Source organism: Strix aluco, chromosome 4 (assembly GCF_031877795.1).
Source record: "Strix aluco isolate bStrAlu1 chromosome 4, bStrAlu1.hap1, whole genome shotgun sequence".
Lineage (NCBI taxonomy): Eukaryota > Metazoa > Chordata > Aves > Strigiformes > Strigidae > Strix > Strix aluco.
Genome location: NC_133934.1, coordinates 12,232,598 through 12,297,386, shown reverse-complemented (window position 1 = coordinate 12,297,386; position 64,789 = coordinate 12,232,598). Strand labels below are relative to the sequence as shown.

At 37.5% G+C, this 64,789-nt stretch overlaps 1 protein-coding gene across 3 annotated transcripts; it reads left to right on the top strand.

Annotated features, from left to right (window-relative positions):
• Positions 1-18,621: 18,621 nt before the first annotated feature.
• SH3TC1 (SH3 domain and tetratricopeptide repeats 1) lies at positions 18,622-45,330 on the top strand. 3 transcript variants are annotated; one of them, XM_074822029.1, is made up of 17 exons: positions 18,622-19,029; positions 21,393-21,467; positions 23,704-23,831; positions 26,346-26,451; positions 28,233-28,376; positions 29,036-29,213; positions 29,948-30,021; positions 30,864-31,059; positions 31,921-32,048; positions 34,142-34,183; positions 35,788-37,473; positions 38,160-38,340; positions 40,577-40,727; positions 42,868-42,990; positions 43,268-43,418; positions 44,309-44,505; positions 44,738-45,330. In XM_074822029.1, the coding sequence occupies exons 1-17, from the start codon at positions 18,822-18,824 to the stop codon at positions 44,966-44,968; spliced, it is 3,999 nt and encodes a 1,332-aa protein (XP_074678130.1). In that variant the 5' UTR covers positions 18,622-18,821; the 3' UTR covers positions 44,969-45,330. The 3 variants fall into 3 exon arrangements, 2 of the variants coding, with proteins under 2 accessions (XP_074678130.1, XP_074678131.1); XM_074822030.1 differs by lacking the exon at positions 42,868-42,990; XR_012623021.1 differs by lacking the exons at positions 40,577-40,727; positions 42,868-42,990; positions 44,738-45,330 and having other exon boundaries at positions 44,309-44,418.
• Positions 45,331-64,789: the final 19,459 nt, after the last annotated feature.

The window sequence follows — 64,789 nt, the reverse complement described above, 5'->3', positions numbered from 1 at the left end:
GTGTTTGCCTTGCTCCTGGGCTCAGCCTGGACTCCAGGCAGCGCTGCGCCGCACAGATGTTTGGCAGCAAGTCTGGTTGTTTAGGAGGGGAAGGTAGTGCTTTCTGGAGCAGGTGAACTCTCACTGAGCCTTCCTATTTGAAGGTACAAGGACACGCAATGTTTTATTAAAGCCAGCTTATTTCGTATTCGATCAATCCGAAAATCTACTATAGTTCTGGAAGAAATAATGTTTTCTAAAAAAGAAAACCTCTGTTTCAACAAACCCAGAAGGAGCCAGCCATGGTTACATAAGTATAGCACAGCTTCTCTGATGCTGAGTTCAGGCTGGGTTGGAGTTACAGTGACAGCAGGAGGAAACAGGGGTGTGAAGCCTTGCCTTTCATTTATAGCAGTGTGCTCATTATGCTCTTTTTCCACCAACAGTTATCTAAAAGTTAAAACTTAAGTAATTTAGTTGTAACCATAAAAACCTACACATCTTTCCCATCCTACACCAGTAACTGAAGCGAGATGAGCTCTGTAGCAGTGCTTCCATGTCATGATTTGAATCGTGATCCTCGACTCAGTGTAAGTATAGCAGCACAGGATGGCTCTCAAGTCGCTCGTCCGATGCAAACCAAGAACCCCTGAAGATAATCACTGCCAGTGGGAAGAACGTGGACCTGCACTCAGAGCAGCTGTACAGGATCAGACAATCCAACCCACTTTCCCATTTCTGACAGTCACCAGCAGTGGATATCTGCTGAGGGACTTCCTGAGCCAGATGTGTGCTCTTTGTAATGAAGAACCTTCCATGGATTTTCTTGCATTATCTTGTCTGGTTGTTGTTTGGACCCATGTATGCTTCAAGCAACTACAGCATCCTGTGCAAGGGATTTCACAGCTGAAATGTGTGTGGTTCAAAGAACGATCTGCTTTTGTTTTGATCCTGCTATTTGCTATCTTTATTTGATGCCCACTCATTGTAGTAGAAGAGATAGCAAACATATCATTCCTTATTCACTTTCTCTGTGTCACTCATGAATTTGTACTGCTCTACCAGACTCCACCCTTCACTCCTACTCTACTTAGTCATTCCTTAAAACTGGTGACTTGTAACTTCAGTACCACACTGCTATCTGTCACTTTCTGTCATTTGTTTTGGAGTTGCATCATTGATTGTTTAACATCATGTTTTGCTAAGCGCTTTTATTACCTGTTTTCCATCCTGCAATCTTCTACCACCCATTTTCCAGCCAGCTGAGTTGCAGTTGGCCTGTAGACCTTCATTAAGGTGCAGATGATGCAGGAATACCCATGTGTGTGTATATGTTATGTATCGCACTAGGAGAAATGTGTCGAGCATCTCAGTTGTAGCTCTACAGCAGCATCCGTCTTGTCTGTTCTGCATTAATGCCAATGAGATCTGGCTTCCAGCATCACTGCAATTTGTGTTTTTAATCATGAACTATCTTTGCGTATAATAACCATCATGAGTTCGAGGCAATCTTTGAGTGATACTAGTAAGCCTGCAGCTATGCAGAAGTGTTGCTTTAAAGGCTGAATTAGACATAACTTGTTGCATTGAAGGTGGTGAGTGTGCAGTCCATATTGGATGTAATGAAGAGGAAACTGCCTGCTAAAAAATAGTTTGACCCTTCTGTTGGGCAGCAGTGCAGAAGACTGCATGCTAAAGCCTTTGATTATTCATTGCAGTGAGAATCCCAGGGCCACAAGAGGCTTTTGGAAGTTGTCTCTACCAGTCATAGAAACAACTGAAAGGCCCAGGTTACTACACAAACGCTCAACGGGCCTACATCGTGTCAGACTTCAGGGAACACTGTGAGAAACAGGTCATGAATTTCAAAATTCTCCTTGTTTAGGACAATGCCACCTGCCACAAGCTTAATTAGGAGACCCCATGACCCAATGGAATAGTCATGTTCTGCCACTGGTAAGACCCCATTACTCCAACCAATAAACCAGGAACTAATCACCACTGTCTAAAACAGATCTTCTCCAAGCTTATCCAGGAGACTACAGGTAAGGAAAAGCCCTGCCTGAATGACTTCTGGAGATAGTTTAATACCATGGATGGCATAGATAACCCTAGCATTGCTTGGGGAAAGGTCACAATTCAGTGTATTAGTGGTCTATGGCAAAAACAGTTGCCAGAGTTTATTCTGCGTTCTGTTGGATTTTATGTTATCCTTGCTCTCCAGAGACACATTGTCTCTTTTGCTAAAGAAGTTGGCTTTGAAGGAGTAGATAGCAAAAGTGTGGTGGAATTGTTGGCTTCACAGTCAAAGTGAAACCATCCAGAAAAAGTTGGCAAGAAGGTTTACACTAAACGATTTAAACCGAGCATACAGTCTCACAGATGAAACAGGACAATGACCCATCCTGAGAATGGGCAGATACACTCATTGGGGCACTGCAAGAATCAGTCTCATGTTACCAATCCAAATCTCAGGCTAGTAGGCAGTCATCTCTTGATTTTCATTTTTAAAAGCAATCCACTTGTCCAACCACTGCAAAGATAGCTCAAAAGTCAGCCTCTAAACTGTCAGCACGTTGCACCACTTCTGTCATTAATGGAAACTGAATTGGCACTAGGCAATTCTGATGATCCCCCTTCTTCCTCCACACCCTTAATGTCATCCTGAATTCTTTTAAGAGCATCATTATTTTTTGGAAGAGCTTAGAAAACTCTATGCAAGGCAAAAAAGTTTACTTTTTAGTATACAAATGTTTTCCATTATTTCTCCACTAATGTTATTTAGACAGTGTTATGGAAGGACTTATACTGCATTTTGTTGTCTCTGTGTATTTAAACTGTATGTGTTTCTTAAGTACATTCACACATCTTGCTCTATTATATTAGCTGTATTGGAAAAAAAAATCATCACTATAGAATTCCTAACCATCCCTGTTATCAGAAATGCATTGTCATCAAGTAAGGGAATATATCTTCATGTATCTTCCCTCGACAAGTAAGTGAATATGGTTTCAAGTAAAAGAAAAAAGAGTGAGCACTTTAAACGTAAACCAAAACAAAACAATCAATACAGTGTATATTCATTAATAGATATTAGCATTACAATTGACTATGTGCTTCTATATGTTAAGTATACTGCAGATTTATGGACTGACCAAATATACATTCTTGAAGAAGCTGGTATAGCTCAAGCAGCCAGAAAGCTGTTTGATATTTTTCCCTGTGTATTTAAGTAAAGTTAACCACATCAAAAAGTATTGCCCTTTCTTATTTTTTTTTCCTTTTATTACCTTCAAAATTCAGGGAATCCAACTGGGATAGTATTCAATTAATAATACCAGTATTTTAAAATTCAGTTTCACAGCAAAGTTGTCATACAATATTTTTATTTAGTGCTTTTCTTGAAAAAGTCCAGCTGAAGCAAGCAAAAAGGATTGTTTCTAATATTTCTGAAGTTCCCAACAATGGGGAGGCCATGGGTTTCCAGCACAATGTAATTATGACTTTTATTTGATTGTTTGTCTGCAAAGCTTTTTAGGTCATTGCCATTGTATCTCAATAATGGAGGGTCCAGCAAGATGGAGAGGAACTAGAACTTCTGCAGTGGGAATGAAACAGAACCTTTGCTCTTCAGCAGAAAAACTACTTGTGAAAAAAACATCATCCAGCCAGTTGCCAGAAGTGATTTACATGTTAATCCAGAATATAGAAGACCACAAATTCAAGTAGATTTTTAATCTGATGAAGTTGGCCCTTGGTTTCGTGTATCACAAGATATTCAGGTCAAATAGCAACTTGGAGTGAAACTTAAAAGAGCAATTAGTCAGTTTGTGCCAGCTAGACTATACTACTACACTTCTAAAAATGTCCTAAATGGATATCTCATTAAAAAAATCAGAAAAAACTCACATAAATTAGATATCCTTTTGCAAATCCTACAGTGCATCTCTGTATTTCATGCCTTTAAATTCTATTAGTAGTCCTGAAAACTGAGCTTAAGCTTCTAAGAAACTTGAGTATTTCTTTACTTTTTAACCTGAAATCTAATTATTAGCCTCATATTCACTCCAAGCTGCTGTCTTTTGACAACTGTTATATCCTCTGGAAAACAAAAAATAATCTTACAATTTACAGTAATTTATTTTGAAGTGCTTATGTTTTAAATGACAAATTATGCCTCAAATGTGTTTTGTAAATTTCCAGAAACGTGTAATTTTCCTATTACTTCAAAAATAGCAATTCTTTTGTATCACAGAAGACTAAGAAACCCTTTTTTGCTTTTTACTGATTCTCTTTTGTGTGAAGAAACCTCCCTAAACAGCTGTGTGTTAAAAACTTTTTTTTTTTTTTGGTCATGCATCTCTCAGGAATTCAGGGCTGGACTACTTTTCCTGGATTACAGTCCTGTAACTAGGACTGAACTAGTCTAATTTTATGTCTAATCCCAAATCTAAGTTATGTCTTTTTTGACATTAAAGCTACTATATCAGGGAATTACTGTGTCTGGGACAGTTGCCAAAATAGGCCACGCTCGTGTTTGTACCCTGTTTGTGCCTGTGACAGTAGTCACCTCTCTACCACCTTACTGTGTTTGTTGTATTGATAGTAAATAAAATATAAATGAAGTCTGAAGTTTCAGAAGAGTAACAGGCTGGGATCTTAAAATGAGATTCTGGGTATGGAAATAAATTGCCAACTATTCACTGAGCCAGAAGTACACGTGTTTATAAATAATGAATTAGCGTGAAGCAGATGTAATGAAATAATAACGTAGCTCTATATTGAGATGTCTGCATTAAACTATCAAGCTGTCTGTAACAACTTTTATGCAAAGCTCCTCTCACACCGAGGGCAGAATATAAATATTACATCAGCAGTTATAACTTAGACATCAATTACCCATTACAAACGTAAATGTATTATGATCAGTAGGTCAAATAAAACTCCCAGGCAAACTTTGAAAACAGAAAGAATGAAATAACATCAAAGGGGACAATGGCTGAGGATGAAAGAAATCTTTGTTACAGTGAGACAATCAAGGACTGTTCTCTCATGTCAGCAGTCAGCTTTTGGAAAGTTGGTCAGAACAAATAAATTTTAATATCACAGACTGCTGCATATGACAGGAAGTCTAGCAGGTAATGATTAGCATCGATATATAATTTGCACACAATAATGACAACCACCCAGGTTACAGCAATGAAATGTGCAGAAATACAAATGCAAAGGATTGTTTGGGGAAGAGCCAAGACAAAGCATGAATAATAGAAAAGTCACTACACTTGCAAAAACATTGGCAACATTTTAATTTTAATTTGAGAACGGCAGATGAAGCTTGCAAGGATTTCAGTGCAATGTTACATAGTCTGTGTAACCAGGGATATCAGTACTCTTGACTGTAAACATGTAAATAATGTTGTGCTTTCTGTAGTAAACAAGTGAGAAGTATAATACTGTCCCTTTTGTGCCTGTTGCAGAGAGGTTAATGCTTATTAAGCATATTGTGATCTCTTGCAGATGTGAGTCCTTGGAAAACTACTCTTTATGTGAAGCTACATCTTCTCACTTGAGGTAGATGATACTACAGTCCATTGGCCCTGAGTCAATTTAACTCTGTTTTGCAGTATAGGCTGATGTATTAGACTAGTTTAGACTAGATATTAGGAAGCATTTCTTTCCAGAACGGGTTGTTAGGCGTTGGAATGGGCTGCCCAGGGAGGTGGTGGAGTCCCCATCCCTGGAGGTGTTTAAGAGTCGGGTCGACATAGCACTTAGGGATATGGTGTAGTTGGGAACTGTCATTGTTAGGTTAATGGTTGGACTGGATGATCTTCAAGGTCTTTTCCAACCTAGACAATTCTGTGATTCTGTGATTCTGTATGCTAATTTCCTGTTGCTTGTCCTACGTTGCATCTCTAACACTGTTCTTATATATATATATATATATATATATATATATATAAACCCATACAGCATCATGGTAGCAGAATTTAGACCCTTCCTGGGTGATAAAATTCTCACATAGCACCATCTGTAAGTGAGGCTTTGCCAGGTAAGATGCATGACAGTTTACAGAAGCTTTTGGCACACTCTGCCAGGGAACATACCTAGGGACATCAGTCCCTAGAAAAATGCAGCTGTGACTGAACACTGCTGTCTGTGTCCTCAGCTGCATCAAAGCTGCCCTGTACAATCAGTATTGCTTTCCAGGCTTAACGATACAAGGTGATGGTCCCAGTCTGTATGCAATGGCCTGGGCCAAGCCTACCTGAAAGATAACTGGAAGGTTTTATGTGAGGTTTGTGGATAACATATGCACAGATATCATCTAGAAAATAAGAAGGAATGGAGACATGATCTTTTTTTTTTCCCAAACATGGGAAAAAGTGGAAAAAATATTACTGAATATAATGAATGGACATGACGCATACTGTGCATTTAATGGAGTGAGCCCAGAATGTGTTAATGCTTATTATAACTTTTGGTTTTAGCTGTATACCCTTAAACATATTAAGAATCTTTTTATAGCATGCCCCCACGCATTCACACCTTCACATCATTATTGTCTGTGATGGCAAGTGAAAGTATATTTCATTGAATCGAAAGTCCATAATGGAATTGTGAGATGGTTCAAAGGCTGAAATTCAGACTGGAAGCATCTAGAGTTTTGATGATTTTCGGATCCATATTGACAAAGCTCCACCGTGCCTCAGATCTTCTATATTAAATAGAAAATAATTCCTCATATTTATCCAGACTGTTGATTGAACTATACCTTTTAAAGATTTTATTCTCCTTCCAAGAAATACTGCCTCAAGCATGCCAGGGCTGGATACGTAAGAAAGTGTTGTGCTTGTTATGTTTATTACCATCTTTTTATATACTTGGTTGTGGTGTGTCCGGCCAAGTGGTCTAAAAAGATACACATAAGAGAAAAGATATTACTAGAAGCTGTAATTTAGATCTACAGACAAAACTGCAAAAAAATGGACTCCATTTTGCACACGTGAGCCCTTCTTCAGGTCTCAACTAGAGGGCAGCAGTAATTTTGAAAAATCCCATTACTTTGCTAGTTTTACACAGATGCAGACTTTTACAGTTATTTGTTGAAGTCAAAATTATCACTATAGGATTTTCTATACTGTAGACATTTTGGTGGCTGGAGATGTTAATCACAAACAATAAGAAGATAGTATTTGGGGCTACCTTGATCAAAGTGAAAACCCTCATATGACAGATCTACCACCAATATTCATTCCATTTTAGACAGAAGCTACTGACATGAAACTGTGCTGCACTTCATGAATGGCACAGAGATTAGAGGATTATAAATCACAGTTCTATGACCGTTTCTAGCCCGGTACCTATCTATCATTTTGGGTCCTCCAGATATTCCTTCAGGCATGTTCTTCCACAGAGAATCAGCAGAGGCAAAAGCGAGCCTTTCTTTCTACTGAATCCCTATTGAAATATATTTCCTCCACTTTGGATGCCTAAGTAAGTCAAAATTTACTTCCTCAATACCAAAACTAGTTCAGGAGATATCTATATTCCATGTATATTCAAGCTCCCATAAATAAAGTGTCCTCGCCCTGCATTTTCTAGCGCTAAGCAGAATCACCAAGCAGATAGGTAAAAATTTCAGTACTGCAAATTGTTTCAGTGTACAGCTAAGGATTGTAAGTACTTTTCTGTTTAAAGTCTTTTTATCCAGCCCAGAAGTGCTTTACACCCTAGTTAAAAAAAAAAAAAAAAAAAAGAGTGAGAATATGTGTATAGAAATATAAAAGTATTCCTCAGATAGTATGTATTTATGCAAATCCTTAGAAGGGAGAAGGAATTGAAGCAGAGCTAAATATTCATTGCTGCTACTCCTCCCCTTCTTTTTCAAAACCATGCAGCCATGGCTTTCTACTCCAGTCCTCACAATAAACAGTTTCAGATATACTGACATAGTTTTCTCTGTTTTAAAAACTAGCAAGAAAAATGTGACAGAAATCTCACTCAGGAAAAAAGCCTTATTAGTGCCTTTTTCTGACTGCCTAACAAGGAAAACAAAAGATTTCTCAGAAGGAAAAGGGAAAAGAGTTACTAAATTCACTCAACTAACTAAATAATCTCAAATCAATATATCATTGTGTAAGCATTTCCTAGCTATCTATCAGAAGGTTATAAATCTTTCCTTAAGAATAAAATTTTATTTCTACCTGCAGACTTCAAGCAGCTGGAAAAAGTTAACCTTTAATGAAAAATCAATTGACCTGATTATAAAAGGAAGTACCCATTTTCCTTTAAATCACCTGCAATGCTATAAAAGATGGGTTTTTAGCCTGAGGAGGGTAAAAAAATTTTTTTTTTTTTTTTAGAAAAAGCAGGTGTTCTATGGGAGTTTAAGTATAAATTGAATTGCATGTAGACACTTTTTTCCTCCCTTTTTATAGCTGGAGGTTTGTACAATAGTATTGTTGCTTCCGTATCAACGTGTGTTGCCTAAATTTTTAAGGCATTATCAGATGTTTTAGAGGCCTTGTTTACCAGGTGGTTTGTTAATCACAATAGATAAGAGAAGATAAAAAGAAATCAATTTCACTTTTAAAATTGAAAAAAAGATAGAGAAAACTCATTCCATATACTGGAGTTTGTGATTACAAGCTCTCGGAATGTTTTTAGTTTGGGGTCATAGAGAAGTAAAAGCTTTCTGTGCCATGGGTGACTCAAAAGTTTGTCCCTAATTATGGCAGGTTGTTATCCCTGTGGGGCAGAAAATAAATCCTGGTAACCCAGAGAGTAAAGGAAGGATACAATTAATCTTTGAAGTGGTAAGTGCTAATTATAATTTTTTATTATGTTTTAGAAGTTTTGTCTTTCTCTAATACATAGAGGCCTATGGTCCATGTCATGGCTGAGCCAGAACAGGGAATCCTGTCACAACCTTCTTGCTTGCTGGGATTTGGATATGAGCCCAAATCATTTCCTTGGTAGGAGCGTGTTGGGTTTTTTGGTCTATGGCCAAAAATGTCCTCAAGTGGCTCTTGGGAGCTGCTAAACTTAGGAGGAAGCTTTGTCAGGTGTGCACCATGTTATGGCTTGTGCTGAGGAATAACAAGCTCAGTAACATCTATTATTAACATTTGGTAATTGTAAGTAAACTTGGCTATTATTTAGTGAGCTGGCTAAATAGTTTAGGAATTGTTTAAGTGGTGTAACAGCTGGATGTTTTGACTCAGCATTTTCCTGCAGACTACAAGGCGACAGCATTTCCGTACAGATGGATGGCAGTATATTTTTCTTTTCATGTTTTCTGTTTTTCCTTTCTGAACCAGACTGTGGAGCTGGGGTGGTGTTTTTTTCGAGACCTGGGGGAAGTAAAGCTATCTGGGTTCCAACTGGGCAGACAAAAAGATGACAGGACTCCATGAGAAAACACTTTAACTCTTTAGCTAATTCTATATGCAGTTACTGTAGAGAGATAACACGCTAATCAAAAGGAAACATATGGCTAAACCTGTTTCTGTGGAAGTTTTGTGTAACCATAGTGTAAATATGATAACACAACTAATATCCATCCATGCTGCTAATCCTGCTAAAATTAATATAATTATTTGGGTAAATTTGCTAAGTAAAAGGCTGATACTGTAAATTCACAATTCAAGCTCAATAGATTTCACATCTAGGGGCTCAACTGGTATTTCTGTGAACTTTGCAGTTCAGATTGCATTACGTTACTCTTTTTTTTTTAAAGTGAACATACCTCAATCACTGGATGAAATAGGAACTGATACAGACTAATGTAGACAAGAGGACAGTATCTTGTGTGATTTCAAGTTTGTCATGCCAGCTGTAAATAGCAAAGAATGCTAATTCAAGCACAACTTTACGCAGAAGAGGATCTTTTTATGACAGGGTTCAGCAAGGGCAAATAAGCTTTGTAACATTTAGTGGACTTGAAAGAGACCAGACAGGAATTTAGTAAAGCATAAATCTGATTTTTGCAGTAAATAGTCAACTGAGTTACATTTCAGTGTGTTTACATGTTAAAGTTAGCCCCTTTGGCAGCAGACTGTTCCTTCATAGGTATGTCCCCAACTGTGATGGAATAATAGTTATATTGGAAGGTATAACTTGGCCTTACTATTAAAATGTGTTGTTTTTCCTGAAACAAGCCGCTGTAGTGAAAAGTGGTCAGACAAACATGCAGCTGCAGAAGGGCAGACAAACAGGATGATGAAAAGCAATGCCAGAGAGAGACAATTAGAGGAAGTGTCTTGTTTTAACGCACAATGTCCTCTGCCTCCTGGCAGCTTCTTTTAATAATCCTGAAAAGATCAGGGACAACCAAACATAAACGGGGCCATCAAGTCTTCATGTAGTTTTAATAGTTAAAGAAGTATTCTCAAGCCTATTTTTTAACATAAGGAAATCTGAACAGGTAGCACAATTTCTCGTGATTAAAATGTAATGTAAGGGATATGATTACTAATACGGAAGTCACTCTGTGCTGCCTTTGTGTTTTCCCTGTTTGCTACAATATATTGGTCTCTGGAGTTACTTCATGAGAGCAGCTGTTCACATCTTCAATGAGATTATTCACTTATGTTTCTGTAATACAGATTGGTACTGTGTTAATAAAACAACAGGAAGTCCAGGGACAACTTTTGACGCCATTACCCTGAAGTTGAAAAATTTGTTTTTCTAATTTCCACTTAAACTGCCTGTCAATAGACACCCCCAAGAACTGAAGTGCTGTGAATAGCATGATAAAATACACTTTGGAGTAAAATCAGAGAGGAAACTGAAGATTCCTGATCTAGTTGAAGATGTCCCTGCTCATTGCAGGGGGGGTTGGACTAGATGACCTTTAAAAGTCCCTTCCAACCCAAACCATTCTGTGATTCTAAGCAGGTATTGAAAAGGGGGTTAAGGAGTCGGGAATTCAGTTCTTGCTATTTTGTTACTTGTTTCCTTAAGTGAGTTGCATCTTTCCTAACTTAATTTCTCTAAAATTAAAATGGGTTGTATTTTTTAAGATTTTAGGACATACTAATCAGTGGTAGATTCTACAATGATTGGGCCATGGCAATAGAGGATGGAAGATTGGTATTCATTAGGAAAAATATAGGATTAGATGATTTTTTGGGGTTTTTTTGCAAAACTACCTTGAGTACACATAAAAGAGGTGCTAGGGATACCAGTGAAGGACTGAAGTTATAAAATGTAACCAAATATTATCCTTAAATATACAAATAAAATAGATATGATTAAAAGATTTAGACATTTCTGGAAGTCATAGAAAATTAGTCAGTAAAATGGTGACAGAAATGTGGTATTTCATGCTGTTGGCATAGCTACTACATAAATTAGTTAAACCTGAAGTTGTATGCTTTGTGTACTGCATTATAGTACAATATCAAATTCAATCTAGTGGGAGGAGAGCCCTGTGGGATGATTCGTTAGTTGTGATTTATACAATTACTTGAATACCTTCCAACTTCATAATTTCTAGAAAGATGGAGAGCTCCCAAGCATACTGCAGGAACAGATTGGCCGATCAGTATGAAGTAGCATTTATAATTCATGTTAACATGGTTTGACGGGATGAAGTAAGGTAAATAAGGTTATGAGTTGTAATTAATACCTAGTTTATAACGTCCAAAACCAATTTTTAAGTGCATGTTCCTTGAGACAGATTAGCAGGAGTCATAACTAAGATCTTTAAGGCATCTAAAGGGTCATTTTTTTTCTATTCCCTATGATGGGAGCTGTAGGAGAGCTGTAGCAATATTGCGTGGGACAACCTGTCACCTCAAACCATGTTCTCCAGGTGCTGCCCAGTCCCACAGGCTCTCTCCAACTGATCGATGTGTCTCAGGACAACACCCTCCCTGCCAACACACACACAACAACTGGTCAATGGCCTGATATCTCAGACACCTCTAGTTGACAACATCCCAACGTTTGAGACAACAGGTGTACAGTCTTTGGGGCAAACATTGTCTGTTCTATTCTCATGTGGTGCCTGCTGCAATGCATCCCACACCGATGGATGGCATGTGGGGTACTTGGTGCTTACCCGCAAGAGTAGCGTAACTGTGACTAACTGTATGTGAAATGTTCGGTATGTTAGGCAGGAAGAGAATATAAAAACATCTCAAGGTGTGGAAGACAAAAAGTAAGCAGACTTGAAATAGGATAGATTATTTTCAGTTTCTCTCTTCCTTGCCTTTGTGGGTCACTTAGGATATAGCATCAGGATCAGTGGTAAAGTCTTGTGACACAGAAGATGTGCTCTGCATGTACTCCACAACAGACTTGCTTAGCTCCCCAAACTGATGATTTAACACTGCATATCTGCATAGTGCATGATAGATCTGCAAAAGTCTACACTCTGCAATTTAAACCCAAGCATATCAGAGCAAATTCACTGTCAAACAATTCTTCATCAGGCTTTTTGTAGCTGGAATGGTAGCAAGAAATCTAATTCTGTGATCAAAAGCAAAGGGGGGAAAAAAGCCTAGTACTCCATCTGAAGGACTGTTTGTTACTTTGTGAACAATGCTCACTTAGCACAATGGCCTGGATGTGTCCCATCGAGCCTTTTAGCCACTAATGCAAAATGCCAACATGAATTATTGCTTTGAAAAGCAGGAGTGTGTGAATGAACCTTCCAGCACACTCGATACGTTTCTGCTTTGCATAATGAACTTTAGTTGCTCAACTCCATGCTCATGAATGTTTCTTTTTTTAAAAAAAAGGGTTTAAATTAACACTATTAGTTAATAGACAACTTTTTGTACTTGCCATATCCAAGCCAGGCTGTGCAATCAACAGGAAAGATAAGAAGGTCAAACAGGAAGAGCTGTGCTGGAGTCAGTTTTGAGCAGAGCTGAGGATAGCACGGATCTGTCTGCTCTTTACCGGCATGTTATAGAGAATCTGACTTGGAAAAGGTAGGACAAATCCTGTGCTCTCTATATGCGTGTCCTTCTTTCACTATTTTAGGTACTCGTGTCCTGAGGTTTATTGTCAATATGTTAGAATTGCAGCCAGTTAAGCAGGGGTAATTTCAGTAGTGTTCGATACTTCGGTGTGCCCATAATGAAATGACTGGAAGATATGTGTAAATGTGACCTGTCATGGTTACAAGAATGTGTTAGGAGTTCCTGTGCTGCTCCGTGTTCCCTCTTCTAGGTAGTGTTGTGTGAGATGAGCTGCTGTTCAGTAACAAAAGCATTCCTCCTTCTTTATTCCTCTGCATTAGCTGCCACAGGCCAAACTCTGTCAAATCTAGCACTCAGAATGAAGTATTGAGATTCACAGATGCTTTTTATAGTTTTCTAACAGTGATCTGATTTTTTTTAAAGCACCCTAGAGTTTATGCTTATTTTTAAACAGCTATGAAATTGTGAATTTTTGTCTACAATTTTCACTATCTAAACTTGGAAATTTTGGACTTACGGTGCTTTCAGATCTGGATTGTGGGTGGGAAGTATATTTCAGTGCTACTGAGGTATGAAGAAATTAATCATAAGAGAAGGTTGAAACTTTTAAACTTTTATTGCATCTTTGAAGCTTGCTAGGGCTTTTTTGTTTGTAGACCAACTGTGAACAATGATACTGCTTGCAACATAGTTTACTAAGAATTGCTAATTAACCTAAAGTTACTTCAGTGATAAAGGAGTCATTCTTCCATTTTTGGAGAGTACTCAGATTCCTAAGTTTGTTTACTCTGATTACAGATTTGCTTTACCTTTCTGTGTAACACATAGCAGCACTGGAGGAAAAAGTGTTAAGTGTTGCCTATACAGTACATAGTATGGATTTTTTTTTTAATTTGTGCCTGTGACTGAAAGTCACCCAGAGATCAAAGCTGTGATTTACTCTCTCCGAGAACAAAGTTTATAATCTTGGCTGTAAGATGTTTGTAGCCTAATACAGAAGATGTGAAACAGAAGTGAGTTGAAACTGGGGAGAATGAATAATAAAATAATTACTCTAGCATCAGTTTGGGAAAATGACCTAGATTAATTTATGGCAGTACAGTTGCAAGACTGAGGTATTGTATGACATATGGGATGTACAGGAGATGAAGCAGAGCAGATCATCAAGGGTATGCACACAGTTAAATGTCCTTTAAATGAAGGCAATGCAGGCTTCACTAACTCTCTTGCCTGGTTTGAAGCCTTGGAGGAACACAACATGCTGCATGAGGTGAGTAAAAATTTGGGGGCTACCAGAGTTCTGTTGTCTCAGGTACAGCAGGACTGGTTGGAAGAGTATGGAGACTTTAAATTTAGAAGAGCTGCCCTTGATCCACCAGAGGCTCAGGTGAGATGAGGGGAGAAACAAACAGTAGCTGTTGCTCAGTTTCTCTGGATGAGATAGGAATTGATGCAGGGGAGCAATGGCAGTAACCTTCTACCATACAGGAAGTTTCCAATATGTATGAATAATCCTCTTGGGATGAATTCAACTTTACATTCACCTTTGGCTACTTCTCCAGCACTTCTATAGCACTCCTGTATGACCACAAATACTCTTTGTCTTGATTTCCATCTCTGTAAAACTAGAATAATTATAGTTACCACTGGTAACTTGAAGCTAGTCATTAGTAAATTGTCTTGAGCCTCCTAGAGGGAAGATGATGAATAAAACCTAAATATTTTCTTGCATGCAGTTTTTAGGCAACTAGTTCAAATACAACCCATTCTTTTATACCGGGTCCTATTCTCATGGTTAGAAATACACCTTTAAAGAGAGAGACGGAATCTGTGGATGTTGTTAGTTTTCTTCTTCAACTCCCTTTAAATGGGAAGGAGTTGGTGGGAGACAAAGTGTTCCTGTCATCCAGAACTCCTCTTAAGAACAACAAAAGGCGGGGGGGGGGGGGGGGGGGGACGACGACACACACACCGAACTCACTCAACTTGCATAGTTAGAGTAATGGAAAATGTCAAGCTGTATGTTTTTTCTTCTGGTTAGCTGTGTTTTGAAGACAGATACAAGCACTCAATGAAAAGGAAGCAGTAACAGAGAGAAAAGCATGAGAGGAGAATTGTTCTATTTAACTTCCAGTAGAAAAAAGTGTCTTATTTCCACCTTATGTTCAACAGCTGTTGCATGCAGACCTTTCCAGCCTGCTGTGTCCTGTGAGAAGGCAAGGGGAAGGTGGAGTGACCTTCTGAGCCTCGTGAGCCTTGACAGGTGCTACCAATGGTTCTGTGCAGGGCAGCATGTCCAGGGAGCTCAGGCCACGGGGAGGGATGACACCAGTGAACCCAGTAGCACTCCTGAAGGAGTTGTTGAGCTTTCAGTATCTGCCTCTCATCTCTCACTGCTCATCCCCACTGTGAGTGCCTGCCTTAGAAAGCGAGGCTTCCCCAGATCAGCGGGGAGTGCCACCTCTTGCCTGCATGGCTTTTAAATAGAGGTTGTCTCCTGGTTTGGAAAAATGGGAAGATTGTTAAGTTTTATGGCCAACGTCCTGCACCAAGTATGAATTTCTTGGTCAAGCCTCAAAGAGCATGAGATAAAATAATTTTGTCTAAATTATAAAGAAAAGTCTTTGTCAATGCATGTAAATGTAGGTTGTAAGAACTAGTTGTAGAAGACAAACTTACTTTACAAGGCGAGTGTTAGATCTTATTCCATTTCTTCATCTTGTATTTGTTGCTATCAACAAATGGCTAGCTGCTAATAATGATAATTTACCATTATACTTACAGGTTTATGAAAAATCTCTAATGATGAAAGTAAGTCAAGCACTGAAGCTTAATATTCTATAAATCTGTTTTATAGTGGATGAATGTTTTTCTCTGGTCTGGTGCCTCTGAATCTGTTGTAATTTTTACTGGCATGGTTCAATAATTGATGAGAAAGCACCAGCATAATAACTATGGTGATTATACCATAGCATTGCTTGTGTGTTATGGTTTTGGTCCTTGGGGTACTTGTATGATAGTCAAAGGACAGACATGTGGTGCAAAGTTATATGAAATCTGTCACTTGGGACCAAATTTGTATCTCCTAGGATGCATTTAGATGTTAAATAAACATTCAAAAGGGCCGAGGTAGACTAGGAGCCTAGCTACTGGAAAGTTATTTACTATCTTGTTCTCAGTACTTATACAGAGCCGCATGTGTTTGCATCTAATAGTCAAGGCAAACAAAGATGGGAAAGGAATCTGTAGAGGAGAGCATGACTGTTAAAAAAATGTTTTTGAGATTTGAATTTTCATTCATGTATCTTGCAAGAGCCAAGAGAAACACTGATAGGAACATACCATTTTTGCTTTTCTTTGACTCATTCTGATTTTTTTTTACCATTGGTTTAGGCTCTGGGATACTATGACTCAATCTTCTTAAACAGATCATATCCGTTTTGATTTGTTCAGATATGCTACTTGCTCTTGCAGCACCAAGCTTTAGAGCTTCATTCTCAACCCTGTTTATATATGTTACTCTTACCAACATGCAGTGGTGCAGAAGACGTGAAAAGTTAATCAATATCTCTTCAACTCAATTGGAATTCTAAGAATTCAAGTCACAGTATATTTGTTTTTCTAAATTTTATTGAGGATAATATTTCTGCTTGTAGGTGGGAGCTGATGGAAAAATTAATATTCTGAACACTGAATTTCATTTCTGGGATTAAGGATAGTCCTGATCTAAAAATAACAACTGGCTTTGGATTCACAGAACAATGTAATTTAAAGAACTACCTTTTGAATTAAATTATCCTTAATATCACAATATTTACATCTTCATCAACAGGAGATACCAGTATTCACAAAATATATGCAGAAGAGTGTTTAATTCTTAGGTGTGAAAATTACAGTGCATTACATATAATCCTGGTACAGTACTGAAAAGAATGGTGTTAGCTACTGTCATTACTTTAAGGAAAAGATCAGCTGTATAAATGGAAACGCATATCCCTAGCAAAGTGAGTTTGGTCTCTGGCAGGCCTGTATTTTTAATCATTTATAAATAGGTCATCAGGTCTGATGATAGGCAGTTTTTCAGGGAAGTTAGCGGGGGAAACTGAGATCTGAAGTAAGAACTACAATGTTAACTAAACGTTAGTGGAAATACTCTCTTCTGAGAAAAACCATCAAAATCACTTGTGTTTGAGTTATGTGTCATAGGTATGTCTGAATTTACATGCATAACTTTATATGGAGAACTGCAATGCTATACCATAAAACATATTTTGAAAATCAGCCTCACCACTCTGACAGGTACTATTGAATAAATGGCAAAATGGGACCATGTAAATGTTAAAACAACATCCAGTCTAGATTTCTTCATACTTCATTAACTTATGTGCTTGTAGTAGATACGGTTATGGTTTAATTCTCTGAGTTGGTCATACCATCTGTAAGTATACCTCATTATTTTTTAATAATTGCATAACATTCTTCTATATATAGTTTACTGCTTATTCAAGTGCTCTGTGGGCTAAAGGTTTTGCTGACTGCAAAACAGAGTACGGAAGTTGTACAGACAGATCATTGCCTTGTCCCGCGTACCTGCCTACTACGGCAGACAGCTAGGAGATGTTGCACTGTTCACATTGGTGCTCAGTTTGCTCAGGTTTAGGGTTCTGTGACATGAAGCTTGGAGGGCAAGAAGTGTTGGAAGGCCTGTATGTGAGGAAGCAAGCCAGAACAATGTGCTCTGGGAAACCCCACTGCATGGCGAATAGAGAAGGGAGAAATTTCCTGACCAGTCTGAAGGCAGATCGCAAGGGGACACTAGGTGATCAAGCACTAGTCTGTCTGAGCTTTTGGCAGAGCAAAAGTGATCTTCCATCAACAGCTTCAGTTTTAACAAATTTCTGCTGGAAAACAAATGAGAGAAGAAATGTCACAAAGACTACAAGGTTGTATATTCATAATGAAGGTAGCTCATTAATGAGTATGGATCGAATAAGAGGAATTTGGATTAAGTTCAAGTGACAGATATAAACAAAATTTATTCTGTGGCTTTATGAAATCAATTAAAGAGGCATGTGAGAGCCCACTGAGGAAAAGGGTCTAAATGTCAGTGGGGCGTGTGCTGGCTACATGAGTCACATCCTTTGCATATGCACTGGCTGGTGGTCTGACTGCACTTTCTGAAGCTGAAGTAGCTTGTGCCCAAGAAATTGGATTGCAGGATGCCTCAGGTCAGTGACTGTAGAGGGAGCAGTGAAGCTTGCAACTACTTGTCCTCTACTTCCATGTCTATTCCTTTTTCCTGATGTTCATGCCAATAAGAGTCTTGCTGCCAGACTTGGCCTCTAGCTTCAGTAGATCACTCTTCTGTTTTACTGCAAATAAATCTTTGGATCCTTGCGTGCCAGTCTTCCTACACTGTGTGTTCCTGCAGAGGATTCATTCTTTAGCTGAACTAAGCAGTGCCCATTTCATTCCTGTCACCTTTAGAAAATGTTTTTCCCCTGCATTGCGTCTGTTAATGTGAATGATGCCATCCCTTGGAGCCTCTGCATCAAAGCTGGCCAAGAATGAATAATTAGCAGTGTGGGCACAAGTACATTTCACTTCAGGCCTTGTATTGTTGCTATTAGTCAAATCTATTGCTTTGTTGTTAAAGCAATGATGCCACCTGATTGCAGGAGCTGTTTCTGGGATGAATCTGGGTGTTACACAACAATTCCTCTGAAAGAAGTCTAAAGCAAATACTTAATGTATATTACAATTAAAACCAGCTCCTGCAGGAGAGGGACAGCTCTTGGATAGGTGCATGTATTCTGACTTCTTTTTTAAATATATTATTGATTTTTTTTTTTCCCCTCAGATAGCTGATAATGTTAATTGCATCACTGTGAGGAATTGCAAATTATGGAGAGTTTGGCAGCAGCAGGCAGTGCATCCGTGCTCGGCACTAATGCCATCATCCCTGGTCTAGAGGGAAAGCAAGACAGGAACTTGGAGAGGAAAGAAATGGAGCAGAGGAGGTGCAGGTCTGACTGGAAACGTGTGGAGGCCAATGCTGTCATCAGCACTGTCAGGGATGGAGTCAGGATGGACATGGTACAAGAGCAAACAGGTAAGACTTTGATCAATAAATCCTGGTCACTCTGCTCATGACTTTTATTTGCATTTAAATTACTGTGTTCTTTAAACATTTCTTGTTGTGCACAAGCAGAGAACTGTCACATGCTTTTTCAGCGATCTTTTTTTTTTGAAATACATCTATTTCAACTATTAAACGATCTATATTAAAATTCACTTTGGTCAGACAAGTGGATTATCTATTATTTAAAATAAACTGAGATGAAAATTATCAGAACCCAAGAGCCAGAATACTGAAATCTAAGTTCTTTGTCTAGCACTTTTTGCTATAATCTCTAAGATTCAGAAGCAAAGATGAGTAAGACTGTGTTTCCATTTCAGGAAAATTCTTAGATTCCTGGTTTTCATCAAAAGATGTAATACTATATTTTTCTGCAAAATCTATATTTTTCTGCAAATAAAAACATACTTCATGAAGTAAATACATGCAAGTCAGGAACACTTTTTGGGTGAAAGGCTGGAGTGACATAGGTGGCTGTGTCTCAAAACCAGTGGCCAGACTCTTTACAGTAGGACCAAGAGCTTTCTGAATGTGAGAATACTTCATGGAAAAACTACTTAATTTTAAATTATATGTCCTATGGCTTAGATAATGTCTTTCTGTTCACAACTGCAACTCTGCTGACATCAAAGAATAGCAGGTACAAGCATCCCAGGACAGTATAAAGTTTCTCTTTAGCTTGCCAAGAAGTATGCAAGTCATTCAATTAATTAGGAATGGGGCATGGAGTTCATGTTAAGTCTTTGAATCTAATTATAGCACTTTAAACAGTCTCAATGTTTAAAATGTATTTATAGTAACTCTTATGGTTTTGTTCAAATTTAATATCAAACTATTATTTTTAATTAAACTCCCATGAGTAATAAAATGCTTGCTCATAGCTTTTGCTTTCTCCTAAAAGTCATAGAAATAAGGTTTAGTTTTTAAATTAAATACTACCCGGATATTCATGTCGTGATACCTTTCAAGGAGAGTCCATATCTGGTAATGTCAAAATAGAAATGGCAATTTCACATACCAAAACCATATGCTAATTAATTGTCCTTATCAACTGTTAAATGATGATCAAAGCAATTGACAACATGTTGTCAAAGTTTTGACAGTTGCTCTGTCTGTACTTCTTGACTAAAACAAGAAAAAGCAGAACTACAACTAAGTATGATTCCAGAAGTTGCAGGGAACTTAATATTCCTTAAATACAGTCAGCCTATACTGCAGTGAGCTTACTATCAAATTTCTATTTTAAAATATTATTGAATCCAGATTAAAGAAAAATCAAAATACCCCCAACACCCCTGTCAAACACCCAATGAAAACCCAACCAACAAGAAGTGCCTGAGAACTGATATTTCTGATTCTAGTATACACTAATAATTGGCCTTGAAGACTATGCTTTTACTGCTTACTGCCTTTTTTTCTGAAATAGGAAAATTCTGTGTTTAAATATCCTTATTTATTTGCATGACTTTGTTCATGTAACATCAACAGATGTACTCAAGGGAAGATGCAGAAGACTTACAAATTACTATGTCCTACTATACTACAAGTTTTTTCTTAAAGCAGAGCTGCAGAGGAGAATGTCTTAGGATATATGAAAATTGCCTCAATTTAAAAATTAAAAGATTTATTTCTCCCACTTCTATTCTAAGAAATAGCAAGCCTTGTCTTCACTGATTTTTGCTAAGTGAATCTTGAGAAAATGGAATTGGCTAGAGTGGGTGTTTCTTCAGCATGAAAAGGTATCATTTCCAAAAGGACTAGAAGAAATATGGGCCAAAAAAGAAAAAGAGCAGATTATTATTAACATAAAATATACTTATTTTGAATTAGTTGTCTAAAACTTCAAATCACTTGTTTTTACATTACCACCTCCCAAGTATTAAGCCTGTAACAAATAAAGAGGAGTATTTTTCTCTGTATATGAATTGGTACAAGGCACTCACATCATTGATAATTTATATCACTGATGTTTCAGTGGAAGCTAATTTTTAGTATAGATGCAAGGGAGAACGAAGTCTGACCCTTGCTCCCTCCCAAATGGTACTTCAGTTTCCTGAAAGGCTGTCTTTCCTTGAATTCTCCATCTTGAAGCTTCACATCAAGATGATGAAATCAAGATTTAATTTCCTCCTCAGTAGAAGAGAAATGATCTGCAGATATTTTTTGTGGGTTTTGGGAATTATATAGCAGGAAGGGGAGAAAATATATTTTGTTTTTTTAGTAATTATCCAATGCATTGGACACTATGAAAGTGTGGGGTGTTTTGTTGTTTTTTTCAGTGTGATTTATATAGACTTAGAAACGTGCTTAACCATTCCTTTCATTTATCATAATAGAGTGTTCTCAAAGTGAAAAATGCACGAATGTCAGTTCAAGGACCCTTCCCAGTCAAGCAGAGAATTTTCCAACTGGTAAGGCATTTTCTTCCATCATATATTATAAACATAATGCTTTTCTCATTGCCTTTTTTAGTTGAGACAGCTACATCAACAACATTTGGAGTCGTCACTCCTGTAAACTTTAACATACTGTATGGCAGCTGTGAAGTATCCAACTTCTACATAAGACTTGTTGAGAATTTCTCATAAAAAGAGGGAACAACTGCTATCAGAAACAATTTATAGAGTATATTGTAATGACTAAGAAAAAAAAAGAAAAGCAAATAAGTTCATCACTTATTTTATGTATGGGTTTCAATTCTCCACTTATTTCTCACTTCAATTTCCACTCAATTCTCACTTATTTTCTAAGTTTGTGGTCTTTTCAAGTCTTTTTTTTTGTTTTTTTATGCTGTATTTTCAGGGACATTGCAATTGAGTGCAGTTCTTCAGTAAGTAGGTACAGCAGGCTTCCCTTCTGGAGGGCTCATGGCCTGCCCTGTGAATTGAGGGTCTAGTCACATTTCCCTTCTCTTGCTTATGGAGGAAGAGAAATAACCATTGACAAACAGCACTAGGATGTGCTCTACTTTCTGGCTTGACCTGACAAATCGTATCAGTGGTAGACAGTCTCCCCCAGGCATATGGTTATTTGTAGTTAAATTATTTATGCTTATGTACCTGTTTGTCTCACTCCATACAGAATTTGGGGGGTTCTTAACTGGGGGTATGGATCAGAGATCACAGAACCAGACAGGAGGATTACCATAGGTGCAACAGGTTTTTGGACCATGTTTCATTTCCATAAGGCATCATTAATAGTTCTTTTGGCAGAAGCAGCCATATTTCAGTTGTTTTAATTCAATGTAATTATTTCAGTAATATCAACTTCATTTAAGGCTTACATATGTAACTGTAGAAACAAAATTTAACTTGGAGTCTATTTGATTATGTGAAATTTTTAAGTAAGTTTTCTCTTGTGCCAGCATCTTTTATGGCTTCAGGTAAAATGACAAGGTCAACAATACTGTTACCTAAGAGTGATCCGAGTAACATACAAACTACAGTCTTTGTATTCTTTGTACTAACAATTAACTATGACCACAGCTTAATCAGAGAGGTCTTGTAATTCAGTAACACTGCTTTATATTTGTGAGCCACTCTTCTTGACCTTAAAGTAATGAGTAATTTGGGTGCAAGTCATCATAAAGCTCCTGGAGACATACATAGGAAGCTCTCTGAAAACAGATTAAGGTACAGCATATTAGACTAGAATGTGAAAAATATCTGTTCTACCTGATTAAAAGGTGAAACTCGGAGGAGGTAGAATATTTTAGGATGTACACAATCCCATTTATTGCTGGAAGTGGGACCTATTTACACACTTGCAATTGAAATTCTTCCTGAGTGGGTATTATTGGCTTATATGTGCCCATCTGGGTATCTGAAAACTTATGAATATGATTTACTGTTCTTGAGTTAAATTAACATACTTGCAGAATGAAAGCAGCTTTATCAAAGTTCCTTTTTATCTGTGAGGAGCTAGTTGAAACTGTACCCTTAGCTGTAGTAAAAGCTTCTCATAAACAGATGTCAAGATCTGAGAACATGTATCTAGCTTCTTTCAGACGTGCTGGGGAAGTCATATAAGTGAGCTTTTAGTTGGACCGTTTATCTTGGTACTGCTCAACCAGCTTAGCTGAGAAACAGCTTTTTCAATATTCAATTTATAGAAGCCTTCTAAAGTAGTGGGGGTGACATGTCAGATAACCATGAATTTAAGATTAGCATAAAGAGTTGTTGTAACATGCTGAACTATCTATGGGTTAGGGTTTTTTTGTGATTCCAGTATCTGCCTTGATTTTTAAAATATGCATGGGATATTTGGAAATCTGAGCATGTACTCAATGTCCGTAGAGCTGTCTAATTTGACACATTACCAATCTGCTTGCTTTTTTCCTCTTCTCTCTTCTCCATCCCCAAGTGTGTCAGTTGTCTCCCAAAATTTCTGCAGACTTTCACATCACTGTCCTTTGTATAGCTATAGCCTTTATTATGCAACTGAAAAAATCTTGGTTTTCATGCTAGGCTACTATCTCTACTGTAAAATAATAATAATGCAAAAGAAACATGCAGTGGGTCAATTTTCTCTGTGTCTCTGAAGCTGAAGAAACAATTCTTAATGTGGATTCTATGATTGAGAGATTTTCTGGTTCTCCAAAGCTGATTCACAAAACTTGTAGCACTGTAAATGGATATCCTTCTCCAGATATCTCCTTGAAGTTAATGATGGTAAGACGAAAGAGTGGATGTCCTGATTACAGACTCCAAAGACAGCTCAGAGGGCAGCTCCGTCTTCTGGAAAATGACAGCAGGGAGGTGATGGCAGTTTTCAGTGTAAGTCAATTACTTGGGAATTGTTTTATTTATTTAGAGAATACACTCTGTGCTACTGAAATAATCTGAGATATTTGGGAGCATACATGCTGTATGCTTGAATTTGAGTGAACAGAGTTTCTCATGGCCCAAAATCATCTAGATAGATTAAAAATACTGAACCATTGAAAAAGACTAGTACACCAATGAGTGATGCAAAATAAATATGCCCAGCTAAAGATATTGAAGGGTTTTATTTTAGATATGTTCTGCTTTGATTTACATCAAAGGAAACCATGGTTTTCTGATTTTTTTTTAATTTGCCCTCATATTGACTTTTCACTTCAGTTTCCAGTTATTTTGAGTCATTTGGCATGCAGGTTACCCAGGAAGCCCACTGCTAAACCAAAGAGGGAGTCTGAAGGAGAACAGTCTAAATATGGACTTCCTAAGGCTAGATGGCCATAGCTTTAAATAGCACACAGGAGGGTTGGCCAATTTTTATTACTGTTTTTTGTTTGTTTGTATATAGGAAACCTGTCCCCTACAACCAATGAGGTTGGCTACAAATACAATTTAAAGTCTCTTCTTACCTCTTGATGAAAAAGCAGGATGATACTATTTGACCCCTGGTGTCCCTTTTTTGTCTAAGCCATAAGTTCCAGCCTCCTTTGCTAGCAAGGCAAACACTGAAATCTTAGTTAGGGCTTTGACTGTCTTGGCTGCATGTGTTTCTACACAATTTTTCTTTCACGTGTTGTGAACTCATCACCAGCCTGCTGATTTTGTGGCTGTGGAAACAGTCTGTACTCCTGCTACTCTGCTCTGGCTTTTGTTTAGGGGGAGATGGAGAAAGGGAGAAGGGATCAGGAGGAGAAGGAAAACAGCATACAAATAGACTAGATTTGTGGCCTTATTAGAAACAGACTGGGAAAAGGACTTTGAAGGAAGCAAGATTTATAATGATAAGTTTCCTTAGAATGTTGTTTTGATATTCAGCAGTGCATAAAGCCCTTGAGGCTGAGATATTTTAGCATGTGTTGGCAATTTATTAATAGATTTCAGACTCTTGTTAATATTTAATCTAGTGTAGAAAGGGGCATGCAGAAGATCAAAGCAGTGATGAAGCATGCCTGTTGAAGAGGCTTAAGTTGGACCTTTTTTTTTTTCAAGAAGTAATTACTATTTTAATGTGTTCATGTTGTATGAATTGAAAATATGGAAGTTAAACAGAATTAATTCAGAGATCCTTTAAAATCATGACATAACAGTTAAGTCATAAAAACAGTGGATCAGCTCCATCTTGCTCAAATCACAGAAAATGCTTGAAGGGCAATATTTTTTTTTGCCAGAGTTAGAATCTGTTTCTTGATAATTCCTTAAATTGGTTTAACATGCATTTCAATTTTGATGTGATGGGAGCAAAGGTAAAGTACTGGGAAATGATACAGTAGCATTATGCCTGTTAGCTTTGCATCTGTTTTATTCTGAGATACTGGTTCAGATACTTGTCTCATAAATTGTCACAGTTCTTCATATTTCCCTGAAAGACAGTAGCCAGCATCACTGGAGAGCCCTGTTTTCAAGCTACTAACTGAAGTGTAACCAGTCGTATATGACCGCTCTTAGGCTAGAATTCATCAAAATGTATATTTCTTTCACTTATTTGAAGGTTTATGTAGTTCTCCCTTTTAGCATTTCTGAAATTCTTTATAAAATCCATCATTATCATTTACAGTGATCATTGCTTACCTTTGTTAAATGCACAATTTAATGCTACTCCAGTAACATGAACCAGTACAAATGAGGGTAAAAGGTTCTTATTGCATCTTTAAAAAAAAAAAAAAATTCTCCAGTATAATTAATTGTCTTAACCATGGAAAGAGTGAACTAGGGAATGACTATTCAATGTTTCCTCTGGAACAAGACTGAAGCTACCAGATAGCAGGTTCAAAGATGCATCAGAGGAGGGATATTTTCATATGTGTACAGAGCTCTGTGGCTAATCTACAGCAGGATGTTGTGGATCCTAAAAATTTACAGTGGTTCAAGTGACCTAGAGAAATTTATAAGTCAAAAAAACCAAACCAACAAACACAGAAACCCTTTCCTCTATTTAATATCAATGCCAGCTGTAACTTGCTCTGTGTTAGGAGGGTATTCTTGGAAAGTACCACTAGATGCTTGCCTGGCTTTCACACTCTAAATAGAGAATACTGGCCACTATACATAGAAGTGTCCGAACCAGACAGGCCTTTAGTCTCACTCAGTGTGGTCAGTCCTGAGGTCTTAATTCCTCTGTAAATTAACCTCACTGGAACTGTTGGTACATTAGGTGAGAAAAAAATCAGAATAAAACTTGGCTCACTATGTTGTAGGTATGTGTTAAAGAACAGATATCTCATATAGGTAAAATCCTGGATGACCTTTTTATCCTTAATACATAACATTTTATCATAAGTGTGACCTAGTGAGAAACTGTGCTCGAGTCTAGTATAATTGTAATTAAAATATTGGCTTTGATTTTTTTTTTAGGAACTCTCTGCCAGACTGCTGTCTATTCATAGTGATCAAGATCTAATAGTGGTGACTTTTAAAACTTTTGAAGAAATATGGAAGTTTCTAACCTACCATTCACTGGGTAAAGCTGTTACACCATACAACAGTTCAATATGGTTTTTTTATTCCTCTGCACACAATTCTGGGAACTTGTTGAACAGGATTTTGAGATTGTTTTTTGTATTAACTCCTAATAGCAGTAAGTAATGTTCCTGAACTGGGCACTAGGGCTGAAGAGACCCTCCAACCTCCAGGAGAATCTGCCTTTGTCCCAAAGCAGATTAACAACTATTGTTCCTGGCAGATGTCTTGTCTAAGATACTCCAGCATCAGATCATATTTTCTTTCTAAACAGTCTATTCCAACCCAGGTGTTTTTGTCCTAAAGTTTAACTTGTGCTGCAACTTAAATGCTTTTACAGCTTTTTCTTCTCACTGTAGACATGTCAAGGTTACTCCTCTTTCGTTGCACCATGCTAATACCTATTTGGAGACTTCTAACCTGCGCTTCCACTCATTGTTGTTTTCACCCTGATTCCTATAATCCTCCTTCACAGAGTATATTTTCTAGACCTCTGATCATGCTTCCCATTGGACTCTTCTAGTTGTTCCACATCTTTCCTGAATAGTAGTGAGCAAACTGGACAGAGTTGGTAAGGCTTCAGAGGAAATATTAAGTAAAACAAATACTGCTTCATATGCTTTGCATTCTTCAGTTTTGTTTCTAAATCTGAGTATGCCTTTCGTAACAATATGATGATTTGAGTTCCATTTTTAATATGACTTCAGAGGTCTTTTCTGAAGAATAGCATTTGAATGAGATCTTTGTCTCCATTTTGTTCACCTGTTTTTTTTCTTCTGTATATGGAGAGCTTGTGTGTATTACTGTTGAATTCACTGTTTCCATCAGACCAATTTAAAATAATGAATTTTATTTTTAATTTCATGTTTGCTATTTTGTATTTTAAAATGTGCCCTAGAGAACCAGAAAAAATCCTGTTTCAATACAATTTTGCAGAGAAAGCACAAGAAGATAAAATCTTCTTAGGCAAGGCTGTGGCTAACAGGGAATTGATTCGCTGTCTTCCAAATACCAGAGTAGCACCTTAATCACTGATCTGCCCACCTCTCATCTTCATCATAACTTTTTGCACAAAGGATTTGCTAATGTATTAATGTTGGCCCTTTAAGTAACAATCCACTACCTATAACATACTGATCATGATACACCAATCCAGGTCTTCCTGTAACTACCATATATCTTTGAAAGCCCTAAATCCTAATGTAAGGAGTCCCAGTTTCCAAGATCAAGCACTATCTTCTCCTGATTTACATGACTCTGGTATGCAGCATCATCTCTATCCCAAAGAAATTTCAGGAATCTAATACCCAGGCACAGTATGCATATATCAGCACAGCCGAATCAGGCAACAGAAACTTATAAAGAGATTATTTTTTGAGATTATTTCCTGTCATCTGTTATTAAGTGGTGCTAAGCACCTGTTGCTCAAAGCTTGGTCGTGATTGCCTCTTTCAGACTCCAAACCTTTCAAATATAGCTAAACTATGGGGAACCCTCATTAAGGGGAGGACATGGTCTGCTTTTTCAGTGGGATTAGGCACAGAAAAATTGTGTGTCTTTTAGGTGTAGTTTGTGAGAGCTAAGCATTAAAAGTAGCTGTAATGCATGTGACTTGGTGGATGTAATTTTGCTAATACTATGCAGTAAAATTAGTTTTACATTGTGGGTTAAGCAGTAGGGGAGTTGTCTGAATGCCTACGCCAGTCCCTGACTTTCTGAAAGGCTATTTTCTTGTATAATACAGTAAAACTGCAAAGAAAACAAACTGATTTTTTTTTCTAGGCTTTATAAATCATTGCATGGAGAATTTATTCCTAGATCAATCTTTCTGGCTCTATTCTCAAGAGGAGGAAGAAACAGGCATTGAAGTCTATATAAATGAAAAATCATTAAATTTGATGTACAGAAGCCTGCTAGTACAGGAAGGTAAGGAAGATTGTACATGCTAAGGCTAAATTTAGAGAAACACCTTTTTTAAAATCCTAAAATCAAATAATAAGACCTATTCAAATACTTAATGAAGCTGAAATATAAATCTATTCACTCCAAATGCACCAGAAAGAGGAGAGGAACAAACAGATTGGGTTCAGTAGGATCATAGGGGGATTAGAGAAATTCATGTGCAACTGGTCCATAAATGGATACCAAAAGGATTAGGGAGGGATGTACCTTCCAACTTGCTTCATATTATTGCAGATCCTGGAGATGTACTTGAGAGAGGGATTACAGATAGTTGCCAGGCTCATGTGCTTTTCCTAAATAGCACCACCTGCTGCCACAGTCAGAGAGACAGAGTAATGGGCTAGATGGATTGTTGATTACTGCAACAGGAACATGCAAAATCTTGTAGCAAAAGAAGGTTCTACACTTCACCGAGCACCTCAGTTCTGCATTTTTTTCACTGAAAGAGAAAATAGAAAAGTATGAATATCTGACAATCAGAAAATCAGAAAGCAAATTGTTTGGGAATCTCAGATTTTCAATTTCTAACTGATTATTACTGATGCTGTTGAAGCCAGTTTTAAAGCTTATATGACACTAAAATGTTACATGTAATTATATCTGCTCCACTGCTTTCATTTTAGGGGCATTTTTTGTTTTATGTCCTGACAATCTGGTAAGAAAGATAATGGCTACAGACAATGAAATAAACACTTATTTTGAGACTCGGGCTCTTGCTGAAGATGCAACGGGTGGATCTGTGGATGGCGACATGACCATGCTGCCTAATGCTTCTCTGGAGCCATTGATACCTTTTCATCAGTAGGTACCTGACTTTAGCTACCTATTTCATATGCATCTGTTTCACATGTAGACATACCTGCTTAGACATAGATGTGTCTAAATGATAGCTTGTTATGGAACATTCATCTTCCATTAACACTGAGAACAAATGCTCTATTTCTTTCCATAACACACAATTGAAATTAATCCAGGTGTGTGCAGAGCAGCATTTAAAGATATTGCTTTTTTCCTGATTCTGATATAAAATCTGTGAACAATTCTAGAATAACATAAAGTGAGAATTTTCATTTTTCGGGATGCTTGGAAATGTGGATGATAACAGACTAGCAGTGGTTTTATTCAACACTATTGACAGGAGCCATCCACCCCCTTAATGCAGTTTGTTTCAAGTCCAAGTTCATAATTGCTATAAAGCTAAAATTGCATCAATGGACTCACTTCAGGAATCACCAGAAAATCATCCACTCTTGGTGCTCTTAGGAGTTAAAAAGCTGAAATTTTTCTGTTGATCTTGGGCAGGGAGAAACAGCATGACTTTCTCAGTTAGGTTTGCTTGACTGAAGTAGCACTTCTTTGACTACTATTACTCAAAACATAGCTGTGTCTGAAGTGTATGGACAGTGCTGAAATTGAAAGATAATTGTGGGAATGGGTGCATCTGTTTCCATACAGATTTAAAATATCACTGTTATTGTCACAACATTTAGTGAAGTGTTTTATATACTAACTTCTATTTCTTTTTCTCCTTTCAGATGGTTTCTTAAAGGGTATTCTAATCCTATTGATTTTACATTCAAAACTGAATCTAAAACCATCAGGAAAGTTGGTAAGAAACTCCATTCAAACATCAGCATTACCCCCACCCCCACCCCCCCCCCAATTTATTCTGTGCTTTTGTTAGGACTCTGAAGGGTTCAATAACTTTTTCTCATTGTATTAGGATGGGAAAACAGCTTTCAAAATTACCTTGCAGTAAAATTAGTGAGAGCATATATATTTGCCTAAGTCGAGTTAAACTCTAAAGGCTTCTCTTGTCTTTTTCCTTTTAAATACTGTATTAAGTACATGCACAAAGTAGTAAAGAGTAATTAATTTGGGGATGCCTCTGTAGATTTGATGAAAAACTTTAAAATAAGAAAATGCACCAATGTAATTATTGTGGATCTTTCACACATGTGAAATTATCTAATTATCTAGTACTTCCAGAGAAATAAAACTTATACAGATGTCCCGAGGTTAGAGAGTAAATATGGCTTTTTTTCTATGATACATGTCTGTTGTCATCCTGTATTGACTGGTATTTATCCAGTAGGGATTTTATTACTTGGTTTCAATGTTTTTACTGTGGCTCAAGTTCATAGGGGTGTAAGAGGGAAAGTAGGGACTTAAAACGTTTGGTTTTGTTCCTTCATGATGAAATTTGCTAGAATTTTGAAAACATTCTAGACTTTGCTTTCTAGCAGCTGGAAAATGAGGACTTTTATGCTGTTATTTAAAATTCTAATTGCTCAAACCAAACAGATTAGGTTTGAATGTTTTAAATCTTGCTATATCATGAGTTCCAGGGATGTCTTTTGCTAAGTATGTTCTTCTGATGAGTTGCTATTCTATTAAGTGTATTTGTATTGTTAAATTACTGCAAAAATTATTTATTTCCTTATTACACAGCAATGGGATCCTGTCTAGCTGTGATGAATTATGAAAGTATTATGTCAGAAGAGATGAGTTTCCAGGAAGGGGACAAAATTGAGATCCTTGGCTACTTCATTGAATGCATGGAATGGTTTCTTGGAAGACATGTGTTTACTGGCCAAATAGGTTTTGTAAAGACAAGTCATGTTAAACTGGACTTACCTAGAAATAAGTAAGTGATATGTATTTAACTCATGAACAAAAAGAGACTTACTCTCTTGAGCTTTAAAATACCGAATGTTAAACTTAGAGGGGTTTTTTGGTGTGCTGTTTTTTTGTTGTAGTGTGTATCCATCAAAACAAATGCAAAGAAATTGGAATATGAAGTCTGCTTAAATGTTGAAACATATTATCAGCCTGTACCCAAGTTTCTTACTGGGAAAAAGGGTTGCTGTAGTTATATCTGATTCAGCCTCTATGGATCACAAGATCCAAGAAGCTTTACTCTTGCAAAAGATTCCATTTTTGCTGGTCTCTCAAGATCTATGTTAAAACACCCAAGTTCTGGTTTTGCTAGTACCCTTAATTACAGGGCCTAACTTGCTTTAAATGGGGCTCCTCTTACAAATAATTGCTCATAATGCAGACAGAAACCTATAAAAAGTGTGCATTTCAGCATGTGTTGGCACCATGTAAATAGGCTGCTCTTACTAATATGTCTGGACTGTTTGCATACTGAAGGAGGACTTCTTAAATGTTCTTTGCAGGTCCATTTGATGTGTAACTTCAAGGTTACGTTAGAAAATCAATACCATAATGCACTTAAAGATTTGTGCTTTTAATAAATTCTCTCATAAAATGCTATACCATGACACAGATATGAAACTTTCTTTGATACGGCAGAAACTTAGATGCAAGCATAGCTATCAGTTTGTATGTTTATAAATGACTGATACTAATTTTGAACACAACAGGACATACAATGAAAAGATTGTAATAGTTTCTCTAACAAGCTTCGATTTGACTGATGCAGTGAGCTCCTCAAGCCAAATCTGCTTTCAGACACATTCAGAGTTGCTCCTTTCTTTGTTAGACCACAACACCTGGATTTTCTTGAAGCAGAAGAGCTATCTTTTTTTTCAAAAGAAAAAGATTTAGAAGAAGTGGTGCATTTGTTGAAACAAACCTCCATCACAGATGTTTGCTCTGTGTACAGAATAGGTAAGTATGAGTTTTACTCCTCCTTACTGCACAAGATACGTGTACAGTTCCTATATCCCTGTTATAATGGATATTTTTTTTTATTTCAGTGAGATTCCAGCCTTTACAATTGCTTTAAAATACCTTGGTATTCAAGTTTGATCATAGATATGGCATGTGAAACCCCTTTATATCATCTTCACTACTTTCCTGCTGATGGAAGACTTTTCCCAGCAGAGCATTTACAAATCTTTCGTCCTTTTTTTGAGTGAATTAAACAGCAGGGTTTTAAAACCTCTGGGCTGATCAGATCTTCAGGCTTTCAAATGTCAGAGTGCTGCATTATAAAAGGCTGTATGTTCACCCAAATACTGCTGGCTTTTCATTCAAGAAAGGTGGTATAATAATTGTTGACAGCTAATGTAAACATTACACCTCTTCATACTTGATTTGACTTTCAAAGGTATCGAAAAAATAGCAAAATTCATGCAAAGAAAAAAATACATACTTTTAGCTGCATAATCTCTGATACAGCCGTTATTTCTCTAAGTGCTCATGCTTTACATAAACTAATTTGGATAACTGGGGTTTCACTTTCATATAATTGTCTTGCTGAACTGAACAGGAGCAGCAGTTTCTTATCCCACCACAGGCTGTTCTGTGGCAATGTGTATGCTTATCAAATATCTAACAAAGTTTTAGCTCCATTAGTGCCACCTTAAGAGACAAGCCCACAGGCTCCAACTTGGAAGCAGCTGGTGTGTAGGTTAGACTCAGGTGCACTGGTTTAATTTGCAAATCAGGCTGTGTGTGTCTGTGAACAATAACTACGGCATGTCAGGCCTGAGTTGCAAAACACAACTCATGTCAATATGCAAAATGACTCCACATCTCACTTTTTCTCTCTCAAATGAAAAGCCTGGGAACAAAAGCCCCAACCTCTATTTGGTACTGAAACAATCTAATGGGTTTAATGGACATACTGCTATTTTTACCTGTTGCACATTTTTCACCATATCTCATCTCCATAATCTTTACAAGTGCCAACTTCTTTTCACATCTTCCCCAGATAATAGTACCACCTTTACCACTCTTTTCTCTTAAACTGCAGAATTGAGCAACATGACTTGACTTACCCAGAGCAAGCATTTTCAATATTCACTTTATGTTTTGATGTGTGATCTGAGTAAACAGGTTTTCGATTCCTTCCATCTACATCAATCTTATGAGAAGTATTTACTTATGAGCACTTCCCCAATTAGATATTCAGAGCATTAAGTTATGATTATTGTAAACATCTGTGGCAAAGTCAGGAAAGTATTTAAAGAAAGAAGATCCAGAATTAAACAGTCAGTTCTGAGTGCTTCTGCTTTTAGACATATCCTTCATACTCTCAGTACCACTTATATTGCATCTAGTGTATGGAAGACAGTGAATATACCCTGAAATGCAGCATGACAACTGAAATACCTTGAGAAATATCTTGTACATAACAATAATTCTTCTACAGATGTGCTATGTTAAACATTTAAAACTAGATCTATAGTAGTAATGTCTACAGAATTTAAAGATACACCTTTTAAAAGACTAGATGCAGGGATTTTTCATCTGCATGCTATTGGAATGGCCACGAAAGTCTGACACTTACCTACACAAACTACCCTAAATAATTATATTCTCCCCACCCCAGGAGTGATGCTGAAACTTATTTCAGTAATATTTAAGGCTTTTTGTTACTTCATTTTAGGGACAGGTTATGGGGAATGATTGCATCTACACTGCCCACCTGTATTTTAATGCAGCAGTGATGCATCCCTCATGCAGAACAGGTTGGCTTTAATTCTAACTGCTATATGCAAATGTCTCCCCACCTTATTGAGCAGTGGTAGGTGCATCATGTAAAAAGCAGTGAATTGTGTCAGTAGGAGGGTAAGTCCCTAGTATCTGTTAGCTTCGGGTCAGACTTAAAAATTTCTCCTCTTCTAATTTCCAGGACACATCCAATTCTTCTGACATAAAGAATTCTGAACCAAAAAATACCCTTATTTTAGGATTTTTAAAACTGCAAAAGAGCTAAGATACCATAACTAACATGGCTTTTTTCTTTCTTACAGACCAGTTAGAAGAACCAGAATTTCAGAAAGCTCATGAATGTGGTAATACTTCATATGTATACAATTTTTATATGCTACTTCTGATATTTTTTGGTATCTTTGCCAGCTTTTCTCTTTCTAATGTCTCTTCACACTCTAACTTTCTTCTCTCATTGTTTGCTTTCTTAGGTTTTGCTGTAACCCTTTCTCACTAGCTTTTGCTGTAAGACATTGTGGGTTTTCACTGATATCGGATGTCTTTCTTGGACTTTGCTGTCCAATTGCAGACTGTATGATTTATTTTTACTGCTGTGACACACACACATGCACCACACACTGACCCATCCACATTGTTTATTAGGGCAAAACACTGTTTATGAGGCACCTAGAAAGTGCTGACTTTGAATTCTAGCAGATTTTCCATCTGCTAGAAAACTTCATCCCATAAATATGTTTCCCAAAGGAGATATTTTGATGAGGATGCATAATTATTTCCCTTTGGCATTTAGTCGCTAAGCTGTCACTATCATTACTTGTATGGTACTACATTTTTCTAAATACCAATTTTTATATTTATGATTCTGCCGAACAGTTTCAGAAATGAGATTTTAAGGAAACTGAGCCCTAAATCTGCAGCTTCAATAAGCTCCTGTTGATATGCAGCTGTAAGCTTTATAGTGACTATGACTGAAAACTACACCCCTAGTCCCTGCCCTGTTATCTTGGTTGGATAACAGTGGGACAACTAAAGAAATGATGGCATGTCTGTCTCTTTTATATTTATAAGATATCCAACAATGTCAGTACTAGGATAATTTAGAGGTAATTTTGAGAAAGTTAGTATGTGCCAGCAGAGAATCAGGGTTGGTATTTGACTGAAAGAAGAAGTCTTATTACACATTACCCAGGCATGGCTGGCCACACAGAGACAATGTGGACAGGAAAATAGGACCTTTGCAGGCACCCTCACAGAACCCACATGGGACTTCAGCAGCTCAAATAGCTCAGTCTTATGCAGGCTCCCGGCTAACCTGCCTTAGTTTTCCACCAGGACATAGGCATACCCTTACTCAACCCTCAAGCATGCACAAATTTGCAGTTCCCTTAGATTTCATGTCCATCCATGCCCTGACCTTGGGCCCTTTATGCAGCCTCCAGTTCAGACCTTGGGTCTTTCCAGATTCTGGTCTCCTGATCACCTACTAGTCTGAATTGTAATTCACTGGCAGATCTCTCTCTTATATACAAAGAGAACAGAAAATATGCACTCAATGTATACTCAAAGAGTGCATATCCTCTGTTCTGTCAGTGTATACACTCAGACAAAAAACAGTTTGAATTAACATTGGGCTTCAGCTGGATTAGTGCTGGATCAGGCACAGGGCCTGGCTAGACAAGTGTACTAATCAGCAACTTGTTTACATGTGACTAGTCCCATTTATCCTCGCTCCTCCAGTCTCCCACACATGTCCCTCCTTGATCCTTCTGGATCTCTGTTTCCCCACCTTTGGCTTGTCTCCCAGACATACTGTTAAGAAATGCAGTAAGTTTACATAATGTTTTCCTAACAGCATCTTCTACTGATAAATGTTTTTGTTGGTCTAGCAAAGATCTTTGTGTGCATTCACACATGAAGTTGTGATCTGAAATTTATTTTTGAATTTCAGAAATTCCATGTTCACATTCTAGCACAAGATCCACTAGCAAGAATGGCAAGATAGAAGAATTCCTGAAGAACTTCAAGAATTTGGAGGCCGCCCAGGTAGAAGAGCCAACTACTGAAGGAAAGAATTCTCCTAGCTCTCCAAATACAGAAATCTTTCCTCCACCTGAAGGACCTTGCTTCCATGTACATCAAGATGACGCTCAAGCCTCTGACATCTTTGAGTCATTGATACTCTTCTTAAATAGGAAAGAGTATGACAGAAACTTCAAAAACCTGTATGACTTCTCTTACCCATTTATCAATAGCATGTTTTATGGGTTTTCAGAAGAAGAACAACTGGTTAGCTTTTTCAGATTAGCAAGGGAAGCTGCAAAGAAAGCAGGTATGTCTTGGGCGCTAGCAAGGCTATGCTTTCTCTTAGGCAGGCTCAGTGTTAAAAAAATGAAGTTTTCCCAAGCTCGGGTATATTTTGAGGAAGCATTGGGAGCAGTAGCTGGAGGGTTTAGTGATTTGTACTTTGTAATTGCTCTTTATACAAATCTAACAGTCATCTACTTGACACAGAAGAACAAAGAAAAATGTGCTCATGTCTTTGACAAGGCTACATCTCTTCTAATGGGAATTCCCAACTACATTTGCAGTGCTGACCTGGAGTCAGATATTCTAAAGTATGCTCTGAAGAGGACAATTCTGAGCCAGAACAAACATGCAGAGGCAAGGGCATGCTTTCTACTGGCAAAACATTACAGTGCACGCAAACAGCATGAAGAGGCACTGCCATTCCTGGAAAGGTTTCAACTGTTGCTTAATGACTTGCGTTTACAAAACAACTTATCAAAGAACTGTTATTTCAAACTAGCCGAGTCCTACAATGAAAAGTGCTTGCCACACATTGTGTTAAGTTGTGTAAAGGTCACCTCTTCTCAGAGTCCAAATACTTTAACGGATTCCATGAAAAGGATTGATTTAGTCATCAGAAATGCTCCCAAGCTCTATGGCCTGAGAAAACTCAGAGAAATACTCCCATCCCAAACAGCACCTTACCTCATACAAGCACTTTCCTCTGTGTTTACTAACGAGCAGCAAGGATTATGCAGCATTATCTATCTTAGCTTAGCAAAATTGTACAGCCACCACAAATGGTATGGAAAAGCCATTGCTTACATGATGAAAGCACTGAACTCTGTTTCTGCTAAACCAGAGGAAACTATTAACTATTTGGTTTCACTTGCTTGGTTATACATTCTTTACAGGCAACATGATGTGGCTTTAGCCATTTTAAATGCTATTGTAGACTCTTCATGGAGCAATCCTCATCAACTAGGCATTGCTTATAATATGCTTGCTATTGCTTTGAAAAGAACAAACAATACAAAAGAAGCTGCTGAGAGCTATTACAAAGCACTGCGTCTTTCAGAAGAGACTGATATGACCCATAACCAAGCTATAGCCCTGGCTAATTTTGGGGGACTCTGCCTGCATGCAGCAGCCAGCAAGCTGGCAGAACATTATTATATCAGAGCAGTGAAGCTATTTGCCAAACTTCCAAGTATGGACTGTGGCCAAGACTTTATCCAAGTCCTCCTTCAGCTGGGATGTTACTATGTTGGTGGAACTCAAAGAGAAAAAGGAAGGTTTTACTATGAATGGGCTTTTTTAGTTGCAATGGAGACAAGTCATCTGGAAAGTAAGTTTTTTGGGTTTTTTTCTCTCAAAGTTGTGACATGTACCCTGTTTGGGAATGTTTGTTGTATAGGTATGTTATAGTTATTCCTAAAATAACATTTTGTCCAGTTATGTGACAATTATTGAAGTGATTGAAATGTTTGCTCTGTCCTGTAATGGTGGAGAAATAAATACATATTGGCTTGCTCTTCTGGTGGTATTTAGGTTTGTCAGAAATGATACAGAAAATGAAATGTTAAGAAAAAATTAAATAACTTAATTAGTAAAAAGTCTTGAGTTTTCTATGTTCAATAATATTTGCAATAGTTATGATATTGATAGTACAAACAGCACCAGACTCGAGTTTAAAGGTATAAAAACAACTGGTAATCTGGATTACTTTTGCATAAAATAGTTGTATTTAGAAGACCCATGCTTTATTTATTCTTGCTACCATGATTAAGGCAGCTTTTACAGGTAAGGTGACTGGTTTATTATTTTATTTTGGAGATCAAGTTTGAAGTAACCTCTAGCCTTTGTTAACTTTATGGGTGAAGAAACTGTCAGTGCAATCCTCTTGTTATGATTTTTATATTGTTATTTATTGACTGGGATGTGATTTGTGAAACAGTAAGAATGAATTATTTTAAAACTAATTTATATTTTAAAATAGAGATTCATGTTAGTATTTCCAATCTACTCTCCTAGGTCAACTGCAAGCAATTAAACTGCTGTGTCAGTTCTACAGTACAGTTGTTCCCAATGAGGCTCAGTGTGTCATCTACAATGAATATCAACTATCTTTAGCTAGAAAGATGTCCAACAAAGTTCTGGAGGGACAAATTTTGGAAACTATTAGTCAGCTGTATTTGTCTTTAGGAACAGAAAGGTAAGACAAGCTGCATGACTCTGCTTTTATTCTGATTGTAACTTTTCTGTCGTGCTAAAGGATCTCAATTTTTGCAACAGCTGAATATGACTGATTTTTTTCTCTCTTTTGCCAATACACTTTATCAGAATTCAAAGGCCCAGTGCTAGTGGACACTTCTCTTGGTTTTTAATTTTTTTAAGTAACTATCATCTCACAAGGCAGACAAGATGTTCAGCAGGGATTGGCACCACTTCAAGAGCCACATTATTTTTAAAATCTATGTAAATGCGGTATTATATGATCACCAGAATCACTCAAGTTGGAAAAGACCCTTGGGATCATCGAGTTCAACCATCAGCCCTACTCTGCAAAGTTGTCCTCTACACCATATCCCCCAACATCTCATCTAAACGACCCTTAAACACATCCAGGGATGGTGACTCCACCCCCTTCCTGGACAGCCTATTCCACTGTCTGACCACTTTCTGTGAAAAATTTTTTCCTAATGTCCAGTCTGAACCTCCCCTGTTGCAGTTTAAAGCCATTCCCTCTTGTTCTGTCACTAATTTCCTGTGAGAATAGACCAGCACCAACCTCTCTACAGTGTCCTTTCAGGGAGCTGTAGAGAGTGATGAGGTCTCCCCTCAGCCTTCTCTTCCTCAAACTAAACAGTCCCAGCTCCTTCAATCGCTCCTCACAGGATCTGTTCTCCAGGCCCTTCCCCAGCTTCGTTGCCCTCCTCTGCACTCGCTCCAGCACCTTTTATCTCTCTTGTATTGAGGTGCCCAAAACTGGACACAATACTCCAGGTGTGGCCTCACCAGTGCAGAGTACAGGGGGATTATCACCTCCCTACTTCTGGTCACACTATTTCTAATACAAGCCAGGATGCCGTTGGCTTTCTTACATGGAATTTACGTATCCTAGGACCCTGTCTCCCAGATGCTGGCTGTGTAAACTTAGCAGACTACTGGATAATAGCGTACATTCAGTACGATATTAGACCATAGTATCACAGTATTCTTTGAGTTAACAGCCCTGAGAAACAATCTATGAAGAAGTACTGAAAACAGTGATGTCCTTGGTGTCACCACCTCGACTGTAAATTACTGTGGCCATGCCAGCAGGCACAGCCTGACCTGTTCCAGCTGCTGTGCTGGTTTATGGATTGGTATATGCTTCTGTCTGGTGTAAAAGCAAAAACTCTGAGGAGGGATGGAAGTGACATTCAGTAATTGGACTGAGTTGGACTACTTCAACTATCTTGCCTTTCCTCATGTTAGCAGCTTGTTAGCAAAGAAGACTGAAATGTCAGGCTTGTTCAGTGGATCTTTACTTCCTCCCATGAGTATAAAAGGAGTGACAGGTCTCTTCAATTTCTGTAAGAATCAGAAAGTGGTAAAAACAATTTTTTTTCCCTCAGATGAGATACCTTGTTGAGACAGAACTGAATTCTTGATAGTGTGAAATAAGAGGGAACGTGCTACTTTTAGATTTGTTTTATATCTCTTTGGAGGCCTAAGTAGGCTGTTCTAAAGATTTGGTGTGTAAGGATACACTGCAACTGCACATTTCATGTTATATTTTAATATGTTTGTGTCTTGTGTTTGGAGGAAAATGCATCAAGTCAAGGTGACGGGAGTTTAAAACAAGACAGAGAAGGATTTAGTAAGTCTGGGGTTTCTATGTCTGGTATACACTCACAGAAAACTGCACTGCCCAATGATCTGTTAATTTAGGTGCTTCTAGAACTGGTCATGTAGTGTCCTGTTCTCTTCCCTCCCTTCCCCTCCACTCCCCCACACCCTCTGCCCTGTTCCCCGATTTTTTTCTACAATTGCTGATTAATCTGAATTGTGCTTAAGTCGGATGCCTAGGTGATTTTAGAAAAAAATATTTACAGATGCACTTCCTTTATGAGGTTTCTAGGAAAAAGCCATAAATGATAGAAGACCTAAAGATGAGGAAAGATTTTTCTATCTGTCAGTAGCCTGAGGCAGGGGAAAGATACATCTAAACTATACTGAAATAATATAATGTGATAACAATCTAACAGGAAACAGATTGAACAAAAAAGGAAGAAAAAGACCAAGTTTGCTAGTTACTAGTGTAATATAGCTGAAAAATTATAATTGTGCATTGAATAGGGGAAACAGATTGTCTTTTACATTAACATAAAGCTTTTCTCACTATAAAGAAAAGCATTTGCAATTCTGAAGAACCCCTCAGTGATTAGCAGTCTTCCCTGTTTCAGGGCTTACAGGTCAGCTCTGGAATATACCAAAAGAAGCCTTGGAATATTTATAGATCTCCAGAAAAAGGAGAAAGAGGCATATGCTTGGCTACGGGCAGGAAAGATATATTATGTTCTGAGGCAGAATGAGCTTGTGGATCTTTATATTCAGGTATGTTGTCAACACTTACAGGCATGCACATGTTGTCAACATGGTGCAGGTGGCATGGTAAGAGTAAGTAATTCAATATAATGATCCCAGAGATTTTGCTAACTGATGTTCTGAACATATAGTAATATCATTTATGTAATGCTTAACAGCTGAAAGTCTCAGCATTTTCTGTTGGTGCTCTGTTTGAAGCTGTTGCTTCACTCTGGAAAGATTTTTGGGTAGTGACCTTTCTCAGTGCCCGCTCTGTTGTAAATTCTGTGTATTTCTTCATCATTATCTACCAGCTCTACAGCACCACAGCAATCAAACTATGTATGCATGCTACATGCTGGTGGGTAACAGATAATAATCATCTTAGCACGCTGGCTTGTGGGCCAGATCCCCAGGAAAGGAGAGCAGCTTCTTTAGGAAGCATTTCCAAAGCATCTAAAGCTTTCTTTCCGTGGCTGTGCACGGCATGGTAGGGAGCCAGCTGGCGCTGCTGCTGCCTCTGCAACAGTGAGACCAGAGGCAGGTGGCTTGCACACCTTGGACACCTCCCCACACCCCTGCCCCACCTCAGCAACCAACTGGAACCTGCTGCAGATTCTACTACTGTGCTAACACAGACTGAAAGATGACCTGAAACAGAGGTCTAGTCCTTGTGGCTGCTGAAACTGGATGATGTGGAGTCTTTTTCAGAGCTGCACTGCAGCCCAGATCTGACTCTATCATCTACATGACTCCTAGCCATTTGCTGAAGTATTTAGGGAATTAGTTTCTTGCTTTTGTAAAGGAGTTAAAAATACTTCTACTGCAAGGGAGAATGCTGCCTTACAGTGCAGGATGTATATAGAACCTGATATAGTAAGATCTGAGTCTTGGCTGGTGTATAAGTGGTACCAAAATATGATCCCTAAAATAATCAGACACCTGTTGTTAAGATGTTTTGAAAAAAATACACAAAGCAGGAAAACACAGGAAACAAGTTCATATTTAAAATGTACTTAGACACAATATGTGGGGCCACTTGAATGAATTTTTATCTCAAGTTACATTTCTGAATATTTACCAGGAAAACTGAAGAATGTGTTTACAAGAGGGCCTGCTATTTCTTTTTCTTTTACTAAATCTTAGCTGATAGCCCCCAAGTCGGTCACCTGGTGGTACAAAAGCCAAATAAGCATGTGGGATGATTTTCTCCTTCTGCTTTATTTCCTCCAAGAGGAGAAGTGGGCCAGGGACATGCATGAGTATTTCATACTGTGCATGTATGGAACCTGGTATTTAGAGCAGAGAGTCAGTGCCTGTCCATGAGAAAAGTCTCAAAGCAAGAATCTGTCCACTAAAAGGTTGACTGACCACTGTGCCACTAATTTGTGCAAGCATTCACATCTTAACTTGCATGTAAAACACAACTTCCACAATGAGATGCAATAGAGTCCTTAGATGACTGAAGACAAAATAGTTGGAAAAGGATCACTGCCTCTGTGCTTAAGTAGAATGCTGGACTTGTATTAACTGAATGCAATTTGAAAACTAAAGATCACAAAGCCAAAGATTCTTAATCTTGCTTCATGTAAAAGTCCCCTTTCTCATTACTACTTATCCTGTCAATAACTGAGTATCCTGGTACTCTTGCTTTGAGGAGGGTACATACTGCCTTTCGTGAAATCTTTTCTGCTAACATGTCATATATTTCAGAACAGGATAGCGGAGCTGCATGTATTTACAGAATTCACTTCACAGGCTTTTAAATCTGCCCTATTGGCAATATCTAACTTGCAATTAGGATTTACTTCTACAATAAGTTAATTCTAATTCAAATTTAATATGTGGCAGCTATCAAATACACTATTGTTTTTAGAGTGCCACGTGCTGACAAAGGTAGCAGGATGCTATTGTCAGAAAAAGGGAGACCATAACACTATCTGCCCAGGTTCTTCTGTTCCTTCTTAAGCAGCTGCCACTGGCCTGCTCAAAAACAAGGGTACCAAGAAAGGCAAGAGCGTGGTCTCATCAAATATAACCTTTCCTATCTTAGAATGAGAAGAGAGGCCTTAACAAGATCTTTTTTCAAATGCTAATATTTATGATTTTTTTACCAAGAAGTAACCAAGGCTTATTTTCTTTCATTCCCTATTCCTTGTTTTATTTTCAGGTTGCTCAGGATGCTGCTCTTTACACAGGAGATCCAAATTTAGGAATGGAATTGTTTGAAGCAGCTGGAGACATATTTTTCAATGGTACTTGGGAAAAGGAGAAAGCAGTGACTTTCTACAGGGTTTGTGCAGTTTTTCTACTGCATTGATAGTTATGTACCCTTGCATCATACCAGCTGTTCTGCAAATGCTGAACCAAAAGCTAATCCTCTCAGCAAACAGTTTATAACCTATTGCAGCTGATACTAGATATCACCTGTTTCAACTCTTCTGTGTGTAAGATATGTTACAAGCAAAAAGCAAAATGAAACCAGAAATTGCTTCACATGACATAAATGGAAGCCTGTCTGTGCACATCATGGGGTTCAGCTGTACCTAAGCTGCTGTTATGTGTTTCAGGACAGGGCTCTTCCACTTGCTATTCAGACTGGCAACAAAACCACCGAACTCAGATTATGTAATAAACTGGTGGAATTGCTGGTGAATCTGAAGGCTTATGAGGAAAGTCTGGAATATGCAAGAGCATCTCTCATGCTCAGTGTAAATTTAGGTAAGACCAATTTCAATCATTTCCAAATATGACTGATACCTCTAAAATATGGCAGAACTCTAAAAAGTTTTCTTTCTTTGAATTCAGTCAGCTTTCTTGCCAGGTTTTCATAACAATACTATCATTGCTATTTTTGCCTTCGTTCAAGGATGAACAACTTTATTGCTGCCTTTTCTAACTCCAGGTTCATATGGAAAACCTTTGGTAGAGCACAGAATTAAACCTGGGATTCCAAGTCCAAACAGAGTGTGCTTCTAACACCTAAGATGTAATACTGATAAGTAATATTGTCCCAAGAGGCTTCTGAGTGTCATATACTTTCAGATTAGCTCAGCCTTGCTGGTGAACCAACCTAGGATAATCAAAAACAATAGGGCTAGTTTCAAAAATTACTATTCTTCCAGTTTGAAAGCTGTTCAACTGATTAAGAACCCTCTCAGCACTCCATACAAGCACAGACAGGTCATTTTGATCAGTCTGAAAATCATCTTTTTGTTATAAATTTTGATGTAAAATTTAGGTACTGGGAGGGGCAAGGGAGTCTTTAATCCCATTAGCTTGCTTTCTTTCATTACTTTCATAATAATCTATTTATATACTTCAAGCATGCACAGGGTTTATACCTTCATCTCTCATGCATAGAGTTATTTCTTAGGAAAATCCCAGATACCATCAAATCTTACAGTGGGAAATTCAGGAATTCTGTGGGATTTTTCTTAAAGGGCACGTTTTGGCCATCTATCTCTTGAGCAAAATTAGTTTTATTCAATAAAAGCTCAGCAAATACCATATAGAAATAAGTGAAAAATAGCGTAGATGTATTCTGATTTGAGACAATTTGACTACTTTGTCTCTTTGGTTTGATCCTGACTCATACATTATCTCATTAGGAAACCAGCTAAATGAACGAATAGCTTACCATCGGCTGGCTGCCATCCATCATCATTTGGGTCACTGTGAACTAGCTGAACACTTTTATTTAAAGGCCTTGTCCCTCTGTTCCTCTCCTCTGGAGTTTGAGGAGGAAACACTGTATTACGTCAAGGTGTACTTGATCTTAGGAGACATTATATTCTATGACCTTAAGGTAAGAAATACTAAAAACTGCTGCAGAAAATCATTACACTGAGTAACGTTTCGTAACATGTTATGAAATGTTTTACCACATTGTTTTATTATTAATTTAGTATGTAAAGTGGGAAAACCTACTGAAATTCAGAATCTATATTATTTTTGTTTAATACCTAATAAACTGAGCTTTGATGTGCTCTTACACCGGTTGTATTATAGAGGTACTATCTTTGTGTCTCTTATTTCAGGATCCCTTTGATGCAGCAGGCTATTATCATTTGGCACTTGCTGCTGCCATGGACCTAGGCAATAAAAAAGCTCAACTGAAGATTTACACAAGACTTGCAATAATCTACCATAACTTCCTTGTGGATCGGGAGATGTCTCTCTTCTTCTATCAAAAGGCAAGAACCTTTGCAACAGAGCTGAATGTTAGGAGAATAAATCTAGCTCCTGATCAGTGTTATAAGAGTTCATAAGCATCTTTGGAAAACACAGTCTAACAACTACAGAGGTACCTAGAGAAATACTGCACTGGCTTTGTAGGAGGATGAAGAATGCATTCAGTGTCTCATTATGCATGTGCTGTATAAGCCAGACCTCAGCATCCCAGACTAAATCACCAGTTTATAGGACAATGAACTACATTTCATTGTCTCCAAGATATACAGTCCTGTATCTGTTGTTTAAGGATCAGCCTGTGAGCTAAAAGCAAAACCCAACAGGTTTTTTTAACTGTATTTTTCTTTGCTATCTTTTTCTGCCTAGCTGGATACTGGAAAATGATCAATGCATAGATACAATGAAAAATATTTAATAAAGTGTTATAGAGGAAAAAACACTCCATGTGACTTGTGGCTCTCTTTGCATGACCTAGCTCTATTTTTGACACCAAGTAAATACATTTGCACAAGCATGTTAAGTGGGGTATTTGAGAATGGTTTGATCCAGTTCCCCAGACATCACCCCACATTTCCTATCCAATTCACCTACTGCAGTACTTATATGCACTAGTTAAGATTTATCTTCTAATTCCTGAAAACACTTCTGTACGTGTTTCCAGAACTGAATTGTCTAGAAACATGTAAATTGTAGTTTTGTGGATTTCAGTGGTCACGTGAAGGCCCTCTTTTCAAAGACAAATTACCTGGTTTTTTAACTAACCCTTTTCAGAACTGTCAGTATTGTCTGCAATGACTTTTTACAGCATTTCCTACTGTGTTACATATAACTACATTACATTCAGAAATATGTACTACTTTACTTTTTTGTTGCAAGAATTCTAGATTGTTAATTCTGATAGTTCTAAATCTTTGCCGCAAAACATTTTCATACCAAAGCTATGGTAGAAATGACATATTAGATCGTGCTGTATAATTTGAGAAGGAATGTCAATGTCTTAAAAGTCTGATAATCTTGCAATTAAATATTCAGATACATTTTTGAAATGATGCCTTTTCATTCTCTGTAAGAACTTCCTTCAGAAACTCACAGTTTATTTTTAAGAGACACTACAAAGAATGGAAGTATGGAAGTGTCTTTGGAAGATGTACACAGTCTCAGAAACCAGCTTGGGGTTGTCAGCTACATAGTATATTTTATTTGCTTATACTGTCAAACCTGGGGAAAGGTGCAAAAACTAAACTTTTTTTTTTCTAGTCTCTGTAACTATGTAATCTCATCACTTTGGTTCTTTGCCTAGGAATCTTTCTTTTCCTAAAATCTCTCATTCACAGCACACTCTGAACACTTTCCATATACACATTCAGGTATCTGACTTCTCTTGTCTTTTTGACCTTGTGAATTTTTCATTAGTTTTTTCACTTCTTCCCTATAGCGAGAGAGGATACTTCTAGACTGACACTTAGGATACTCTCCAGGGAGGTGGGAAATGCATCCTCTTCCTTGGTGAGTGCTGTAAGCACTAGTCTATATAACAGATAGTTGCTGCTACCATGATAATTGTGACCTGTCAATTACCTTGAAAAGAAAATTTGACTTCTTAAGTAGACAAGTAACTCTCTGCAGTCCTGCACTTGGCTTAGAGGTCCAGAAAGTGAAGTGGGGCTTCAGCACTATACCTTCAGTCTTAAATACTTTGTATTTGCTGTTTCTAGAGGGCTCCTTGCACAGTAAGCTTTTTTTTCCTCTTTTAACACTGTAAAAAGAACTTAGGTGTTCCTGTGTTGGTCCTGTCCATGACAGTGCGTTGCTTGTAAATATGAAGCATTATCACATATATCTCAGTACTTTGCTTTTAAGAAATAAAAAAGCTTTATGGTGGTTAGTGAATCAGACCTCTAATGTCTTGATTGTAGAAATGTGTGTATTGCTCAAAGCAATTCTGCACACAAATTGTTTTGGATGATCACAATCAGACTGTAACTAAACATTAAAGTTGAAAGTTTTATTGTTCTGGGTGTCTTAGGAACTTACCTTGAAGACTCAGATTCAGATTGGTGTCACATTGTCCCACTAAGCATGGGAAATAAATTCTCCCACATCCTCTTCCTTGTCTTGACCTGAAAACTCTACAGAAGTCCTGTATGATCTCTGCAGAGCTGGGAAAATTGTGGATGTTGCTCTCTGGTCACCAGCTTGGTTTTCAGGGCTTGGCAGTCTATTTTCCATTTCATTTGGCTTTCAGACTAGATAAATTTATAACCTCTCTCTGGTTCTGATTGCTGTAATCACAGGCAGTCTCTTTGTATTCTGCGAAAGGAAGGTTCACATCCTAATCTGGAATTCAATTCTGCTGATAATACCTATCTTCTTTCTTTCTTTGTTACTTCACCTTGCTGCCTTGATTCCAGAGATTTTTTGCGTTCATGGCAATCCAGTTCTTTACTACTAATTCACCCTTTAATGTTAAATTGTGCTTGGGCAGTGTATAGCACACTGAATTTCTTGGCCATTCCCTTCAAGCCAGTTGAACAGCATACAAAAAATGTGCTCAGCTTTTGAAAAGACAGCACATGAATTCTTTCCTTTCTCTGATGACACAAGAATTCTGTGTTTTACTATTTAGTGTGGTTAAATTGAGTCACAGGCATAGAATTTGAAAGGACTGCATTCCTAATAGATATATAAATGGTATTTCAGGTTTTTAAAAACTGCTTCAAAACCTATTAGGCCTTTAAATATATCTTTTCATTTGGAAAGAATGACATCATTTTATGATTCTGTCATAACAAATGCAATGAACTTGGACAGCGAAGTTGGAATTTACAAATTTGGGGGGACTGAATCTGGGCTAAGTTCTGTTCCCATTGATCAGGAGTGGTAGTATTCATCTTCCTCTCAGGAAACACCTGTTAGATGGCCCTACTCTCTTCAGCATCAGAGAATGGTCAGCTGTCTACAATGTAGAATTCCATAGGTGGGTGAGATGAATCTTACCTGGTGTGCTTCCGAGTGCAAGTCTTTATAAATGGAAGTGTGATTATTTGGGATATTATAAAACTCTGTTTTCCCATAGCTGTTATGTAAATGAGCAACTCTGGCTAGAAAACAGATAGAACATTCTTCTAGTTTAATGAAGCAAAAAGGCAGAACAGCATGGGGTCTAGATGCCTCCCAGATAGGGTATAAAAAGCATACCTCTGCAGAATCTGTTTGTTAGAAAAGACAATGAGGGATGGGATGCTTGAACGATAAATGTAAAAAAAGACATAGGAAGCAGATGTAGATTCAGAGGGCTTCTACCCAGAGCTAGTTATATAGCTAGTGAGTAGCAAAAGTTTGATACTCTTAATGAGTCAAAAAAGCCCTGCTGAGCTGTTAAAAGCTCTGCAGGCAATGACACACTGTAGGTATTTCTGCTTGATTTGAAATAATGAGGTTCTGCTTCCAGAAAGGCATGAACTGGAGCCTGTGAGCAGCTACATCTCTAGAACCTTGTCAGATAGCGAGCCAGATACTTGTGGTGGTTCCTCATCCAGGAATTACATACATTGCCAAATGTCACCCCTCCATTTTTAAAATGGGACTACAGAGAAGGGAATAGTAGTGATGCTGTCATGGTACAGAATGCTTAATTACCGGAAAGGAATGACCTCAAACCCCATGCTTTCCTCAGCCTGTAGGAGCTCACATTTCCAAAAAAGAAAAATATAGCATATCCTACTCAGTAGGCTAGGGCCCTGTCCTCCTCCTCTGGTTAGATAAAAAGACGTGCCAAACTCTGCATGCTTTCTGGGTGTGTGTAAAAGGGAGTGCAGCCCTGTCCTCTCATGGTTAATTAATTCACTTTGGAGTAAAGGAAGGCTGGGCTCCATCACCCACGCTCTGAAAGGCTTGCATTAAGCACATCCACATAAAATAGCCTCTGGAGCGGAAACTGGCACACAGGATTCCTGGTCATTCGGTGTCCATTAGTCTTCTTTTTTCCCTAGAGTAAGAGCTCCACTGCTTTCTCATGTCCCTACTTTTGCAACTTCTGCTTCCTCAGAGAATTTAAGCCTGCTTCATACTGTTTTTTTCAGGGCCTAATCCATTCAATTTTAACGCTTTTTTTTTTTTTTTCTTTTTTTTCGGGACCAAGCTATACAGTTTGCCAGCCGAGAGAGGCTCTAGCCACGCGGTGGCACTCTGTAGCTTTGCATCAGTGGCCTCCAGTCCAGAAGGTTAAGAAAGGAATTCAGAAACCTGAAAAAGTAGCACACTGTTCCTTCATTACCTCTCCTTTCGACTAAAACCTGATACCTTAAAAAAAAAAAAAAAAAAAAAAAAAAAAGGCAAAACCCTCTCAAAACCCTTCAAAAATGACGATTTAGAGCCTAGCTAGGTCTTCAAGGCCATTTACCAGGACAAGTGAAACACAGATCTTCCTCACACAAGCATCTGTGTGCTCTGTCACAAAGGAAATATGCTCCAGGAAAGCAATGGAGCACTTTCAGGGAGTAAAAAGAGTTGAAGATAATAATTCTAAGATACTTTGAAATGCTTAAAGTTCTGATAACTGACTTGTTCACAGACAACCTAGAGAAAGTTGGCTGCTCTGAGGTAGTACACAGCTTTATTTGGTAATAGGAAAACTGGAGCGCATCTACAGAATACTGTGGTAGAGAAGAAACTTAGTAAATGAGGTTAGAGGCAGGCACGCGCTGCAAACTGTTGGCGTTAGTTTAAAATGGTCAACTTCTGGCAGCTACTTGTTTTGTCAAGATAAATGCCAGATGAATTGCTTTGTATGAGCCTGGTGCTATAGTAGTCTAGCCATTGACATTCAAAATACTTAACATATGGAACAAAGCACTTTTTCTGAAAATGTACCAAAGATATTAGCAGAGTTAGTAGCCATTTTCCCACTTAATATAAATTGCCTGCCTCGTGTTCTCGTCTGCTGAAGTGCTGATATGTTCCTCTAAATATTTTGCATCTAATGCTTTTCTGCCTTCATTTTGCCCTTTCAGATAATGAAGGGAAGAAAAATAATGTTTAATTTCCCAGAATATTTATCTCTATCTGGCACTTTAATCACTGAGGGGCAGGTTAAGTTGCCTTTGCAGTGGACTGACATACTAAATGGATTGTATCTTTGCAAGAAACGGCAAACTAAACAAGATTATTCTGACTTACAATGTCATAAAACTTACATGCCATTTATATGCTGAATTACTTTAGAGAGTTATGTGCTGGGAAACTCTTGAAAATTTTCAGCAGGTGTTTTTCCTGATGTAACAGATGTATAAAATCTGCTCAAACTACCCTTTTTTTGCCAAGTCAACAGAAGGGAATTTCACCATTACACGGAAAATATTTAATTTTTTGGAAGTTGAAATGAGTATGATAAATGGAGCATTTTTGCTTTTCTAAAAATAACATGGATTCTTTCGGAATGTTTCCTGAAGTAAATCTAACACCAGCGGCTGGTGTTAGATACTTGTGTCATATCAAGTCAGGTTATAAACTGGGGGAGAGAGAAACTTCTCAGCAGCCAATCCATTCCCAAACTGGGAAAAGACTTTACCAAGAATTAGGGACCATTATCCACCTGCTCATAGTTTGCTTAAAGTGCAGATACATTTCTGTGTGCCTGCCTTTTCTAATATATGCCATAGTTACATGTTTGAGACACAACACACATATTTGTTTCTCTCCCTTGAGAAGATTTAATATAGTATTAGTGTAACTGGGCACTTTTAGCAGAAAGCAACAGCGTATGGGTATCAGGACATATAAGCAAGCACCTAAGAAGTGACCAAAAGTGACCATGAACCAAAATATTGCATCCTTTTCTGGAGTTCCACATTTTGGCCTTTGGTCATGAATAATTGGGGGTGGGGGTGGTGTTTTTAGGAGAATCGGGGGCTTAGGTTTAGTAATGTACTGAACCCCCAAGTTAATTTCTGCATTCTTCCATAATTTCTCTTTAGCAATTCATATCTATTTAATAACATACACAAATTTCCAAATACAGGTACACTGTTGTTGTTCAGTGGCAATGCAGCAAAGTATCCACATTTGCTTGAAATTCAAATGTAAATTGATTACTTTTAGTCTACCTTCCTTTTAAAGACTATCTTCAGCGTTAAACAACCTATTGATTATTGAGGCAATTTTATTCTCAATTCAGAATTGAATTACTGAGCATCATTGTAAAATGTGGTAAGGATGTTTTGTCCGTTTTCAAAGTTGATGTTAGGACTAACTGTGCAGAAGCATCCAAATTATAAAGAAACAGGATAGTAAAATAAATACATCCACTCTATCTATGAAACTATTCCCTAAAAGCTATTACTTTTAAAATTTTTAATTCTTGGTATAATTCTGTACTTACTTCTTTGGTAGATTAAAGTGATATGCACTCCAATTTTATTTAAATCCTGAAGCTTTGTCTCATATTGGTCAGGAATTACATGGTATAAAGACTTAGTTAAAATTCATGCATTTCTGTACTGATGAATTGAACTCAAGAGAAAACACTTGTAAATTGCTTACTAAGGAATCTGAAAAGTGTTTTTCTTTTATGCTCTGCTGTAGGTCTGTCAATTATACACTGTGTAAAAGTTCTTTTTTCTGTTCTTCCTGCATACCAGAGATAACAATAGTCTTGCATGCAAACATACAGCTGAATAAACATGTTGTTCACCATGAAGTAATGATAATTCTATGACTATAATATTATATTTTCTTTATTATCTGAGATAGAATTTTCTTTAAGTTTCTCATTTTATTTTACTTATTGATACCTGTAGATTTCTAAAAATCTTGAAAGACTTGTAACTACAGGAAGTTTCAAGAAAATTGAGGTGTGTGTCATCAAGTCTCTTTGCCTAAAAATCTGTCCTTTACTAACAAATTTGAACTAATGTCTTCGTTTCTGACATATTTTTTCTTCTTTCACAGATAAGTATAATTTTTGGGTAGAATCACTTTGTCAGATAATCTATTTCCTTTTTCTGCCTACCAGCTGACCAATGTGTATAAATTTGCATCTGTGATTTTCTGGGTCATTGAACAGACAACGACACTTTCTTATTAAATCAGAGAAAAGTTGTCTTTCTTGCAATGTTTTGCCAATTACATTTGCTCTATTGATTTCCTTTTTTAGACAACATTTTTACTTTGGTTTAGGTCTGCCAGGCTTTTCATCACCCTTGCTGGACCTTGGGTGTCTGCCACATACCAGTTAATTTTGGAAAAAAATCAATCCTATTTCTAAGAATGAGTCTAGAGAAAAGAGCACTAATTGGTCAATGTTTATTTTAAACTCAATGGAGGATGGTTACCTGATCTCTATAAAGGTTTAGTGACCAGGAGCACTGATTTATCAGCCAAGTGGGGTTGCTTTAAGAATGGACTTTCTCTTATCAAAATGTATTCCTGTCCTAAGCTTTTAAAAAACTGCAACTTGCGTAGGAATGATGTTTTGACACATGCTACCAAAATTCTATGTCTACTGAGTAAGCTTGAGCTACTTGCATCTTGTGCGGGTAAGCAGACTCTGCCATGAGTATGCTTCAGGCTGTTATGAGGCTGAAGCAAATAAAGCTATGAGAATTCCAACAGAAAATGAGAATAGCTTTGGGAAGTATGAACAAAGCTTATCCTCTGCTCAGAATGAGGAAGAATGGGAAGGGAGCTACTTCTGAAGATGCTGTTGCATCACATCCAGTCTCCCATACTCACAGCAATCACATATTAGAAGCTTCAGAATTCTCTGTTGCTTTTTGTCAAACAGCCCAAAACGCACCCTTTTTAATTGGCGAGAGGTAAAACTTAAAGCAGTGCACTGCATATGTTTCTCTATGGTTTTGGCCTTTGTAGTGCACTGAATATGTTTCTCTACAGTTTTGGTCCTTGTAAGGTGCAAATAACTGCCATTTTGTAAGCTGCTTGTTTATTGCTTCTGAACTTTACTTTTAAAATCTATACTTGGATTACCCAAATGTATTTGTTGATCTTTTCTGAACTCTCTTCAATTTTTAAATGACATTTGATAAACTAATCCTGTACTAAATATACTGGAAATGGTTTATAACAAGTTAAATCTAACATAAACTTAGATCAAGCATCTAGAAATATTTAGATTGCTGCCTTTGGACCTCCACGTTCACAAGTTAAGGTTTTATTTTACTCAGTTGCTGAGACATGGAATTGTGATTTGGACAATATGCCACATTCTCAGTTCACATAAATGAGCTAAGCTCCATTAAAATAAAACCCCAGGTTTGGGTCAAATTAAGAATCTGAGATTTGGCTAAAGGTCCATATCTAACCTGACATTCCCTTGCCACAGGAGATTAAAGTTAAGTGCTGAGGTCCTGCATAAAGGCCCAAGTTGAATGACCTCCTGGAAACAGAGACTGTATGTGGGCTGAGAGACTGAATCTTCCTCCTGTCTGATAGCTGTTGTGCAGCTCTGATGTGTGGCTGGTTTTCTGTGTGAGAGTCTGGGTGAGTGGGTTACATGGGCAGGGACAAACTGGAGAGACTTCCTCAGCATTGTGTTTGCACGAAACCATGAGAAGCACTTCTCCACGGGATGTAGGAGTTTTGGCACATTCCTACACATCCTTCTTCTTGGTTGTCCTCTCAGTGACTTTCCCCTCCCCTGTTCCACAAAATATTAGAGGTTCTACTGGAAAGAAGGCTGCAGAGTAGGACACATTTCACAGGATTTGGTTTATAAGAGAGGCCTGATTCTGGAAGAAGGTCACAAGTGTATGCTCTAAAACCAATCTCTCACTTTCCTTATAGTTCAAGATCTTATGAAACGTTTTGTCTTCTGAAAAAAATCTATAATCCTTCATTGACTGATTCATATTTCTGTAATTAGAGTATTCTCCCATTCCACAATTTGTAAGCCAAAATACTGTCTGCTTTGTTTACATTTTCATGAAGCTAGTATTTGGCCAATTTTACTGGTGTGTGATTTTGACAATTTCTGCTTGGATTCTTTGTTACTTCTTGTGTCATCTTATGCTGAAATCTTGCACAGTTAGTCTATCAGTTAGACTATATGAGGACTATCAGTGAGATGATAATTTTATCCTGCATTTAATTTTGAATAGTAGGAAGACAGGAAATTGTAAAATTGAGCCTTCAGTTCCCCTGAATTAAGGGAAAATATAAGGGAAACTCTGAATGGTTTTTATTTCTCAAAGGTCGTATCAAGGCATATTTTCACATATTCTTTTGTAATTTCAGAAGTTTTAACTTAAAACTGAAACAGCTTAATATAAAGGTTCAGATTAAGCAAGCACATATATTTTCAATGTTACTCAGCTATTTTAATATAGTCTTGCGAGCATCTAACAGAATATGCGTCTGGTGTTTTATTAAAGTAACAATGCGTGTGGGATACTCAGCAGTGTTTTTCCATTGTGGTCAAAGTAGTTTGGAGAATTCAAACATAACAAAAACAGTCTCATGACACTTGGAGATCATCTTTTTTTTCCCCATTTTTATCTAATACAGTGTTACTACACTGTTTTTAATTACTTTATTTCTACTCCACAAAAAACCAAGCATAATCTCTAGAATAAATTATGCAAACTGTTCCTTTTAGACTACAGAAATTTAAATTAAATTAAATTAAATCTGTGCATTGGACAAGCACAGGAGAGCAATGAATCTTTAATATCTTCACTGCATCTTCAAAAGTAGTATAATTTTTTCTCATGGTATGGATTAGTTATGCCATAACAACTAACAAATAAAGCCATTACACCCACTCCTGTACTACCAGTAACACAGTTTAAGCAAAAAGGCTGAAATTGGTAACTGAAGAATGTGTATGCCAATGAGATTCAAGCATTCATTAGCTGCATTCCCATATGAAGTTCTTGGTAAAAATTACATGTATCAAAAAAAGTACAAAATGAACAAGAAAAAGTACAAAAAATTACCAAAAAAAATTACAAAAATATGGAAGATTGCAGAACCAAGATTTGGTGTAATATGTCTATTTTCAAGATCTTAGGTATTTTTAGTCCTTCACTCTAGCTCAGAAATTCTTCTTGTTTGTATTTTTGCAAACATACAATTAATGTTAAGATTTTAGCCCTATTTTTATTTTGTTTAAAGTGACTGCAAAACTTATTTCCATACAGAGAACTTATTTTCATACAGAGGATTGGGACACTATAGAATGTATGTGAAAACAAAGATAATGGTTAGATCTCATGGAATAAAGTACCAGAGTTAGAACCCTTGAGTTCCACAGGCCTACAGGTTCAGTCAGCCAAGTATAAATGTCTCAGATATGCATACAATCTTGGCCAATGTCTGAATTTTTACTATCATGCTTAGTTGCTGTATCCTATATTATGGGGTGTGGTGGAATATCAGTGTTTAAAATCATCCATATCCTGAGGCAATACTTCTGAATAAATGGTGGGAAACAAAATGGATTAAGTTCATTCAACTTGAGAAAACATCTGAAAATAACCTGAAGCTATTTTCTTCCTTTTGAATGCTCAATCCATTAAGGGGAGGTGGCTCTTCTTTGCTGGGTGGAGTCAAGTATCACTTTTCATTTGGTTCACACTCTACAGTATATTAAAATTACGTTCATTCTTTAACTTCATCTTTCATGAATAAAAACAAACTAATAAAAGTCTCTGGAAGAACTCACCATGCAAATAAACTTTCGTTATTATAGAGGCTTAAATCATAACTTAGAAATAGGTTTATGTACTTATAATTGAACTTATTAAAATAAAAGATCTTTTTACAGATTTTTTTCACACACCCTTTTCCAAAGAACATACAAATTTGGTTCAATCCCAAGAACCTACTCTTGGATGGACTTTTTTATTATTATAAAGAGTCCACTAGAAAAGTGCAAAGTCTCTGCGGTTTGGATTTGACAACACCACTGCAATTCCTAGATTACCACTGCCCTTATACTTTGTGAAATCTGTGGCGGTCATTCAGGTAGCCACCTTTCTTCAGGAACCCCAAGGACCTCAGACATGGGATTTAATAAAAGCAAGGCGTAATATATGCCACTGGCATGAAACTGGCAGTAGGAAATACTAAGATGATGGTAAACTGTATTAGAGCTCACATGTCAGAATTTGCCAGGATAAGTACTTTAATGGGACAGTGGATGAAGGTGAAGTAATAAATGCCAAACTACATCATACATGCTCTTGTACAAGAATACGTAATGTAAACATGTGATTTACTAAAAATTTGAAAATAAGTTGTTGGGGCTTTACAGTATAAATGGAAAGGATTTCAAACGGCAACCTTTAGAGAGATAATTTTGGGCCTGTTTACATGTTTTGAAGAAATCTGGATGTCTATAATTTGCCAATGATATCAAATTGAAAGGGGCTAAATGCACTACTGAGGGCAGGATCAGAATTCAAATCTCTTTGAGACAGGAAACTTGTGTTAAAGACCTGTGTTATGGAAAATAAATGTGGAATGGGGAATAGCTGATTGGGTGACAGAAGAGGATGAAGGATTGTAATGGGTGACAAGTCAGACACGAATAAACATTTTGGCTGTAGTGCGAAAATGGCAAGCTTCAAATCAGTAAAAGTGTCACAGACAACATACAGAGAAATTTATTCTCTTTCCAGTGAGACCTTGGATGAAGAACTGTATCCAGTTTAGGCACAACACAACACAAGAAAGATGTTGACAAATTAGAGTACAAAGAGGAACAATAAGGCTGATAAATTCAGAAAATATGAACTTTGAGGAAGGGTTGAAGGAACAATGTTTGTTTAGTCTAGAACAGACTGAGGGCAGATATAACAGTCTTCACAATGTAAAAGCCTTTTATGAGAAGATAGCTCTTCTCATCTGCAGGGGAAAGGAAAATAAGATTTATATTGTGTATTTTCATAATAGTAGAGTAATGAAGTACCAGGATCTGTTACATAAGGAGAGTCTCCTTCATTGTAGCTTTTTAAAAACAAGTTAGATAAATATTTTTTTAAATATTTGGTATCCTGGTTGTAGGTATTTCTGCCTCAGGGCACCAGGGCTGCACTGGATCCCTAGAGATCCTTCTGATCCCTTGCATTTGCATGCTTTCAGGATTTAATTTGACGAAATAGAACAGCTTAAGCTATGGAGGGATCAAAAGACCTCCATCTGTAAATCTCCCAGAGCCTAGTGGATATAAGCCAAAGGAGATGGTGATTCAGACTCTTTCATGTCTAGCTGTCCAACCACTAACTAAAAAGACATGATTTCATTTGGTTGTGTTCTGTATGGACAAACCATGCTTACATCACTAGAGTGAGAGATAGGGGAAACCTGTTTTCTTTCAATTTTGTAAGTGTAGAGCCATTTCTTTGGCACTGTCAGTGCTGATGTGTATGTCACCAGTGCCAAAGCTGTAAGCATACATGGGATTTAATCAGGCTGAAGAGTTCAGAAGAGATTTTGAATGGTGGTTATGCCAAAACAGTGGAGAGATGCTTAGTAAGGAATCCCATATCCTACAGTGACTGAATGAGCTTTGGTCTACGTAAGCTAAACAATAAAAAATCTTTTTGGAAGATTTAGCTTTTTCATTGTATTATTCTTGTGCTCAGACAAGCTTAGTGCTTCTGAATGAAAGTAGATATGACAGCAAAAGAGACAGACATCATTTCTTTATCTGCACAGGCACAGCATGAAATACAGTGGCAGTGCTGATGCTAAAAGGCTTTCTCAGTTTATGGGAGGATAGTTTAGTCTTCAGGCTGATGCAGAAACAATTACTTACCAAGACTGACGATTCTGATACGAGTGCTTGTCCACTAGGAAATGAGACTGAGAGAGGAGTGTAGGCTAATGAACAGCAGTCACTAACATCTTGGACTTTAAACTAATAATTTAGAACAGAAATGTAACATCCGTTGCACGTTACTGGTCTGTTCAGCAATCCATTTCCACTAGTAAAGCAGAATTGTTTTATACATGCAGTTTTATTTCAGCTGGATGTAAGGCGCCCTAATTTTAACTGAAAAATGCAGCTACTTCCAAAAGTTTACAGTATTTATCAGGAAGAATCAGATTCAATAGTAGGTCAAGCATGACACAATCTTTTCCAGTAGTTTTTCTTATGTATGTGTTTCTGCTGGCTTACATCTCTTTTCCATCCATCATCCTCAATGAAAATACTTCAGAGTACTATTGTGTGGGCTAGACAGATGAATGAATAGGTCAGATATTAGGCACCTGACACCAAAGCTCCAGTATTCCAAACTCATGCTTAACAGCTGCTTAAAGCAGTAGGAAGTCCATAGACACTTATAATTTTGGTCACTTGGATTCTCTTGACTAGATGTTCTTCCTGTTTTATAACCATAGTTCCAACATCACAAGTAGCTCAAACCTCATATCTAAGTCCCATCAGGATCTGCTAACCAGACATTCCTTTGCTTATTTTGGTTGACACCTCAATCCAGAAAGCATTTTGGAATTTGCTTAATACATCAGTCTTTTAAAAAGAATAACTGAAAGAGGTTGTTCTTCCTAACCATCAGGCACTGTTAATTTTGGGGAAGAGGTAATAGAAAATGGAGTAAGTTTTATCAGTATGTTCCTAATAGGCCAATAAGACTGAAATCACACGGAGTCTCTCTGGCTTTGTGATCTACCATAAACTGATGGGCACCACTACTGAATATCTTAGTACTTAATCCTAAGGTCCCAGATAATCATATGTGGGCTTTCCAGTTCCAAAAGCAGGTTCTTATTGGAAGAAAAATTTTCTTTCAGAAGAGGAAGCCACACCAGTAAAACAGCAGGGCAACTGCCATATGCCTACATTTCCTGGGTCTCGGTTGTGTGGAAACTACAATGATCCCAGTGTTGTAAACTTCCATTACACATCCAGTTGGCTTTGTTGATTGACCTACATTGGCCTTTCAGCTTTGGGTATTGTGGTTTGAAGCTGATGAAAACTCAGGCAAACACCACAAAGACTAAAAGACAACTGCTTTTTCAGTGACTACAGTATTACTCCAATAACACTGTGAAGTTTACAAAGATACAATCAACCATTCCATAGTATCAAATCAATAGTATGTGCAATAAATTATCTGTATCGCTACATAACTCCAAAAATCTAGACTAATGAGAGTTTTCTTGTGTTTAATTGGCAGAGTTCATGCTACTGTACTAATTTTGCCAGCTGAGAGATTTGTTGTCATTGAGTTTGGTGTCCTATTTCGGGTATAAACCAAGAAATATACCCTAGAAAGTATTTATCCATTTTTAGCCACTGAGTTTATCACTTTCATTGCCAAGGAAAATATTTTCAAAATTGAAAAACACGAAGGCTTTATTTTCATACTTGTTGAAAAAAAATTTCCACTGCTACACAAACACAAACACACCCGTGAGCACAAATCCCAGTGAGGTAATGGCAAAGCTCAGAATCAAGTCTGCAAGAACTGAGACTTGCTTATGTGAACAAAAAAATATTAAATTTACAGGCTGGGTGGCTGACTGCTATCTTCCACAGGTGCTAGACATAATTTATCAATAGAATTTTTTTAATTACGGCATTCAGTTTTTATTTCTGTTTGCTGTTATTTATAGAATCTGTCTGTCAGAAGCCTTTAATCCTAATTACTATCTTCTAATTATTCTTACTGAGCTCCTTTAATTTTAATGGATATGCGTATTTGTGCCTGAGACTAGTGGACTGAAAAGACAATACTGAGGCTATGGTTTGCAACCATCATGTTTGCCCTTACGTGCCAGAATGTCATCCTGTTTCTGTTATTAAGAATAGCCAGTCTATTACTATAAGCAGTATATTTGATCTGAAATTGTTTGGAAATTTTTTTTAATTAAAAATTACTTTCCTTTTATTGAAAAAGTTAAGTGTATAAAATATTGGGAAAATAAAGTATTTAGTATAATTTTTAATTATAGAAATGTGCAGAATTTTTTGCCTTTCTATAGAACTGACTTAGTGAGGACAGAGGAGCAAAGATTGATAAATTCTTTTCTTGCCCCTTCTATTTTCACTGAAAATTCACTCTTTTTTATTAAGTTGTAACCTGAAAATCCAACAATTCCAAATGTACCCTCAGGCAAAAAGGCTATTACCATGCATATAAAAGGAGATGACTTCAAGAATATTTTTTCTGTGAGCTTCATAAAAACAGATTCCTGACGACAATTTGATCTCTCTCCAATGGAAAATTTCTGTGGACTTAGGAGCCATTTTGAGTTACAAAATGATACCAGTGCTGATTGTATTTGTCCGTGGAAAATCTTGACCTACGTGATGAGGACTAAAGCAAAACAAAACCCATTTTCTGTAGGATAGAACTATGAAGCTGTTTGTGAGAATAACAGCTTGTGTAAATGAGTTTCTAACCTCTCACATGAACAGCTTCTGGGATCTCTTCCAGTATTACCTAGACTGTAAAAGAGCAGACACCACACAGAAGAGAGATCCTTGAAGCCTGCAAAAAGAACCAAAAATCGCCCCTAGAAGCTCTGCAAAGAAATTCCTTAACACATATGTCTACATAATCCTGGGTGTACCCACAAAATTATTTCTGTAGAATGAAGACCATAAACCCCTTCCCTAAATATAGTCTAATAGCAAAAGTGACACAACTACTAAGAATTAGAAACAACAGCTAATGATAGATGTGGGCCAAAGAAAAAGTCATACCATACTGAAGCTTCTAACAAAGACACAGAGCCACCAGTGAAAGCAGAAGGAGTAAGGAACACTTCATTAAAAAAACCCCAAACGCATCCCCCCCCCCCCCCCTTCAAAAAAAACCCTCAAATGACCATCATAAGTACCATAGCATGGACTGGAGAAATCACTATTTCACAGAAGTTTATGCCCACAGAAATTCAGAGCTTTGTTCTGTCCTTCCATTCAACAGTCTGGGCATCTTTGACATAAGTTATGCATAAGGTAGCTTTTTCATTAGCTATTTGAGAAGGCAGACACATGCAGTCTCTTTCCCTGAGACCTTACACAATGATGTCCTAAAAATGCTTACTGTGAATAAAGCTGTTACCTCCTATGATTCCTTGGGAAATGATATGTCTAACAGTGTAAGAGTCTGGGAAACAAAGGGATGTATTGCCATGTATACATATCTGATTGGCTTTCTATCTATCAAAACAACATACATTTTGACTTAGATATATGTTTAATAAAGGTAACACACTCCCGAGCCTAGCTGAGCACTTCTTTATCAGTCTCTGAGAAAAAGACATTTTTTTAGTGCAGAACACATTGGTGGTAAGTTCAGAATAGTGTAGTTTCATTTCTTTTTTAGATAATCTCTGCCTTCCTATGAAATATATAATGATAGCACTGGACTAAGGGATAATGAGCCTAATATGAAAAAATAGCATACTGAAAAACAGCTGCTTGAGTTTATTTAAAACTATGCATACAATCAAAAAATGGTAACAATTTATCTGTCTATAGCATGTCAGATAATTTCTAGGTCAAAACCAAAATGAAATACTAGAATTCCTACTACAGCAAAATTCTTCATTATGCTCCACTGTAACATGGTAATTTTTGGAATTATTATTGCATAGAATAAATATTCTATCTATCAGGGTTTCAAACTCATCAGTGAAGAGGCCTGGGCCAATGCCAAATGGAAGCAATGTCAAAACTAGGACAGACTTCAGTGAGAGTTGTAACAGTGCTGGAAGGAGGAAGCCCAAGGTTGCTCCCTTATGTTATTGTGTTCCTTGAATGGATGCATATTTGCACAATTAAAACTGTTTTCATAAGTAAGGTACATTAACTGCCATGGGCCTTAATGAAGCAGACAAACTGAAGGTCCTATATTACAACAAACTGGAGATCCTATATTACCTTCTTTGCTCTGTGGCAAAAGTATACTTGCTACATCTCAAGTAATTTACTCCCAACTACTTGCTGAAGGGCTTTTAGTAACATTCTCGAAAGAAACAGTGTGAAGAGAGACAACAAATATTTGGAATTAAAATGTATCATTTGAATCTCAAACTACGATATTGAGGAGAATGTTGACAAAAATAATACAAGTCTTGCTAGTGTTTCTGCAGGAGAGAGATCAGAACAGTTCAAGGTCCTTAGTTTCATACACGTACACTGAAATAATTTTAGATTCTTTCTTTCTGAAATTATACTTTCTTCTGTCCCACAATCCAATTGGTATCATCAGTTTGGTACTGGTGCAGTGGAATGGAATTGATGATACAGGAGGATCTTTGCCCAACCCAAATGAGTCTATGTAATCAATTTTTTAGCTAACACAGATTTTCCTACCTCTCTGGTAATCCTTGCTATTAAGGATATGTTCTTTTCTTAAGGGAAGAGATATTCCTTACATTCAAAAAAACACAACCCTTTGAATGCAAATAAAATGACTAATACTTCTTTAAGCTCATAGTGGTTCCATGCAGTAACTTAAATGAAAGGCTATTAGTTCATCTGTGACTGAAAACCAAAACCAGATGGATTAGCTTGTTAGAGTTCTCACAAAATATAGCTATGAATTATGGACATAGTGGGGAATACATTTCTTTTTCAGTTGTCTTCTTTTAAGCTTCTCTTTCCGCTGTTTCATTATACCAGGCTTTTAGAAAATTGTTGCATCTAATCTCTTCTAAAAAGTCTTATTGAGTAAGAGGGAAGGAACAGATGCTATTTTCGAATGTAAAAATGTAGCTAAAAGATGAAACACAAGTTTGGTGGGGACAATTCATAAACCCTACATGATGTACTACTCTCTCTTCTGTCAAGGAGAAGGCAAATTTGAACTACAGTTACAACAACAGGAAAAAGAGATATTGGTCACCTTTTAAAAGCATATTCATTTTGAGTCTTTGCATGAATTTAGGACTAATGAATTAATATAATGGTGCCTGCTTTGTTGTTCTTTGTCTGTACATGAACATGCCTAGTGAAACAAACTCGTCAAATTTGGCACAAAGATACCAACAGTGTGAATCGTAAGGGACTTTATCAGGAAACAGGCAGCTAGATATCCAGCTTGGTCAGGACAGTACAATTGTATGCATGCCAAGAAACACAACTTTATATGCGTAAGGAAGTTTTAACAGGAAAATGACATGTATTGCATTTCAACTCATAAATGCACTTTTTTGGTTGTAAAGAGCTTCCGCTCTGAGAGTTCTGGCAGCAGAAGTGTGCTTTTGAGTCCCACTCCTGTTCACACTGGAGTCAGTGAGAAGGCCTCCACTGCTGTCAGTGAGAGAGTGGATTTGTTGGATCGTTCAGCGTGTTTTAAGAACACTAGGCCCTCTCACATTTCTTTGAATCCAATAAGCAGTGTGGATGCTCACTGCCTGCCAGAAATTCCTGAAAAGGTTCATCAGGACTCATCATACCAACATCTTCCCGCTATACAACATGCCTCAACTGTAACTGTTAGGGTAATTGCCATGCCTGTTTGGCCTTTGCTTGGTCTACTGGGACTACCAAGTAGTGTACCACCACAGAACTTTGGAGCTAGTAACCTGAATCAAATTTAATTTATTGTATTATAAAATATGAGCCTTGGATACATATCTAGTATCAACTTCATTGGTTTTATTGTGGATGTAGATATCCATGTACAAGACTGAGATACCAAACAGCCATTAGATGAGAGTAAGTTTAGATTCTGACTAGCTTCACTTTTATTTAAAAGGAAATAATGCAGTCTGGATAGGGTCAGTTTGGAGGGCTATTCAGTCTCCCAAGCTGTTACCTTTATTACACATAGCTGAGCTGATTCCCATCAGAACCCATGGAAAGACTGCCAGTGTTTTCTGTGAAAGATGAACTAAATCCTTTCCAAGCTCTCAAATGAAACAAGACACAATGCATGTGATTCCGCTCACCTAACTTCAAGGATTGAATTCAACTGCCTAAGTATCAGTGCAGATTGTGATTTTTAACACCTTAATGTATTTGAGACATCTGCACAGGGCTGCCAGGACCAACAGGGCATATGAGAAGGTTATGCCTTTCTGGAGTGTCAGTGCCCTTTTGCAGACCAGATGGAATACCCTCGAGCAGCTCAAACAGTAGTAGATCCATATGTGTGCAACTGATTTGAGTCCTAAGTAGTTGCAATGTACACGTCTACATGTCACTCAAGTGTCCAGGCTAATCTTAACATCGATAGCGTTAATATATCAGTAAAATACAGAGAATTATTTGTCTAATCTGAAAGTAGACATCCACATTTGAGCAAATGAATTGCACCTTAATCTCCATTGATGATATTCATCAAATGAACTAAATGTTCCACTCTTCTATAACTCAAAGTTTGTAACAGTAAAAATAGCTGAAGAGCCTTTGTTTTGTGGTTGACCACCGACACTGCACTGAAGTTTTCGCTTCTCCACTAGTGCCTCCAGATTGATACATACAGGGATTTTCTCTCCTCTGAGAACTGAGGTTCTCCAGCTCACACAATTTTCTGTATCTCCCCCAAACTGAGTAAAGCTGTTTCAGTTTAGGCATAGACTTAGAAATCTAAGAGGGAGCTGTCAGACTGAAGAAACAGACTTTTTAATAAGACATCTAAGTTCCCTGTACATTTTGCCTTTTCACTAGCTAACTTGGTTTGATATTTCTAGATATGTCCTGAAAGGTGTATTTGTATTGTAGAACTTGTACATACTGTGAAAATTTTGGCCTGCCTGGATAATAAAGAACCTAGTTATCAGCTGTTGATTTGAAGGTTCCTTAAATTGTAAGGCATTTTCTTTAAGTCAGCCACTATACAAACTCGGGTTATGACCTCTCCAGATCTTGTAAAGCAATGCAGGCTTGGAGTGGCTAAAATCTGAATGCAAGCTGTGATCTCGAAGAACTGCCAGGTGCTAGAGATTCAGAAGAT

Coding starts and splice junctions, on each gene's coding strand:
- SH3TC1 (XM_074822029.1), top strand. CDS start 18,822: ATGGAGAGTTTGGCAGCAGCAGGCAGTGCATCCGTGCTCGGCACTAAT. Junction 28,377..29,035: donor AAGCCTGCTAGTACAGGAAG/GTAAGGAAGATT, acceptor CTTTCATTTTAG/GGGCATTTTTTGTTTTATGT. Junction 37,474..38,159: donor GGAGACAAGTCATCTGGAAA/GTAAGTTTTTTG, acceptor CTACTCTCCTAG/GTCAACTGCAAGCAATTAAA.